The 72,089-nt window shown below is 40.9% G+C and overlaps 2 protein-coding genes and 2 long non-coding RNA genes across 4 annotated transcripts in view; 1 reads left to right on the top strand and 3 right to left on the bottom strand.

Annotated features, from left to right (window-relative positions):
* The window catches only part of LOC112430726 (uncharacterized), a 66,563-nt gene extending 65,349 nt beyond the window's left edge, over nt 1-1,214 (bottom strand). The window contains exon 1 of the mRNA XM_076878317.1: nt 966-1,214. The gene's annotated coding sequence lies outside the window, so the exon portion shown is untranslated. The remainder of the gene's footprint in view (nt 1-965) is intronic.
* LOC143414294 (uncharacterized) lies at nt 222-22,352 on the top strand. Its single transcript, XR_013094821.1, has 3 exons — nt 222-380; nt 20,925-21,014; nt 21,600-22,352. It is a non-coding gene; the product is annotated as an uncharacterized LOC143414294 (long non-coding RNA).
* LOC112430727 (uncharacterized) lies at nt 4,280-5,329 on the bottom strand. The gene is made up of 2 exons (XR_013097156.1): nt 5,075-5,329; nt 4,280-4,743 (listed from the first exon to the last, which is right to left on the bottom strand). It is a non-coding gene; the product is annotated as an uncharacterized LOC112430727 (long non-coding RNA).
* Nucleotides 22,353-41,756: 19,404 nt separating the features above from the next.
* Nucleotides 41,757-71,357, bottom strand: LOC111500388 (uncharacterized). Its single transcript, XM_076878374.1, has 3 exons — nt 71,020-71,357; nt 46,208-46,309; nt 41,757-45,760 (listed from the first exon to the last, which is right to left on the bottom strand). Exons 2-3 carry the CDS (start codon nt 46,223-46,225, stop codon nt 44,684-44,686), a joined length of 1,095 nt encoding a protein of 364 aa, XP_076734489.1. The 5' UTR covers nt 46,226-46,309; nt 71,020-71,357; the 3' UTR covers nt 41,757-44,683.
* Nucleotides 71,358-72,089: the final 732 nt, after the last annotated feature.

The following is a 72,089-nucleotide window of genomic DNA, read 5'->3' as shown; positions in this document are numbered from 1 at the left end:
AAAACTAGTGAAATATTAGTGTCATTTTCAAAGGTTTATTTGCATGACGCACAAACAGACACAATTGAAAGGTACAAATGTGCATGAAACGAATTCAAACGTGCTGCAGATGTGTGTCACAGGTTGATCTGGCTGTAGGCTGTGGCACTTGGCCAGAGGTGGCGCTGGTTGACTCGAGTCCATGTTAATGCACAAAGTAAACTGCTCGCTTTAGTTGTGAAGCAAAACCGCTGAAACCGGAGAAATAAAACGTGCGAGGGGAACGATTACGACGACAAGAGTCTCCCGCTCGTTTACTCCTGCTGTCCTGTGAACAACATCGGCGTGGTGTTAATTGTTTGCCGTTTTCGCGATTGCGTCGCGCATGAGGATATCACCAGGTAAACTCGCCACATTTTTAAACATTTTGTTGTTCAACAGCATCAAGACTGACGGAGTGTGTTTGAGATAACCTCACAAGTGTCACAGGTGACACATTTGGCGTTTTTTTGCTGGTTTGTCGGTAGCAGCTCCTGAAACGCAAGTCTGCCAAACATCTGTTCAACCAACGCCAGTTGATCTAAACGCCAGTAGATCTGGAACACCGGGTCTAAAGTAGCCTGCGTTTAATATGGCTTTTGTGCTGTTAACATGTTTAATGTTATGTAGGAACACGGGCCGATTTTTTAGTTTGTTTTTTGTTAAGTCCTATTCTAAAGGCTGATTGCCCTCCCCCACGCTTGTACCTGTGGCTTTCTGTCCTGGGGGTGGGGGCTGGTTGTTCTCCTGCCCTGCACCCAATCCTTTTGTTCATATTCAAAGACTGTTTTTCTGTATGTATTCTTACCCCCTAAAAGCCATTATAATGTTGCAAGCAATCACAAACTCTACAGTCTAACTCCAGTGTATACCAAGCAATCTATTATCCTCAACAGAGCTAAACTCAACATAAACTGCACCCACATTAAAGTTAGCTCGGTGCTTACCTTTAGATGAGCCCACAAACCGAGAGAAACTTCGTGATGAAGCTGGAAGTTTTTCCAAACACAGGGAGCAGAGACCCACGTGATTCACGCTGATCTCAGCTACGATCCAGGAGACAAGGGTGTGCAGATCGATGCAGATATCGATCCAAACGTTGCTAGTGGTATATGTTCCTGTAAGTTCACTACTTTACTCCCGTTTCATGAAAAAGCGGCTCTCTCTGCTCGACTCCGCCTCCTTTCTTCTTCTTCTGTGTGTTTAACGGCGGTTGGCAACCAACGTAAAGGAGCATTACCGCCTCCTACTGTTGGGTCAGACCAATGGCTGTATCCCAATTCAGGGTCTGCAGCCTTAACGTACGCAGCCCCAACGATCCTCAAGGGCCGCGTACTTAAAGACCGCTAAGGCCGGAAGTCCGAGCCTTGTGAAATGGGACGGTCTCCGTTGCGCTGCCCAGGTTGCCTAGCAACCATGATACTAACAGCTGGAAACGTGTCATACAGCTTTGTTTGACAGGAATGAAGGAGAAAATATTTTGTTCATTTGTTTGTTTGTTTCTACATGAGCTTTGATCATTCTCTGTAGGATTAAGCTCAGCTATTGAACGGCGTGTTAGGTTTTGTATTGTTGATTGTCATTTATGCTTAGAAATATTTAACCATATATGCTTAGAGGTGTATAATCAATTGTGTAGTGATAGGACTGTAATCTTTAGCAGGCTGCAAAGGCTTGGTGTGCATTCTAGAGTGGAATGCACACCCACATCCTAGGAGCATAAGAGAGGTCCTATCTTCTCTTTGTTGATATAGCAAACACACATATATCTCTCTAAATATAAGAGCCTTTTGTTCAGATGGACCCGCTAGACTCCTGGCACCAGCTTTGGGGAGTCTTCACAGGGTCACATCTTGACCTCACACAAATCACTTACACACACACACACACACACACACACACACACACACACACACACACACACACACACACACAGTATTCTTTCTTCACATGTATACCTATGTAAGATGTTATATGTTAATGACCCTATGCATATTCATGTGACCACAATAAAAGGAGTGCTATGGGGAACCTGGCTGAGAGTCTGACGGAGGTCAAGTGGTGGAATGACACTTGGCTCCAGGCAGGTCTCCCTCATGCATGAGTAACATGAAGATCTTTGCCTACTTCGGGTCTTGCTTGCTGTGTAATTATATTGTCCTCAACGTTCCAGCGAATAGGTTCAAGCTACAAACCTATCACGGCGTATATTTTAAAGTAAAGGCTTTAAAACCAAGTTACCGTATTTTCACGACCATAAGACGCACCGTACTAAAAGGTGCAGTCTCAGTTATGTGTGCCATTACTGTATTTAACACACACATAAGGCGCACTGGATTATAGGGTGCATACAAGTACCGTATGCGTATTTAAAAATAAAGCAGGAGCAAAACTGAGTTTGGTACTCACATTTCTATTACCAGTAATCGTCATCATCAACAACACACAAGCATACAAGTGTGCGTATTTAAAAATAAAGCAGGAGCAAAACAAAGTTTGGTACTCACATTTTTATCATCAATCAAACCCATCGAAGTCCTCATCCTCTGTGTCTGAATTGAACAGCTGCGCTAAATCTCCATCAAACATGCCAAGTTCACTTTCTTCACTGTCAGAGTCACTTTCCGTGCCGTGCGGCTCCTCGGAAATGATGCCGGCTTTTGCGAAAGCTCGAACAACAGTGCCAGCAGACATGTTAGCCCAAGCATCTACAATCCATTTGCAAATTGTGGCGTAACTCGCCCGGCGCTGCCTTCCACTCTTGGTGAAACCGTGGTCTCCATCGGTCATCCATCGCTCCCAGGCCGCTCGCAGCCTTACTTTGAACGGGCGGTTCACACCGATGTCCAGCGGTTGGAGTTCCTTTGTCAGGCCTCCCAGAATGACAGCAAGCTCACAGTTCATTTGCTTCACAAGTTTTTTCACATCGGCTGTGAGATGGGCACGCATAGAGTCACAGATTAAGAGCGATGGTGATGCGTGGAAAAAACCACCTGGTCTCCTTACATACACCTCCCTCAGCCACTCTTTCATCATTTCCTCATCCATCCAGCCCTTTTCATTTGCCTTAATGATGATTTCTGCTGGAAACTTCTCTTTAGGCAAAGTCTTTCGCTTAAAAATCACCATAGGCGGCAGTTTCTGTCCATTAGCATGGCAGCCAAGCACAACAGTAAAAGAAGACTTTTCATACCCCGTTGTGCGTATCGCTACCGTGCTGGTCCCCTTCTTCTCCACAGTGTGACTCACTGGGATGTCAAAAGTGAGCGGGACCTCGTCCATGTTTGTGATGTGGCTGGGCTGGATGTTTTTGTCGCCGATGTGTTTGCTGCAGTAGGAGCGGAAGATGGCCAGTTTTTCCTTATAATCCGCTGGAAGTTGCTGCGCTACTGTAGTCCTGGTCCGGATGGAAAAATGGCACCGTTTCATAAAACGAAAGCACCAAGACGGACCTCCTTGGAAATGTTCAATGTTCATCTCTTCAGCTAGTGAAACTGCTTTTAGCCGAATGGTGACCGTCGAAACGCTTCTCCCGCTCGTTCTTTGCTCGATGATCCACCGCTCGAGTCTTTCCTCCAACTCGGGCCACCTTGCCTTATGTCCGCGGAAACTCAGCTGCGTTTTCTTGACCTGCCGGAGCTTGTTTTCTAGCTTCCTCCATTTGCGAACCATCGATTCGTTAATCTTAAATTCTCTCGCGGCTGCTCGATTTCCATGTTCCTCCGCGTAGCTGATGGCCTTCAGTTTAAACTGTGCTTCATAAGCGTGTCTCTTTGCCATTTTCAGGGTTGTTAAAACAACGATGTTCCACATAATGCACATACCTGCCCTTTTAGACAGGTATGTGCGATTGTCCGGTATATACGATCAACGCCCACACTTCACCCTTTAGCCTTCTCATGGTGTTCTCTACTACGTCCTCCTTACAACACACAGGGCGCACTGCGCTATAGGGCACGCCGTACTTTTTGAAGAAAATCTAAGACTTTTAAGTGCGCCTTATGGTCGTGAAAATACGGTAGTACAAACGTCACTAATGTCACATAACTTTGCCGACATGTGGCCAACAGTAATGTTTTAATGTTCTTCGTTATTAAACATTTGCACATAAATAAGTGACATAATATTCAGTACTTTGTAACACTGATGTAGCGCTAATGAGTTAATACAGGCTAGGGATTGAGTGTGATTATTATTAATCAGAAGATTTAGGAATGCTACTGGAGCTGATGGGCAGTAATTAAATACACACAACACAAAATGCTTTTGCAGGTACCATGTATTTAACCGAAAGCAAAGAAAATTAAGAAAAGAAAATGAAAGCTTAAATAATCATTCCTGCTGTAGCTATTTAATTAATAGAAAAACCCAGTGGGGGTGCACAAAAACAACTAAGCAAATTCTTCTGGCTTATACCAAGCAATATAGATTCTCAAAAAAAGTTCCCCATAAATAACACATGTTAACATCGAAAACACTGATCCACACTGAAGTCCATGAGTTTTATCTGAATATCCATGAGAGATGTCCAAGCGCTATTGTCCATAAACGGGGGAACTGGTGTGTATGATTGTGGAAATCAGTGTATTCGGAAATTACGGGACAGAGCGTCGCCTTTGATAGCTTCCTACCAGTCCAGTGGAAGCTTCAATGCAGAATGAGTCCTGCTCCTAGCCGTTCATTGGCTCGCCATCCTTTTCCATACCCAAAAAAGGTTCACCTGGCCTGCATTAAATAAACAAGGCCAATAAGAAATCACAAGAATAACATACAAAAATGTCAGCCAATTAAGCTAAATACATTAAGTTATTCTTGTTCCTGTGTACACAATTTATAAAAATAAACAAACAATATATTGGTTAAATATAATATTTCTAACCAATAAGGATTTAACTGAAAACATTTCAACTGCTACATACATACATACTATGTAGCTCCACAACATTTGTTATTCAACAACTATCAGTCAAATCAAAATCAAATTGTTTGGACCGGCAGCAGCCGATTAGGGTCAGCTGGTAGCAATACAAACAGTCAATTAAAAGTTCAAACTCACCAATTCCGTTCTGTTCAGTGCACAACAACATTATGGCTCTGGCTCACAGTAATCAGCATCTAAGTTGCATAAGTTAGTTGGTGTTAAAAAAAATGCATTAAAACGGGAAAAGCAAATGTTTGCCAATACACACCTGCAACAGCTCTGTCACCTGGCTTGCCTCCACGCATCTGACGGGAGGAAGCCGGGACAGGCTTACTATGACCTACATGCCATTCGATTGGCTGAGCAAAGTCATGTGGTTGGAGTCATGCATTTGTGATGCGTTCAATGGCAGGAAATTACTCTGGGTTACAACTTACTTAAAGTTTACTCTCCGGGCGCCCCTCATCCGCCGTTTTTTTTCGGCAAAATTATCCACACCCACCGCCGCGCTATGCATTCTGGGATACGTTGGGCCATGAAGTCTACACTGCCACGTCCTTAAAATTCAGGGAAATGAAGGACGCATTTGAGGGCCGCATTTCGATCAGCCTTCGAATTGGGACAACCTTTGTCGCGTCGCTGTGACGCAATCGGCCTTAAAATGCGGCCTTAAAGGCTGCAGACCCTGAATTGGGATACAGCCAATGGCTGTGTCCCAATTAAGAGACTGGATGCGGTCGATTTCCCCAAATATCAAGCGTGGTCCGGTGCATGCTTCGTGGTCCCATATATCCCACAATTCATAGCGCGGCGGTGGGTGTGGAGAATTTTGCCGCAAAATACGGCAGAGGGAGCGGCAGAAGAGGTTGTTTTTTTTTTCCAAACTTTATTAAAATCATAAAGCGAACAGTCAGTCATTCCAGTTCAGTTAGCACAGTAGACATACAAGGCAAATAAGAGTAACAATATACAGTACAATGAAATAAGATGGATAAATAAATAAAGGAGAAAAAAAGAAAAAAAAGAGGGGAAATGTGACAGACAGTTGTGACAGGTCATTCGTTAAACATTTCTGAATGAATTTCAATCAATGATAAACCTTTTTTATTGGAAGTTAATTTAAGAGAGTTTAAGTAATATTCAATTTCAATCAAAAACAAATTAAATGATGCAGTTGAGTTTTGAAATTTACATTTATGTATATGGCATTTCCCTAATAAGATGGAGCGGCTGAAGAGTGAACTGTCGAAAGTACTGAATATGACGTCACTTATTTATGTGCGAATGTTTAATAATTAAAGTCAGTTATATATCCACAAACACAACATATATATATATATATATATATATATATATATATATATATATCATAAAAATCTGACAATACTATAATATTGGCCATACTATATTTACATTGCCACAGTGAGATGACTTTAATCTCATGAACAACATTAACTAATTGTTATTTACTAACTAATCTTAAATGACTGTTCAGCACAGAAATGAAGCCCAACAATCATGTTTTACAGTCCTGTGGTCTCAGCCTCAGATAATCAACTAATCAAAGTGATGTCATGACAAAAATGAATGACCAACAAAACATTTTTCTCCTTCATTTCTGTCAAACAAAGCTGTATGTAACGTGTCTCGCGGTTCGTATCATGGTTGCTAGGCAACCTGAACAGCGCGACGAAGCGTATACCGTCCCATTTCACAAGCTTCTCACTTCCGCACTTCTCGTACTTATAGTACGCGCCGTACGTAGTACGCGTAGTGCACGTACTTCAAGCGTGCAGACCCTGAATTGGGACACAGCCAATGACTGTATAAAACATGGACGACGCGACAGCTCCTCAAGAGTGACGCCAAAACATCTCTATCGCCCCCTGGTGTCTGGCTACAGTATAGGTCATAAACCCCGCCTCCTCCATGTTAGCGGATGGGACTGGGGTCAGACTAGAATAAATTTATTCTCCTCAGATAATTTTTTTTCCAAAGATTCTTTCTTTTGTTATCAATAGTTCTCATCACGCTGATTGATGTCCAAGGGGTCTCCTCTCCCATAAGTTTGATTCTAATTCCTACCGCGGTGATGTTAAATTGGGGTGGAACGTCATCATTACAGCTTTGACTGGCAGCTGCAGTCACGGATAAACTTGCGTATCTCTGCTCGGGAATAGCAGATAGAGCTTAGGCTCTGAGAGGAGGACCAGCGTTTACGCTACGAAAACACGACCGAGTGTTTTAACCTGACAGCCTGAGGTGTTCTTCAGTAAACTGGACTACCCGACAGAAGGACCCGAGGCCCTGCTGCACTTTTTCGGTAAGTTAAACGTGTTTGTAAGCTAATCCGTAACTAACCTACACAAGTGTCTCATTGTTGTTTATTCACCTGACTGTTTGTTAACTGTAAATCTCTGACAACCGTCCTTAGCTCGGTCCTGAGACCTAGCTAGCTAAGATGAGGACTCGGCTGTCAGGGTTTGTTTAGCTAACCCATGCAGGTGAATGAATTTACCCTGACTAAAGAAATCAAGAGAAACGCTCCGGGCTACTCAGTCACTAATTACTGTTACTGTACTTTTGTTACAAGTATTATACTGTAAAAGCAACAGGCTGCATCCTGCTTCAGCTCTTGTGCAGAGCTGAATATTAAATATGTGCAAACAACAGCATGTTTTCAGTCTCTTGCCACATCTGTAAAGATAGTAACTTTTTTTTTTTTTAAAAGCTTGTACCTTGTAGCTCCTCATTAATCAGGAACTATGGATTAATGTACTGTAGTGTACTGTAATACTGAAAAAAATGTAAGAGAAGAACTTCAGATCCTGAGTGTGTGAGGACAGAAGAATCAGCTTTATTTCAATTTTGAGGGATAAAATTTATATTTGAGTTTGATGGTTCTGTTCTCTTTGTGATTACAGGAGCTGCCCTCAGATTCAGACCTCAGCACCACCCAGTAACAGCAGACAGATCATCCAACATGTTCACATGTTAACTGCAAAATGAACTGATGAAAACAGTACAAAGGTTAAAGTACCACACGTGCTGCAGTGAAAGCTGCAGCTTTATTGATAAAGTTGAACACAAAAAAACAAAAGGATTAATCACCCCCTGTAACTGTGTCACTATATATCAGCATTAACAGGACCTCAGTTTGTATCTCAGACCTGCACAGCTTCCATTTTAAACACTTGATGTACTCAGCTGCATGAAGAGCACATTCGATTTTCTCTAACACAATTAAATAAAACCTGATGAAGGTCAACGGTCGTCACTTGTATGTTGAACTACAAACAGTTTTTTTGCAGATAGTGTGTTATTTACCATAAAGTGATGCAGAGTTATTCATACCAGAGTAACCAGAGAGGATCATATATTTTTAAATATATAACTTTCTACAGGACTGAATATAATATCTTTATGTAAAAGTCCGGAGCCTCTGGGGAGTATCTGAGTATTTATAACATTACACAAACCAGAGGTCTCATCACAGTGTTCATGAAATGCTGGGTTTATCCATCTCCTGGGGCGGGCCTACAGAGGAGTGCTGAAGATTTCCCTATGAGGGAGCTGCTGGTGAAGATCATGAGTCCTGCTTGATCAATGCGATGAGCTTCAATCTTCCTGGTGTTTCTTTCAGTGGGTCAACAGAACTTCTGGCACAGGACAGCTGTGATGAAAGAAAGGGAAGAACTTTCCCCACACCTCTGGACCCAGAAACCCAGCTTAGTCCTGATGGTCTCCCTCACTAATTTCTCTCCAGGGTGAATGTAGCTGTTATACATAATACGGATTATTATTAAATTAAAAAAACACATTAGATTACACTACTGAAACCTTCTGCTGCTGTTTTTAAAGTTTCCATGTTACCAGGCTGTAGACTTTTTTTTTGATATACAATTTTTATTCGTTATCAAGAATAGCATAAAACATAACAACCAAACAGAAAAGAAAGAAAAAAAATTTACACATCCACACACACACACACACACAAATAACATATTTTCACTCAATTACCCACAGATATAGAAAGAGAAAAAGATAAACTCCAAGAATGAATTGTCCTTTACACTTACTTCCTATTTAACTGAGAACATCTTAATCGCAACCACCCCCCCTCAACAGTTGGGACAAATCATTTGGCAAATAAGAAAGCAAAGGGGACCAAACATTGAGAAAGAGACCCTCATTTCCTCCTAAAATAGCAGCAGTTCTTTCGTGAGGAATAACTTTAAATAATTCTCTGTACCACAACGTCACAGAGGGAGGTTTATCCTTAACCCAATTAATGAGAATACATTTCCTAGCTACCAGCAATAGTTTGTGACATAATTTGCGCTGCAAGTGATTCAATGTTACTTCTTTTGAGGGTAGACCAAGAAGAAAATACCCGGGGTCCCTTTGAATCAGGTTGTTAAAAATATTACTTAGTTCTTGAGAAATGAAGCTCCAAAATCTTTTGATTAATTTACATTCCCAAAAGTAATGAAAAAAAGTGCCATTTTCTTTATAGACTAGAGATTTAAACAGTTTTAGATCCATTACACTCAGTCTTAAATGTTAAAATCTCAAAGGACAGCATTATATTTTTGATATTAACAGTAACTCTGGGCCTCTGTGGAGTGTGCAGCTGATCTCATTGCTGTCTAAAAATGGATAAAAAAAAAACCATAAGTGTTGAAGACTATTAAGAGTAACAGGTGTGTAGCATCGCTAACTAGCTAGCAACAAGCCTCCAACACAGTGCATATGCTAGCGGCTAATGTAGCAAACAAATTAACAGTGATTTTAGAACTATAAGATGATAAGCTGTGTGTCTTTTTTTATAACAGTGACATGGTTGTATTTACCTTAATTAAACGAGTCGTCAGTCGCCGAAAACCAGCAAAAAACTCGAACCACAGGTGCTACGTAAAAAGTGTAGGGGGCGTGTTTGCGGTCATGTCCAGCAGGTGTGTGGGCGGGAGTGTTACAGTCGCTCCACCTCAAGTCACTACTGTGCAGACTCTGGCTGTGTCCCAATTAAGAGACTGCACGCTTGAAGTACGCATTTTAAGTGCGGTTACGTCACCACCACGCAACGACGGCTGTCCCAATTCGAAGTGTGCTTCAAATGCATACTCCAAATGCGCCGTCGATTTCCCCAAATATCAAGCGTGGTCCGGTGCACGCTTCGTGGTCCCATATATCCCACAATTCATAGCGCGGCAGTGGGTGTGGAGAATTGTGCCGCAAAATACGGCAGAAAGGAGCGGCCGAAGAGGGTTTTTTTCCCCAAACTTTATTGAAATCATAAAGCGAACAGTCAGTCATTCCAGTTCAGTTTGTACAGTAGACATACAAGGCAAATAAGAGTAACAATATACAGTACAATGAAATAAGAAGGATGAATAAATAAAGGAGAAAAAAAGAAAAAATGGGGGGGGGGATGTGACAGACTTCATAACAACTTTGTAGTTGAAAGTTGTAACAGCTCATTCGTCAAACATTTCTGAATGAATTTCAATCAATGATAAACCTTTTTTATTGGAAGTTAATTTAAGAGAGTTCAAGTAATATTCAATTTCAATCAAAAACAAATTAAATGATGGGGTTGAGTTTTGAAATTTACATTTATGTATATGGCATTTCCCTAATAAGATGGAGCGGCCGAAGAGTGAACTGTCAAAAGTACTGAATATGACGTCACTTATTTATGTGCGAATGTTTAATAATTAAAGTCAGTGATATGTGTGTGTATCACTGCATGCATGCATGCATACATGCATACATGCATACATACACACACACACACACACACACACACACACACACACACACACACACACACACGTATATATTAGGGGTGCAACGATACACAAAATTCATAGTTCGGTTTGATACTTTGGTGTCACGGTTCGATATTGTTTCGATACAAAAAAATGTTTGTGCTTTTTTAATTTGTCATTTATTAAAATTATAAATATATATTTTAACTCAAAAGTACAGTTTTTAAATTTAATGTTGCTGAACCAATAAAGTAATAAAAAAATAAATAAATCTGATTGAGAAATCCCTCATCTTTGGAAAAGAGAGTTTATTACAGAGAAATGGCTCTTTCCAAAATAAAAGCTATACTATACGCTTCTTCAGGGCTATATTCTCATCAGCATATTAAACATATCAGGTCCCCATAAGAAGAATCGTGTGCTAACGGCTGTCTAAATGACTCGGGTAAAGTTTGTAGCATGCGTGCTTGCTTGTTTTTGTCTGCTTCCACTTGTCTTTGCACTAGGATGATGTCGGCGTAAATGTGCAGTCATATTCGTTGTTTTCCCGCTAGTGCTGTCAGCATTAATCTGAAATGACGTTAACGCCACAACACGGCAAATCTCCGTAAACTGCGCTAACGCAGTAGTTTCCACCCATGTAATTGAGCATTGCGTGGCACATCCAACATACTGTTTTACTTTTGTCCATGACGCGCATACCTTCAGAGTCATATGTCACATGAAGACCAAAATAGTTCCAAAGGCCAGATCTGAATGAGGGTGGGGGAGGTTCAATTTGCCATGTTGCAACCAATGACTGTATAAAAGATGGACGACGCGACACCGCCTCCTCCCATTGTGCAAAAATGAAGCCAAAATATCCCATTTGTGGAGGCTGCCATCTTGCAAATTTGGAGCCAGAGTCTGCACAGTAATGACTTGAGGTGGAGCGACTGTGTAACCGACCGCAAACACGCCCCCTACACTTTTTACGTAGCACCTGTGGCTCGAGTTTTTTGCTGGTTTACTGCGACTGACGACTCGTTTACGGTAAATACGACCATGTCACTGTTATAAGAAAAGACACACAGTTTATCATATTATAGTTCTAAAATCGTTCTGTTGTTAATTCGTTTGCTAGATTAGCCACTAGCATACGCACTGTGTTGGAGGCTTGTTGCTAGCTAGTTAGCGATGCTACACACCTGTTACTCTAATAGTCTGTGTTATTGAAGGATCAGCACTCCTTAGTTTTTTTTAACCATTTTTAGACAGCGATGAGATCATCTGCACACTCTACAGAGGCCCAGAGTTACTGTTAATATCAAAAATATAATGCTGTCCTTTGAGATTTTAACATTTAAGACTGAGTGTAATCGATCTGAAATGTTATAAATACTCAGATACTCCCTCAGATACTCCCCAGAGGCTCCGGACTTTTACATAAAGATATTATATTCAGTCCTGTTTGTGCCGAGACGAGGTTGGGATATAAAGTAAATACTCTTCAGTTTTAAAGAACGACAACGCCACCCTGGGAATCTCACCCAGAGAATACTGGAAATAACACTAAATCAACAAAAAGGCACTTAGGTTTGCTATACTCAATCCAGAGACGAGGTTCAATAATAAACAAATTGACAATTTATTGGTAATTATTTAAAACACCAAATAAAAGCATAATCATAAATATTCAAGTACAAAGATGCTTAAAACGCTGGCCCTCCTCTCAGAGCCTTCGCTCTATCTGCTATTCCCGAACAGAGATACGCAAGTTTCTCCGTGACTGCAGATGCCAGTCAAAGCTGTTATGATGACGTTTCACCCCAATTTAACATCACCGCGGTAGGAATTAGAATCAAACTTATGGGAGAGGAGACCCAATGGACATCAATCAGCGTGATGAGAACTATTGATAACAAAAGAAAGAATCTTTGGAAAAAAATTTATCTGAGGAGAATAAATTTATTTTAGTCTGACCCCAGTCCCGTCCGCTAACATGGAGGAGGCGGGGTTTATGACCTATACTCCAGACAGACACCAGGGGGCGATAGAGACGTTTTGGCTTCATTTTGGGGGAGCTGCAACATCGGCTGCAGACTCACCCACCCCCACTGCTGCTGTTCCACCTCAGACACTTCACACCTCCTCTATTCACCCTGCTCACTCCCCCCCACCCCCAACAACAGCATCCAATACACACTCAACACAAGGCTCCAGCCTGTCTCTCTCAACCACCCAGGTTAGGAGGGAACTGAGGAGGATTAATGGCAAGAAGGCAGCGGGTCCAGATGGCATCAGCTCGAGGGTCGTCAGGTCCTGCGCGGACCAACTGTGTGGGGTGATGGAGCACCTCTTCAACCTGAGCCTGAGGTTGGGAAGAGTCCCACAGCTCTGGAAAACCTCCTGTGTTGTACCAGTGCCAAAGACTTCACGCCCCAAGGACCTCAACAGCTACAGGCCGGTGGCTCTGACATCCCACCTGATGAAGACCCTGGAGCGGTTGGTCCTGGCTCAGCTTCGGCGCCTAATAAGCTCATCACTGGACCCACTTCAGTTTGCCTACCAGCCTGGCATTGGAGCGGATGATGCCGTCATTCACCTCCTACATCGTTCCCTCGCTCACCTGGAGACCGCTGGAAGCACTGTGAGAATCATGTTCTTTGATTTCTCCAGTGCCTTCAACACCATTCTTCCCTCGGTTCTAAAGGACAAGCTGGTGAACTCTGGAGTGGACCATCACCTCACTACCTGGATCCTGGACTACCTCACCGACCGACCACAGTATGTGAGGACTCAGGGCTGTGTGTCGGACAGGGTCGTCTGCAGTACGGGGGCCCCACAGGGAACGGTTCTGGCTCCGTTCCTCTTCACCATCTACACTGCAGACTTCTCACACAATTCCACCCAGTGCTTCCTGCAGAAGTTCTCTGATGACTCTGCAATAGTCGGCCTCATCCCTGATGGGGACGACAAGGAGTACAGAGGTCTGACCCAAGACTTTGTGGACTGGTGCCAGCTGAACTACCTCCAGATCAACGCCAGTAAAACCAAGGAACTGGTGGTAGACTTCCGCAGGCACAAGCATTCTCCACTGCAACCACTGAACATCCAAGGTATGGACATTGAGGCTGTGGACAGCTACAGGTACCTTGGTGTTCATCTGAACAATAGACTGGACTGGACTCATAACTCAGACGCCCTCTACAGGAAAGGGCAGAGCAGGCTGTACCTGCTGCGGAGACTCAGGTCGTTTGGAGTGGAGGGCCCACTCCTGAAGAAATTCTATGACTCTGTTGTGGCTTCTGCTATCTTTTATGGCGTGGTCTGCTGGGGCGGCAGCATCTCTGCTGGGGACAGGAAGAGACTGAACAGGGTGATCCGAAGGGCCAGCTCTGTTCTAGGATGCCCTCTGGACCCAGTGGAGGTGGTGAGTGACAGGAGAACGGCGGCTAAGCTGTCATCCCTGATGGACAACATCTCCCACCCCATGCAGCAGACTGTGACAACACTGAGCAGCTCCTTCAGTGGAAGACTGCGGCACCCACGGTGTGGGACGGAGAGATTTCGCAGGTCTTTCCTCCCCACTGCTGTCAGACTCCATAATAAAGACTTTAACTGATCAAGCACACACATCCATACATATGCAATAATACTAAGTGCAATAATCCTTTCTGTCATCGTTGTATTTTTACTCAGTTGTATATAGTATTTGTATTTGTATTCTATTTTTATCTTATTGTATATTTATTTTATTTTATTCTACTGTATATAGTATTTTATTTTATTCTATTCTGTACAGTTGTGTACTGTATTTATTCTTATTGTATTATAATTTTTGCCTCATAACTTTTGCACTGTCCACTTCCTGCTGTGACAAAACAAATTTCCCACGTGTGGGACTAATAAAGGTTATCTTATCTTATCTTATCTTATCTTATCTTATGTCCTCCCATGTTTTATAGAGTCATTGGTTGCAACAAGCTTAGCTTCTGTCTTGCTAGCGTGTGCTGCGCTCAGTGGATCTGCGCTCGACAGTGCAGCATAGGCGGAGTAGTCGAACTCAGATCCACTGAGCTCTCAACAAGACGAGAAGACACAGACAGCATTGTCAGAAGAAAAGCTGATTACCCTCCCCCACGCTTGTACCCGTGGCTTCATGTCCTGGGGTGGGGGTTGGCTGTTCTCTTGCCCTGCACTCCATTCTTTTGTTCATATTCCAAGATAATTTTTTCTATATGTACTCTTACCCTCTAGCAACCGCCATATTAGAATATTGCAAGCAATCACAAACTCTACAGTCTCTCTAACTTCAATGTATAGTAAGCAATCTATTATTCTCACTAGAGAAAAACTCAACATAAACTAAAACCACATCAAAGTTAGCTCCGTGCTTACCTTTAGATGAGCTCACAAACGAGAGAACTCTGTGATTAAGCTACAATCCAAGAGACAACGGTGGGCAGATCGATGCAGGTATCGATTGAAAAGTAGGTAGTTGTATATGTTCCTGTAAGTTTACTACTTTACTCCCGTTTCACGAAAAAGCAGCTGTCTCTGCTCGACTCCTCTCCTGCACACGCACTTTGCTCCGCCCCCTTTACCCAGCTCTGCAGCGATTTTTTTGCTGTGCGGCCACGTGACTAAGCTGCGCAACGTAATCACGTGATGCGTTATTTCAAAATTAGCGCCAATAGCGCTCCTATGGGATCAGAACATTTGCTGTGTCTGAATTCAGGGGAAGGATGCTCATAAGGACACTACCCACCTACGTCACAAGGTAGTGTCCTTGGACAAACTGGTAGTCAGAAAGTGAGCGGCTGTGGATCGCCCCCTTTTTTCAAGAGCACCTGGCTGCAGCCACTGTGGAGCTCCACAGTAACCGGAAACACGTGACCTCCACAGTAACTGGAAACACGTGACCTCCACACTAGCCGTAAACACGTAACTTCGGTGAAATCGACTTTGACAGCGAAAACTAAATTGCGTTTTTGTTACTATTGATGCTGCTGAGAAATAAAAAATGGTTTTAAGTGGGGGTTCTTTTTAACACTCTGGGTTTGTTCAAAAAAATTCACCATCCCCTAAATTGTTCGTGGCCAAAAGTGACACTTGCTGTTTCGCTGATTTTTTTTTTACAGTACATCGCGTTGTGATTGCTGTAGACCATTGTCAATCAATCTAGTCCAGTGTCTCCTGTACAGGAGCGGTCCCTAATAGGCCCACGGACCGGTCCGTGAGTCTTTTGGTACCGTTCCGCGAGGGTTGATCCTCCGGTGTGAAATGTATGGTTGTAGTTGTGTGTCTTATTTTGAAAGAACTATTTACGCGTTACCATAGCGACCAGAGAGCATTAAAAAGCAGAGAGGAGGATGTCACTGTCATTGTTGTTGGCGCACAGCTCAAGTTATGTTTATTATTACATTTAGAAAATACCACAGTTTCTTTTTTTTATTCTTTTGTTGTATTTATCCGCGACACCTTAAAGGTCGTTCCCTGAAAATATTGTCTGACATTAAAGTGGTCTGTGGTGCAAAAAGGTTGGGGACTCCTGCTGTACAGTACAGAATGCGTTTAGCTTGTCGAATTTACATAAATCTTCGATCGCTAGCAGTGTAACTCTGAAGTGCTGTACTGTATGTTTGTAAGTTTTCTCCCAAACAAACACAACAATGCCGACGAAACGTTTTGCACCCTCAAATGCACCTTTAGGTTTCATTCCATAATACTGGACTTATGTTTCTACGAAGGTTTGAACTCTAAGAGTGTTTAAACAAAAGAGAAAAGTGTGAAAATGTTCATGCCTGTCTGAGAAAAGTGTATAAAGCATGTAGTGAGGGGTTTTACAGTCTTAACATCTATAATAATTGTAAAAAATAAAGTTGGCTACTTCATGGATTTCACCTACCGCGGGTTATTTTTAGAACGTAACACCAGTGATAAACGAGGGGCTGCTGTATTATTAATAGTAGAGTCTGGGACATCTAATTGATTAACATCAACATTGATTATTATGCACTATTATTTTTGTTCAAGGAGAGCAAAAAATATAAAACTCTCTCTCAGCTTGTTTGTTGCCAAAAATGGCCACTTTTCGTGTATGTTCACAAAATGCTATAAAATGTAGATTTCTTAAAACATTTTTCTACTTTTACCGACGTGACTCTTTAAAATAGCACCAGTCCTTTTCATCAAAATCAAAACTGTATCTAAATGTTTTACTCTTTATAGCCAGTTAGGTTATATATTACCATTAACTTTTCAGATAAAACGGTGATAAAGTCCTAATGTTTTCATGAAACTTCCTTTTTTTTCCCCCATCTGAGCATCGGGGAAAAGGCTGTCTTGCAATTGTTGAGGTCACTAGTGTGTGCCCCGTTTCTTCCAGGATCACTCTCTTTATAGGTTTTAGTGGACTCCTAGTACTGCGAAGTGGTTTCATGGTACAAAGGGATTGTATTCCAAGATCTGGGAGACTGTAGAAATGAGCAGTGATGCCTTTCCTACCATCTTTCCAGAAAAATAAGTGATCTGGAAGCTGTTAGGCTTACTTACAGCAGCAGCACTTTCTGCACCTGCATAAACTCCAGGACACATTTACTAACGGTGTTTGTTGCTGTATGTGCAGCTTTGAATTTTTTAATAATATATATTTTGTTAATATTTTGGCTATGGTGTCTTGTTATGAAATGTAAAAGAGTAAAAGTGTTGTTAGCATGTGCTTCAAAGCTAAGTTTGACTGGGAAACTCAAAGCTCAATAGTCTGTATCAGCAGAAATTCACTGCAGCCTATGTAATATTTCATGCATCATAATTTATTCTACTCTATCTTGCAAATACATATTTGTGTGGCAATGTCATGCACAACACACACAACTATTAGATCCTTAAGATCAAACCCGTGTCATTGTTTTGGTCCACTGCAGTGCAGTAGTAAAAAAAAGAATAAGTGAAGTGTCCACAAATGGCCAGGATAGAGCCCAGAGTGTTAATGTTTAAAATGTATAAAAATATTATTGATTACAATTCTTTACTGTTAATATCAACAATAAGCTTTTTATTTTGAAAATACAAGTTTAAAAAAAAATGCTGTTACATTTACATTTAATGCTGTTACACTGTAATCCTTTATTATAAGTATGGACACAGAATAAAGTGAACAACATTTTGAAATAAGTTTAATTGGAATTTTGTACTATGTAAAAAACAAAACAAAAAAACAACAACGACGACATATTAAACAAACAAACAAACACAGCCAGTGCCTTCATTTGTCCATTACATGTCATAGCACTGACCCTTAGTCCCTGCTCATCAGCACATGCTTTCAAAAAGAGCTCCATGTCCTCTGCAAACTGAAAAACAAAGAGGAACAAGTCCCTTGCTCCAGTGTCTTCTTCCTCTGACATGTCTCTTAAGACCCTCTGCTGGTCCCCTTGATTTAAGGACAGATATTTTGGCATTGTTACGTGTCCACGGAAAAGTGCCTTATTTTGGACAACCCACTGCACAGCAGGACGCAGATCTTAAACAACTGCTGGCTCCTGTGTCAGGCAAATGGGGATAAAAACATAGTTATTTCTCTGTTGCAGAACAGTTTTTAACAGTTATTCAAATGTCACTAACCATGTAATTACACTACTGTTTAAAGTGAATACTGACCTGACTGACTTCCTGGAACTTGTGCTTTTTCAGTCTGAAAATGGGCACGTGTTGTCCTTCAAGCACAGCTTTGGCTTCCTCTCTCCAGTGTGCAAATAGCTTGCCAGAGCTACGAAGAGTAAGGCCACAGTGAGGGCATGTCATTTTCATGGACTTTCCATCAGCTGCAGTTTTATTGAACACAGAGGGTAGAGCATATGAATGTTCTAACAAAGACTCAGAAAATGGTTCAGATACCGAAGACAAAACCTTGGGGGGGAGCCAGGGCTCCTCGAAGAGTACTGCCGGAGGAATACGGGTCTCCTCGGAGAGTTCAGCGGGGAGCAGTCCTGATAATGGTGGCTGACTTGGCATTGAAGAATGCTGACAAGACAATATATGCCTTGCCATATCCCCACGCCGTATGATTGTAATCTTACAGACAGGGCAGTGAAAGTGTCCTGTTGTCCTACGAGGCAGCCTGCACCGGCATATCATTTTATCTGTAAGAGAAAAACAAACAAACAAACAAACAAACAAACAAACAAACAAACAAACAAGTAGACAGACGTAATTTAAATGTAGTTGTATAGAATGCAATCAATTTGTCTAGCAATCAGATTGTACATGTTAACAAAAACATCTAAGCCAACCTCAATAATGAAAGCAAAATGGTATGGATCACAAAAGTTATGTCAAGAAAAGTGGTGAAAAGTAAATAAAAATATATTTTATAAAAACACTATTTTTGTTGCAGATGAATGCACTGAACTGTACAATATCAACAGCAACTTTTATGTCAACAAAGATACTGCAGAAGTGCTTAAAAAAGTGCATATTTATAACTATAAAGTATATTTAATACAAACATACCTTTGAAAGGCAAAGCATTTTTTATATGCACACTTAGATGCTCCTCAATCTTTGCCCTGACAGTAGGGCTGAAAGTGGGGCACAGAGGGCAGTGAAAGAGTCCTCTGCAACACGTGTTGCATTCCTGCAATTCTGGCTTTAAGCCCGAATTCCAGATTGATATGTGCATCTAAAACAGAGAGAGAAACAGACAGACATATAACAGTCAATTGAACAGGGGCTAACTAAAATCTGGGCAATAAAAAAGCTGTACAGAAAAGAATGACGAATAGAAGTATTGATAAATATATAAATCTGTTTGTGACGAAATTTACAGTGTTGACGCTAACCAAAGGTGTCACAAGTACACACGTTCCTTACTACAGTTTAGATACCTCTGTTTAAAAAGCACTGACTCGACTTTTTAGTTAAGTCGAAGTAAGAAGTACAGGGTCTAAAATATAATTTATGTACAAAATTTTGAAGTAATCTTGCGTCCAAAGCACGCGTGCGGGGGGCTGATTTACAAATGTACGGATTACAAAGTACAGATACGCGTGCTAAAATGTGAGAAGTAGAAGTATAAAGAAGTATACAGTAGGCACAAAAAAGTACAGCAGTAAAGTAAAGTAAGAAAATTCTACTTAAGTACAGTATTGAAGTATTCATTATTTTGCATCTCTGACGCCAACAATAAATCATACTCTAATGCAAAATGTGTTTTTTGCTTCTTCTCGCCCACAGAAGTCGTTAATCCAGCTCTCTTACTTAAACCAGGCCCAGGAAAAAGCATATCTGTGTGTTTCTCTGCCATGGAGCATGATGAAAAAACATTAAAATAAGGAGGAATGTTGTTGTAACGCAAAAAAAGTGGCAACATGATCATTGTAAGAAAACTAGACGATTCCTAGAATTATGAAATCACTAACGGCAAATTTATTTAAGAAAGACTTAACCAACCTTTGCGATCAACTTGTAAGACTTCCACGGTATCCATGCGTGTTTACGGCTAGTGTGGAGGTCACGTGCTTCCGGCTACTGTGGAGGTCACGTGTATCCGGTTACTGTGGAGCTCCACAGTGGCTGCAGCCAGACCCTTCTCCCTTTTTTCAAGAGCGTCTGGCTGCACCCACCGGTGAGCGCCATATTGCGACCTCCACACTAACCAGAAACACGTGACCTCCACAGTAACCGGAAACACGTAACTTCAGTTAAATCGACTTTGACAGCTAAAACGAAATTGTGTTTTTTTACTATTCATGCAGCTGATAAAGAAATTTGGTTCTAATTTTTTTTTTTAACAATATGGGTTTATTAAAAAAAATCCATCTCTTCAGCTTGTTCGTGGAAAAAGTGTCCATGTGTTATGTTTTTATTTCTTTGCTACTTTTTCTGCATAAAGGTTTTTTCATAAACATAAACTAGTCATTACTTTTTACATTTTTAATCCTTCAAACACCTTTTTCTAGTACAATGCACGTGTTTGAAGACAACCTCAAAACTCACCATTTCATATATCAGCAGTGCTACTGGAAATTGTTGTACAGTGGTCCCTATATATATGTTCTGGAAACGATATATCCATAAAGTTAATGTCAAACAGGAACTTTTGATATTGCTTTGTAGATGCTGGTGTTGCATGTTGACTGGTTTAGAAAGTCAAGAGTTTTTGTCTGCGATCATTTTCTTATGTGCTACTAAAAAGTTCAAAAATCTCTGTTTTCTTTGTTATACTTAAGGATGACATTGATGCTCGAAGGGAGGCCCTCATCAAAGTGCTCCACATGTGTGTGAAAGACAATTGCAACATCTTGGTGCAGGAGTTCATGGTGAGTGTTTTATGAGTAGATTGTGGCTTTGCAACATTTAAAAATGCATTTAGTTATCCACTTGATCCTCATTGGACTGGTTAGGACCAGTAGTCCTCTTTAATATTTGAAGTTCACATGAGGCCTGGTAGTGAACTCTTGAGGCCCCACCCCCACCCCTGTATTAGGGGTCACATCAGTGTGAAAAAACTTTACATTTGTCATTCTAGTGAACAAAGGAAAATCCCACCAATATTTACATTAGCTTTTGTTTGAAAAAAAAAAAGACCAACTGACCAACAGCTAACCAAATTGTGAGGCTGAAAGTCTAAATTATAACATCTTCTGAGTGACATAACCTGGATTTCTGATGGGCCGGTGTCTTTCTAACAAAAACTAATGTAAAGCATTTTAAATTATTATGTTTTTCACTCTCTCTTAGAAACTCTGTTAGACCATTAATGGCAGCATGGCAGGCCACTCTTTGGCTATAGCTATTTACTATGTTGCTTGCATTGGTTTAAATTACTCTAACATTAGAACTGGTAGATTCAAAAGAGATGAGTTTAAAAAGGAATCTTAAAGAAATGTTTTGTGTTTAACCAGGACTTGACTGAGGCTACTGCACAGATTGAGAAAACCACAATGAACATCTGTCTCCAGAGGATGCGCCAGGCAATGACTTTTCTGATGTTGGCATCATCATCGAGGGTATAGTAGTTCTTCAAGATCTGGATAACGTGACCTTTGCAGTAGCCATGCTGTTTGGACCTTTTTTATTCCTTCAATATGAGTTACCCATCACAAATCTGCTACATTTTTGAGGTGATTCAAAGGGTGTAATGGAGTAGCAACTCAGCTCTCAAGAAAAGCTCACAAGACAAAACTGCTCCTGCAAGGAAAGCTCACTGTTATGCATGTGAGGTGATCAGCTCTAGGTGAGAGGACATTTAAATCTCACACTCGTTCTGCAGCATTTTTCAAGTTCAATTCCAGAAACAGATCGCAGGGTTCATTTTTATATACTCTGCAACTGCCATGAGGACAGGGCCATTTTTTTAGTTGTTGTTTGTTTTTCCTTTTGCTCTGTACAAGTTCTCTGTTTGTTTGTTTGTATTTTTCTTTCTTTTACTAGTGAAGAGATGTAGCGTGAACAGTTATACAGTCTAAATATCCCATATGGGTCATGTGATGTCATACGGTATTTTCAGTTTCATTCGGTTGATGTAAAGAACGTTGAATATTTCTAAGTGTGCTGTTTTGAACCAAGATGTCACAGTATGATCAGTGCTGTAATTTTTGACAGTCACTGTATCAATGTTATTTTTGCGTCTCTTGAATAAAGGTTTTGACCTGCAAGTGCTAAATTCTTTAGTTATTGGGGTAAAATGGGTAATGTTAATAGGGAGGTGTTTGCCAATTCAGTAACCTAATTCAATGTTAATGGAAACTAACATTACCTCAAATTGTTTAGTTATAATTGTTGTTTAACTGAATCTTGATGTCACAGGCCTTAAATAGAATGTTTTGTATTGTTCTTTCCCAAGATGGTTACTTGCAGAGATGGGCAGTAACACGTTACTTGTAACGGGTTACTGTAATTCGATTACTTTTTTCAAGTAACTAGTAAAGTAAGGGATTACTATTGCAAAAACGGTAATTAGATTACTGTTACTTTCCCGTAGGAACGCTGCGTTACTCCGTTACTAAAACCGTGATTTTTTTGCGAGAATGTCTCATGACAGTGACGTAAGCAAGTGCAACGTTCATGACAACAGCTGTGTGCAGATCAACAGTGGATCATATATCAGTGCGGGAGAGGGTATGAGCGTGCAGCATTTAAAGCGTGAAAGTACTGACCTTATTTTAAGTTTGATTCCATAAAAATTGACAAAAACATTAGTGTCCGTTGTGGGTGGGAAGAAAACTTATTTTTACAGTGAAAAAAGCCCCCTAAACTTCCAAGAAAGCACCGAGTGCGCAACAACGTAATGGGAAATTCACAGAGAAACTGCTGGATTCTTCCACTGACTGCTGCGGCACACCTGCACCAGGATAAACCTCCGCCTACCCTGCTCCTGCTTTACAGGTGAAAATAAGGCAACAGGACCGCTAGTCTTTGACTTTATTTATTTTCTGCTGTGTTTTACTTGCATCTATTTGAAAGAGTGAGTGTAAACACACAAAAAAAGATTTTATTTTATGTGCTGGAATGTGCAGAAAATAGGTTTAAATATTAAACAAATTTCTTCCAGTCAGAGAATGTTGCATATAATTAAAATTTTCTTGATGCATAAAGTTAAAAGGTTAAAACTAATAAAACAAGTTTCAAAAAGGGCCTTTTCCATTTGATTACATTTTGTAAATGGCCTGCATTTGTATAGCGCTTTTCTAGTCCCTAAGGACCCCAAAGCGCTTCACACTACATTCAGTCATTCACCCATTCACACACACATTCACACACTGGTGATGGCAAGCTACATTGTAGCCACAGCTGCCCTGGGGCGCACTGACAGAGGCGAGGCTGCCGGACACTGGCGCCACCGGGCCCTCTGACCACCACCAGTAGGCAAACATGGGGTTAGTATCTTGCCCAAGGATATTTGGCATGCAACCAGGAGGCAGCCTGGGATCGAACCACCGACCTTCTGATTAGTGGCTGACCTGCTCTGCCACCTGAGCTACAGCCACCCATGATGATGGATTATGGTACCGGCCTGCTTCAAATCCACCTCCATCGTCCCGATACCCAAAAACTCCAACCCATCTTGCCTCAATGACTACCGCCCAGTAGCACTCACCCCCATCATCACTAAGTGCTTAGAGCAGCTGGTCCTAGCACACTTCAAATCCTGTCTCCCCCCCACCCTGGACCCCCACCAATTCGCATACCGCCAGAACAGGAGCACAGAGGATGCAGTCTCCATCGCACTGCACTCTGTCCTCTCACACCTGGACAACAACAACACCTACGCCAGAATGCTGTTTATAGACTTCAGTTCAGCATTCAATACAATCCACCCCTCACAACTCATCAGGAAACTGACAGACCTGGGCATCAGTTCCCTCATCTGCAAATGGTTACTGGACTTCCTGACCAACCGCCCCCAACATGTCCGGCTGGATAACCACTGCTCATCTACCATCACAATGAACACTGGTGTACCACAAGGCTGTGTGATGAGCCCTTTCCTCTACTCCCTCTTCACCCACGACTGCAGACCTGCTGATGGTTCCAACACCATCATTAAGTTTGCAGATGACACCACGGTGATTGGCCTCATCAGTGACAACGATGAGGCCGCCTACAGGGAGGAGGTGGATCGTCTGGCTGAGTGGTGCGACACAAACAACCTGCTGCTTAACACCGAGAAGACCAAGGAGCTCATCGTGGACTACAGGAGGAATGCTGACCCACATCCACCCATCCACATTAAGGGGACGGCTGTGGAGCGTGTGAGCAGCTTCAAGTTCCTGGGAGTCCACATCTCCGAGGATCTCACCTGGACGACCAACTGCTCCAAGCTGGTCAAGAAGGCTCACCAGCGCCTCTTCTTCTTGAGGACTCTGAGGAAGAACCACCTGTCCTCAGACATCCTGGTGAACTTCTATCGCTGCACCATCGAGAGCATCCTGACCAACTGTATAACAGTCTGGTACGGGAACTGCTCTGCCTCGGACCGGAAGGCATTGCAGAGGGTTGTGAAAACTGCCCAGCGCATCGCCGGAGCACCACTTCCTGCCATAAAAGACATTTACAGGAAGCGGTGTCTGAAAAGGGCTGGGAAAATCATCAAAGACCCCAGTCACCCATCACATGGACTCTTCACCCTCCTGCCCTCTGGGAGGCGCCACAGGAGCCTCCGGACTAAGACCACCAGCTACCGGAACAGCTTCTTCCCCACAGCTGTCAGACTCCTGAACTCTGCCTCCTGACATCTGACCCACGTTAAACTCATGGACTGAACATAAACACCCCCACAATGGACAACTGTACCCTCAAACACACAATAATAACATGGAGTGAACCACCACTCACAACCACTAGCACTTTATATAGCCTCTGTAGGAATTATATCTCACTTATCTTAACTGCACTACTGTATAGCTCTGTGTAAATAATCATTCTGTACATTCGATAATCTTTAATCCTACAACTGTTTACAACTTGCATAGTTCCCATTTCTGTATAGCTGTATATCCCAGATTCTGTAAAGTTATTTATTTCATATTCTGTATAGTTTTTCATATTTATATCCTGTTCATAGCCTGTACATAGCTTGTACTCACTACAGCCTGTACATACTTAGTTATAGAATATTCACAACATACTTCATACCGTGTACATTATAACATACCATAATAGACCCATTTCTGTAATATACTTACATATCTATACTATTGCTAATATATATTGTAATATACCTATATCACTAAAGCACTTCTGGATGGATGCAAACTGCATTTCGTTGCCCTGTACCTGTGCAATGACAATAAAGTTGAATTCTATTCTAATTCTATTCCTTTAAGCTCATGTCCAGTGGTGAAGGATGACCCACACTAATCACAGATGTGCTTCATCACCACACTGTGGAAGAGTTTGTGTATTTTAATGTACTTGGTATGTGGAAGCTTCTCCCACATTCTTTGTAATTGTTCATTTTGTCTCCAGTGTGTCTACATTGATGTGGTTTTAGGTCCCATAATTGTTTGGAAGCTTTTCCACAAAGCTTACAAAGAAACTCTTTCCCACCACCACAGTGACGACAGGGTTGAGAACTGGATCCATCTGTGTTGCTCTGCTTCTAATCAATATATTATAACACTGAGCTTACCGAGGTTAAAATAAAGAGACAAAAAAAAAATCCATACCTCACAGTAACTGCACTTGTAGAGTTACTTTCAGGAGTGGATCTGTTGGTGTTTTTTCAGCTGATGTGGAGCTTTAAACGTCTTCTCACAAAGGTCACATTTATAAGGTCTCTCCTCAGTGTGGCTAAACATGTGTTGTTTTATCTGTGCATCTGTTGGAAACAGTTTCCCACACTGATCACAGCAGTAAACATAATTTCCAGTGTGAATCCGTAGGTGAATATTTCGGTACCGTTTGTCGCTGAAACTTTTGCCACAAAAGTCACAGCTGTACGCCTTAATTCCAGAGTGGGCAATTAGATGCCTCTGTAAGTTGCTATTTCAAGCAAAAGACTTTCCACACAATTCACAGCTGTAATTTTTAACTCCACTGTGGACGAGTTGGTGTATTTTTAAGTCTCCAGCCTTGGTAAAAGACTTTCCACACAAGTTACAGCTGAAAGGTTTAAATCCACTGTGGGTGAATTGGTGTGTTTTTAAGGTTCCAGCCTGGGTAAAAGAATTTCCACATAAGTTACAGCTGTAAGGTTTAACTCCACTGTGGACGAGTTGGTGTATTTTTAAGTCTCCAGCCTTGGTAAAAGAATTTCCACACAAGTTACAGCTGAAAGGTTTAACTCCACTGTGGATTAATTGGTGTGTTTTTAAGCTTCCAGCCTGGGTAAAAGACTTTCCACACAAGTTGCAGCTGTAAGGTTTAACTCCACTGTGGATGAGTTGATGTTTTTTTAAGTTTCCAGCCTGAGTAAAAGACTCATCACAGCTGTAGGTTTTCTCTCCCTTTCTTCTGTGAGGTTTGTCGGCCTCCTGAGAGCGCTGACTTCTCGCTCCATGTTGGTCCTGCAGTGACAGAGATACAAACAGAGGCAGTGAGTGAAATGCAGTCGTGGAACAAACTGAAACTCCCTCCATTAGTGGAATCAAACATGTCAACAAAGACATTGATGGTGTGTTACCATCACCTTCTGGTCATAGTATCACATTACAATGATGTGCTTCAATGAGAGTTGTAATGAAAATGACATTATTGAAGAAATACTGATCAGTGGAGAAAATCTTTCACTTCATAAATAATTGTGAGTTGAACTGATGATATTGTTGTTTATATATATTTATTATTTATATGTGCTGATAAAATATGACCTTTGTATGTTCTTTTAACTTCTGCGGTTTTTGGTTGAGAATGTAGATTCAGTATAGAGATTGAAAATATGACGTAAAACCACAAAGGATTGTGGGTATGAGTGGCAAGCGGTACTAGTGCAGTCTTTCACATGAAAACAGTCACACAGCAATAAAAAGAAACACAAAAAATGGCAAGAAGCTGTTGTATTATTAACTGCAATAGCCGATCACATGACAGCCACGGGAATCCGACGAGTAAAGAGATCGGTTTTTATCAGATTACATCATGGAAGAGAAATTGTTTAAGCCATGTTTCCGAAGAAACAAAGAGCTGACGGATGGCCTTGATTGCAGACCAAATATAACGTTTCAGAACACTCCAGCTCACATGTTAGTCTGCTCCAAGCATTTCCACAAAGGTAAGTCTTCTGTTGTAGTTATTACGTAATTTATAATAACATAATTGTTGATGTAGGTTACAAATAAGTCTTATATTGATTTGAAATGAATTTGTTGCGCTCTGCTGCTTTGTTCACTGTGGCTTTGCGGGCTAAAGTTTGTTGTGTTTTGTAGGAAAACCAGCTTACAAAGTGCAGGAATGTAAAAATCACCAAAGTAAACTGGACTTGGGCTTGTTGCAGGGACCTGAAGTTACTAAACATTTTGTGAGTGTGTGCACTCACACTTAGGACTATATAATAATAAATATGTGCGTGATGAAAGTTGGGCAGCACAGTAACATCCTTATTCCACTCTGTATGCTTGTATGGGTCTAACCCTTTCATTCAGATATTTTCCTTGTACTTTTTTTTATGCCTTTTCGTCAACTCTGTCTTTGTACAGACCTGCCGTGTTCACCATCGTTTTGTACATAACTGTTTTTGAGGCTAATAAAATGCAAGTTGGGATTAAAAGCACAAAATTTATGATTACAGGTGCTGGAAATGCTAGTGCTTGATGCGGTGTATTGATTTTATTGCCACTCGTACCCACAATGAAATGCGCGAAAGTCACATGGTCTGTCAATCTCTATATATGGATGAGCCCAGGATGGAAATATAAAGCTGGTGTTAAAGAGTTTTTAAAAACCAACCAGCTGTGCACACAGTTTCGATAACAATGTAACTGTGATATTTTTCTCACTTTTTGTGTTGAAGTCATTGTTTCCTCTGTAGTGGCTGAGCTGAGTCCAAATGGCTGAAATTGTTCCTCTGCTGCTCCACCAGACTCTTCTGCTGTTACTCAGCTGGGGCACAAAAAAGTATATATATTTATTGTATTCCAGATAAAAAAGAAGCAGAGCAAATAAACATTACTACACTCCTTAGTGACAACAAGACCTATGAAGCTTCAAGGTGAAAGCCCAGGTGAAAGCCTTGTAGGCCCTACAAGCACCTGAAAGGATAAAAGCCACTGACTACCCCGCACATCACCGCATTTACCCAGGGGATGCTACACCCTGTATATACGGACTTCCATAGTTCCACAAAGGAGTCCCGCTCAGAAACATTGGTAGCAGTATAAACTCAGCCACCTACAACATTTCCAAGCACCTCATAAAACATTTCAAAAATCACTTTGTTAATGTGGAATTCAAAAATGACTTTACAAATGCAGAATTTATTCTACAATTCATTATTTAAGCACAGAATTCTGTTTTTGAAGTGTGTGGCTATTGTATTCCTCCATATAGGGGGAGCAAAAATCAGATAGGAAGTGGCACACATCATGAGGGGGTACCTGTTAACAACAAACAGTGTGGTTGGCTAAGTTAACTCGCAAACAGGAGTTAGCTGTGCCTGACTACGATAGAGACTTCTTTCTTTTTTAATGTTAATGAAACAACAAGCTAGCAGTAGAAACTTAATTCGAAATAAGAAGTTCTGCTATCAGCAATAAAGATATAGAGACTGACTGGACTGATAATGGGGACAAATGTTTGACTGACTTTACACTGATATGCAAGATTGCACCTTCTCCACCCAGACAAGGAAAAGGGTGGACGTATGCATGTTTTTCAGGAGCAGGAAGATGACAGCAACATCCTAGGGTCGCATGAGCTTGTGGGCCATGCAGACTTAATCTTGTAGTTGTTAATTTCTGTGTGTATTTACCAGCGGTATGTTATTCATGATGTGGTGGCAGATTTCTTTTCTTATGTATTAATCAATTTTCACATTAGTAATAGTGCTATTATTTCCTCACTTTAGTGTTCACCAGTTGTATTCATGCATGTAGAATGCTATCACAAGTGGACCCCTTGTTATTGCACCTTCACGTTGGACCCATTGTAGACTGGAAGATCTCCAGACATCCTGCTTTAAGGGAGGTTACGGGTGGTCATAACCTTTCTAAGAGATGGAGAAGGTCAAGGAAGAGCTGGACTGAAAAACCCATCTCCATAGAGACTGTGTCAGCTCCCAAAAAGACAAAAAACAAACTAAAAACCAGCAATAAACAACTTAAACATAAACAATTACAAAGAAAGAACAATACAGTATCCACATCTGAACCAAAGAGTAAAACAGTGAAATGTGGATTATTAAATATTAGGTCTCTCTCCTCCAAGTCTCTGTTAGTACATGACTTAATAATTGATGAACAAACTGATTTACTCTGCCTTACAGAAACCTGGTTGCAGCAGGATGATTATGTTAGTTTAAATGAATCAACACCCCCGAGTCATTCTAACTACCAGAAATCTCAAAGCACAGGCCGAGGGGGCGGTGTGGCAACACCAGCCTATTAATTAATGAAAGACCAAGACAGACTTTTAATTCATCTGAAAGCCTGATGCTAAGCCTTCATCCCCCCCCCCCCCCCCCCCCCTTCTTAATTCAGATAAAACTGAGGTTATTATACTCGGCCCTGAAAATCTTAGAAATATGGTGTCTAAGCAGATTCTTACTCTGGATGGCATTACCTTGGCCTCCAGTAACGCTGTGAGGAACCTTGGAGTCACTTTTGACCAGGACATGTCCTTCAACGCACATATTAAACAAATATGTAAGACTGCTTTCTTCCATTTGCGCAACATCTCTAAAATTAGAAATATCCTGTCTCTTAGTGACGCTGAAAAACTAGTTCATGCCTTTATTACTTCCAGCCTGGACTACTGTAATTTATTATTATCAGGATGTCCAAAAAACCAGAGGTGTGGACTCGAGTCACATGACTTGGACTCGAGTCAGACTCGAGTCATTAATTTTATGACTTTAGACTTGACCTGAAAAAATGTTCTAAGACTTGTGACTTGACTTGGACTTTTACACCAATGACCTGGGACTTGAATTGGACTTCAACCGGTTTACTTGAAAAGACTTGATATTTCATCCCAAATATAAAATTTAACATGCATATTATATAGAGATTGAAAATGTGAAGTCATTCAGGGGTAAAACTGCAAAGGATTCTGGGAACTCGTGGCAAGAGGTACTAGCGCACGCATGCTTTCAATTGAAATCAGTCACACAGCGATAAAAAGAAACACAAAAAATGGCAAGAAGCTGTTGTATTATTAACTGCAATAGCCGGTCGCATGACAGCCACGGGAACCCGACGGGTAAAGAGATCGGTTGTTATCGGATTACGTCGTTGAAGAGAAATTGTTCGAGCCATGTTTCCGAAGCAACAAAGAGGCAACTGGATTGCAGCCATTCAAAGACCAAATATAACGTCCCCGAACACTCCAGCTCACAGGTTAGTCTGCTCCAAGCATTCCCACAAAGGTCAGTGTTTTGTAGTAGTTAATACGTCATTTTTCTTAACATAACTGGTAATATAGGTTACAAGCAAGTCTGGCGCTGAACAGAAATTGTCGCGCTATGCTCCTTTGTTTATTGTGCATAAATAGTGAATTGTCCTGACACAATATTGCGTTTCGCTTCTGTTATTACCATGGTACATTGACAAAAACATGTACATTTATTCACAGGGTAAAACAGGTTTTTGTATCACCAATTGCCCAGTGCGATTACAACATACAATATTGTCAAAGGAGCTTGCAAAGAAAAGCGTCTGGACTTCTTTAAGTTACTTGAAGTTTTCAAGTAACTTAAAGAAGTCCAGACCTGGATGACTGAGAACCTTCACAGACAACATACAATATTATTGTCACTGCTACATTTCTGTGATGAACCAGAAATTATTTCCACTACTAATTAATTACCGTTGAGCTCAAAGGTTATATTGATAAACTGTTAACGAATGTGTATTTATGACGACGATTTGTGAGAGTGGTAAACTTATGATACGTACGATGGTCTTTACTTTCTACACGGTGCATTTCAAGGTCCTGCACCCATCCGTCGGTAAACTGTACCTGGGCTTGTTGCAGTGACCTGAAGTTACTAAACTTCATGAGTGTATGCACTCACTCCAAGAAGCGTATAATTATAAATATGCATATAAATATGCTACGATGAGATAGCTGACTTCATCAAACTAGCAAATCTTATCCAGGCTACGTTGGTGATGCAGTTTTTTTTTAATGTATATGATATTTTTGTCATGCGATTTTAAAGCCGGTCCTACAACCCCATCCAAGAATAACATGCAGCTTATCTCAGAACTGTCGGTGAAAATTATTCTTGGAGCTAAGTTTAATTGAGCTGCATTTTAAAGAGGTGCAATTTCACAATTTGTGTATATTTTCTAAGTTCACTATTTCGTCATGTGTTGAGAAAAACACAAATTTAAAAATTACATGGTCTAATATTTACATTTAGCATATAACTGCAATATTATTTTTTCGTTTTTTTTTCAAAGACTCGAAAGGACTTGAAATTCAAAATTTCAGACTTGTGACTTTACTCGGACTTTTACACCAGTGACTTGAGACTCGACTCTGACTTGCCTGACATTACTTGAGACTTGACTTGAGACTTGAGGATAAAGACTTGAGACTTACTTGAGACTTGCAAAACAATGACTTGGTCCCACCTCTGCAAAAAACTCACTGAAAAGCCTTCAGCTAATCCAAAATGCTGCAGCAAGAGTACTGACAGGGACTAGAAAGAGAGAGCAGATTCCTCCTGTTTTGGCTTCCTGTTAAATCCAGAATTGAATTCAAAATCCTGCTCCTTACATACGAGCTCTCAAATAATCAGGCCCCATCTTATCTTAATGACCTTATAGTACCATATCACCCTATTAGAGGACTTTGCTCTTGCTCTGCAGGCCTACTTGTTGTTCCTAGAGTATTTAAAAGTAGAATGGGAGGGAGAGCCTTCAGTTTTCAGGCCCCTCTTCTGTGGAACCAGCTTCCAGTTTGGATTCAGGAGACAGACACTACCATGTGCAATCCTACCATGTGCATTCATGGATTTTTTTTTTCACATTCTGTCTCTCACAGTTGAAGTGTACCTCTGGTGCAAATTACTGACCTCTGTCATCATTTTAAGTGGGGGAACTTGCACAATCGGTGGCTGACTAAATACTTTTTTGCCCCACTGTATAGTTAGGGCTGGACCAGGTGACCCTGAATCCTCTCTTAGTTTTGCTGCAATAGACGTAGGCTGCGGGGGATTCCCATGATGCATTGAGTTTTTCCTTTCCAGTCACCTTTCTCACTCACTATGTGTTAACAGACCTCTCTGCATTGAATCATATCTGTTATTAACCTCTGTCTCTCTTCCACAGCATGTCTTTTATCCTGTCTTCCTTCTCTCACCCCAACCAGTCGCAGCAGATGGCTGCCCTTCTCTGAGCCTGGTTCTGCCGGAGGTTTCTTCCTGTTAAAAGGGAGTTTTTCCTTCCCACCGTCGCCAAAGTGCTTGCTCATAGGGGGTCATGCTGCGTGCCAATGCCAAATTGTTATGGAAATTTTAAGAACAACCTGCACCACACCTTGTGAGCTTGATTGAAGTACGTTTAATAAGCAATGTGGAATGTGAAACATTCCAGCCAAACACAGGGATCATCTCTAAATAATGGCCACCACCCTTACAGCTTATATACACCATCACAGATACTCTCGAACATTCCACAGCACATCATGCATACCTATACCTTCAATTCAATTCAATTCAATTCAATTTTATTTATATAGCGCCAAATCACAACTAAAGTCGCCTCAAGGCGCTTCATAGATACAGAGAAAAAACCAACAATCATAGCTAACTGACTTAGCGTGACTATGCTAAGTCACGTGGTCTGTCAATCTCTATAGGCTGCGGCTGTAGATCAGAAGAAAAGGAAACGATTTGTAAGTGTGTGTTTTGTTAGGATGACTTTGTTAACTCCTGTTTAAAGCATAAAAATGATACCACAGCAAGAAAGCAAACATTTCATGTCATCTCAAATCTCACAAGAATGAGATTAAGTTGCTGTACCCTTGGGAATATTTAGATGTGACACAATTAAAATTACCACTACAAACAATATTAGGAGATAAAAAATATATATATTTGGAACAGAAAAACAATCTAAACGAGTGGACTAAAACTCCTTTAAAGATATGGTATGATGAATGCGAAAGCTTCAAATCAGTAGCCAACATGAAACAACTCAGATGGGTCACATATGATAGGGAATTTATCCCTGCATAAATAGATGGACATTATACAAATTGGTTAACAAGGGGGATTGGACCATTTTGGTCAATGTCAGGAAAAGAAGGATTACATAGTTTTGCTATGTCACATTTGTCTCTTAGCAAAAATATGTAATTTGCATAGATTCGCTAAGAGACACCTAATGTTTGGAAAACTAAGTTTTTTTTTCCAATATCTCCAAGTCAGCTCCTATTTTAACAGTAACATAAAAACTACAGAAGAACATAGTAGAGGCCTAGTCCCTCTTATAATAGAGGCTTATAAAGGTTGTTGGCGACTGTCAAGCCTTTGAGTCGCCGAGCAGCTGAATAGGGGAATAATGTTGACGCGCCCGCTGTTTAAAACGTTAGTCAAAGTTCCAAGTTAAAACTCCTTTATTTGTTGTTAAATCCTTAAAATCCGTAGAAAACAGTGAACAAAAACATTCTAAGCTTGAGCGGTCAGCAAAAGTCGACTTCCCCCATCACCCACTCATTCACAAAATTTCCCTCGGGCCGTGAACAGGTGATATAGCAATCACTATTACAGACACCACGTGACCCAAAGCTACGCCTATCCATAACAAAGGTAAAGCTAAAGGTAAAGGTGATGATGAGATGATGATGAGATAGCCATTATTTGTCAGTTGCAGGTCTTTTGCCCACAACCGAGATGACAGACCTTGCCGACCGTACATACAATACAAACATCACATTGGGGAGACAGGTCAGGCCAGGTAGCTAGAGGTAAGATTAAAAATAAATTGATAGCTAAACTTATAAAATATTTAAATATGTAAGAAAAATTGAAAAGAAATCAGATGAAAACTACTAGTTCGGGTTATTGGAATTGGAATTCACATGGAGGGAATTCACATGGAAAAATTTTATTAGTTTTTTTTTATAACCCCCAAAATAAAATACAAACAAAAAGGTCAACCGAGAGATGGATACTGCTGGAGAAACTGTGGGGAAACTATAGCAGATCACCTTCATATATATTGGAAATGTGGATTTATAATTTGGAAAAACTATAAAACTTTCAATGAAAATAAAGTCTAAAAAAAGCCAGATAAACAGCGTGGAGGACAGGCCAAGCACCCCACTCTATGGCTGTATCCCAATTCAGGGTTGTAGCCTGAAGGCCACCAATGGGCCCTTCACTTTCCCGGATTTGAAGGATGGGTCAGGTGTATCATTCGCAGCCCAGTATATCCCAGAATTCATAGAGCAGCAGTGGCTTTGGCTAATTTTTTCACAAAAAAAACCAAACAAGCAGATGGCTGAAGCGTGGTTGCCGAAAAGTAAACTTTTAAAACTAAGTATTGAATGTTATACCACTTATTTATGTGCAAATGTTAAATAACAAAGAAGATTAAAACATTACTGTTGGTCACACGCTGGCAAAGGTATGTGACATTAGTGATGTTTGTACTTTGTGCGTTAACTTGGTTTTAAAGCTTTGACTTTAAAATATACGCCGTTCAATAGTCGACCTTAATATTACAGTGAATGTGATGATTTTATGGATAATTAAAGTCAGATATATATCCACAAACACATTAAGCTGAAAGTCAGTGATGCTGCTCGGTTTGCAGTCCTGAATATCACGGCACAAGCAGGATTCACTGCACTGTTAATGTTAGCTATGTTATATTGCTGCCTCTGTTCGGTGGTGTCGAGCCAAACAAACTTTAACGTGTGTTTGAACAAGCTGACGGTTCACTTGTTAAGATGAAAGAAAGATGCTTTAATCACAGCAGTCACACATGTGTCCACTGTACCATTTGGGAACTCTTCTTGTGGTGGAAAATTTCTTTTCTCATGTAATAATCACATATTTAACCATATCACATTAGTTATAGTAATATCGCTTTCTCAGAGCACTCCTGTAACTAGTTCACATGCATGTGGAATGTTAACACAATGAGGCCATTGTAATGGGAAACGTTAAACAGATAGCGAGACTCCTGCTTATCAGGGATGTAAATCCTTAGGTGAGGGCCACTCAGAAAACAAGGTCATAATTCTCTCTGTGAGGGAGGAGGTATAGCCCCGTGAGAGAAGCCAACATGTGTGTTTGTGGAATGTTCTTTGTCTGTGTGTCTTTATATAAGATGTAAGGTTACTTGTAACGCGTTACTGTAATCTGATTACTTTTTTCAAGTAACGAGTAAAGTAAGGGATTACTATTGCAAAAACGGTAATTAGATTACCGTTACTTTCCCGTAGGAACGCTGCGTTACTTTTTTACCAATGAGATGTGGCCATGCAGTCACATGACCAGTTTGAAACTGTGGCGGGCAGAGCGGCCCAAGCGTTTCAAAGTAGCGGACACACGGAAAGAAGAAACATGAAAACATGGCGGAGTCTACGCTAGAGCTGAAGAGGATGAACAACCTTGGCCTCACATACAAAGAATGTTTCACTTAAAAGCAGTACAAAAGAACAGATATGTCTTCAGTGTCGGTCTCTTCAGTGAGAGCCAAAACGAACCTTTTCTTTTTTTCAGCGTGAAACAACTCAACTCGCGTAACCTGAGGAAACAGTAAGTTTTCTCTAAATATCTTTTTAGCTGTGGTTAGCTGGATGTCAGTCTTATGTTACAGCAGCAGTGTTGAGCTAGAGCTGCGAGTCACATTTTTGGCGCTACGTTGTAGTGAGATAAGTTTGTGGGTGTTTTGTGCAGCTTCGGCTGTCCTTTTAAGCCTATAAGCTAACAGCTTGCCTGGTTAATGACGCTAGAGTTCCACGCACATGCAAACAGCACGTCTCTACTGCTTTAACTGTTAAAACAGAAGGCAATACTGCGGCTGACAGGGTTTATTATGTGAAATAGCAGCTTGTTTAGTTTAAACAGTCTGCAACAGCCAACAACCCTGCGTCAGTGTGGAGGGGCCTGCAGGAAATCACCAGCTACAGACGCCCCCCACCCACTATTGAAGCAAACAAAGACCTGGCCAACGAGTTAAACACTTTCTATTGCAGGTTTGAGACGGACAGACTCCCACACCCCACCCTCCCCTCCCCAGGGACATTGCTTCAGACATTGACCCCCAACACACATTCCACCTCTCCCCCCTTCACCTTGCCCCTCCCCAATCAAGACTCAATGACCACCCCCACCCACCCCAATCCAGACTCAACGACCACCACCACCCTCTCCAATCCAGACTCAACGACCTCCACCACACCTCTCACCCCCCTTTCCTCCTCCCTGAAACTCAGAATACACACTCAGGATGTGAGCCGATTATTCCAGAAACAGAAGCCCAGGAAAGCCCCCGGACCAGACGGCGTCTTACCCTCCTGCCTCAAAACCTGTGCTGAACAGCTGGCTCCCATCTTTACTCGCATCTTCAACAGATCCCTGGAGCTGTGTGAAGTTCCCTCCTGTTCAAACGCTCCACCATCATCCCTGTTCCCAAGAAACCCACCATCACAGGACTGAATGACTACAGACCTGTCGCCTTGACGTCTGTGGTCATGAAATCCTTTGAACGACTGGTGTTAGCCCATCTGAAAGACATTACAGGCCACCAGTTGGACCCTCTGCAGTTTGCCTACTGGGCAAACAGGTCGGTGGATGATGCAGTGAACATGGGGCTGCATTACATGTTGCAACGCCTTGACCGCCCGGGAACTTATGCCAGGGTCCTGTTTGTGGCCTTTAGTTTGGCTTTTAACACCATTGTGCCTGAACTTCTTTCCTCCAAACTCTCCCAGCTCAGCGTGTCACCAGTTACCTGTCAGTGGATCACCAGCTTCCTGACAGACAGAAAGCAACAAGTGAGGCTGGGGGAGATCACCTCTGAAACCCGGTCCCTCAGTATTGGTGCCCCTCAAGGATGTGTCCTCTCACCACTACTGTTCTCCCTCTACACTAACGACTGCACCTCCAAGAACTCGGCTGTCAAACTCCTAAAGTTTGCAGATGACACCACTGTCATTGGCCTCATTCAAGATGGTGATGAGTCTGCATACCGGCAGGAAGTTGAGCGGCTGGTACTCTGGTGCAGTCAGCACAATCTGGAGCTGAACACTCTTAAGACTGTAGAGATGACAGTGGACTTCAGGAGGCATCCCTCAACTCTGCTCCCCCTCACCATATCAGACAGCCCTGTGTCAACTGTGAAGACCTTCAAGTTCCTGGGTACAACCATCTCCCAGGACCTGAAGTGGGAGACCAACATCAACTCCATCCTCAAAAAGACCCAGCAGAGGATGTACTTCCTGAGACATCTGGGGAAGTACAGTCTCCCACAGGAGCTGCTGATCCAGTTCTACACTGCGGTCATTGAGTCTGTCCTGTGCTCCTCCATCACAGTCTGGTATGGAGCAGCCACTAAACAGGACAGGAGCAGACTGCAGCGGACTGTACGGGCAGCAGAAAGGATCATCGGCACCCCCCTGCCCTCCATCCACGATCTGTACCTCTCAAGAACCAGGAAACGGGCAGGGAAAATCATCACAGACCCCTCACACCCTGCACACAGACTTTTTGATCTGCTGCCCTCTGGCAGACGGTACAGAAGCCTGCAGACCAGGACCACCCGACACAGGAACAGTTTCTTTCCCCTCGCCATCTCCCTTCTTAACAGTTGACCTGTCACACTGCTCCCACTGCCAGACCGCAACTGCACCTTATGTACATTTTGTAGTATTCATTCCACCTCATTCATTTCTGTATTTTATGTTGTTACGAGTTCAAAATTGGGGATGGAAACAAGAGAAACACCACAATAACAACTCTGGTCCGGTCGGGTTGAGTCAAACGATGATTTTAATGAACACACGCGTGGGAGATGGACACTGATGCAGACAGCCTCAAAATCTCAAAATGGTGGAGCATTGCTAAAACTTTTATAACCCCTGGTGCCTCCACCTTATCATAAAAAGCCTAAACATTTACATGCCTTCTCTCACACAGCGCCTAAGCTACGACCTTGGCTCCCTGCTTATCTGCTCCTGCTGAGATGGGGCAGAAAACTCCAGCATATTCTGTTCTCTTCTAATCAGACAAATAAGACAGTAACTCTCTGTGCACAGTATTTCTTATAACTCAGCAGTATAATGCATCATAAAGCAATGTCATTCATTCACAACAAGTCAGCAGTTTAATGTAATGCAAATCAGTTTAACTAATGCAATAGTTATCAGCTTCTTCTAATTCAGGAGGAAAATGCAAACTAAACTACATAATAATTCACAATCTTTAATTCGGGGTATAACATGGCATAAAATAACACTACAATCCAACAATGTATATAAGTTTAGGTTCGTTATTTATAGTTGGTTTTCACAGCTTTGTGTATGTATGTGTAATGTGTATATATAGACACGTACGTGTGTGTGTGTGTGTGTGTGTGTGTGTGTGTGTGTGTGTGTGTGTGTGTGTGTGTGTGTGTGTGTGTGTGAGAGAGAGATTTACATTGCTGTGCTTGAGAGCCACCATCTTCTACCGGAACCAAATTCCCTGTATGTGTCTGCACATATACTTGGCCAATAAACACGATTCTGATTCTGATTCTGATTCTGATTAAACTGGGCAAACACTGTGCGATTTATTTTCAGTCACGTTATTCAGCTCCTGCTCAATCTGTACAAATAAATCTCAGGGGTTAGAAGTTCATAGGTCACGATGCAGGGTCTCACACTACACGGCCTGATGTTCTGATGCAACCTGAGTGCTCAAACTGTGCGTCCACAACATGAAGGTTATCATACAAAATCTGTCTCTCGCTCTCCCTCTTTGTGTCTTTCACTCACTTACACAGACACCACCACCGTCAACTTTGCTAAATTACTAATGTAAAACATTGACCAGGCAGCTGTAATTGAGCAGCAATGTCCATCCAACTCTTTTCATGGTTGTTGAAGTCGTGATAATTTTGTGAGGCCACATTGAAAGGCCTCAGATACGGAAGCGTAGAGTTACCACCCAGGCAAAAGAAAAATAGAGCTATATCACGTTATAACATGAAAAGTATATTATTATTGTTCTAACAATATACCTTTCACGTTTGAACAATATAATATCACGTTATTACAATATACATAATTATCACATTCGTACAATATAAATATTATATTGCACAAACATGAAAAGCATATTGTCAGAACAATAAACTTTTAAGGTTATAACGTGATATGGTTCTATTTTTCTTTTGCCCCGGTGGCAGCTCTACGCTTATGTACTCAAATGGGCTTGCCTCATCCTACAAGTTATGCCTCCATCTCTTGTGTCCAGATCACACGCTGCACTGCCATGCTGCTCCACCTTTTCTCTTTCATTTCTGTGTTTGTGCGTGCGCAGTGTGAGAGGCTGCGTTGAGAGGCGACAGGATTTCAAACATGTTTGATTATCATGCAACCATACGATTGATGATTGGGAGCTGGTCGTGAGGTGTTAACTGCTTTTCGTTACCCCATGTATACTACATGATGCACACACGATTAAGGCAAAACATGGGCCGATCCCCAAAACGGTTGCGCGACTGAAAAATTGGCTCAAAATGGGCCACAAATCGCACAGTGTATGCCCAGCTTTTGGAGGCTAGCTCCAAACAAATATCCGCAGCTTGGCAGTGTATACAGCACTATAATGACCAGACCTAATTCTTTTGAAAACCATACATCTTTCCACAGGTCTCCACTTCATCAGACATCACCTAGACAGAGAGCTGGATGAGGCCAGCATAAATGGCAGCCTAACCGACTAAGATGATGGATCCATGGGGTCAGGAAAGCCAGAAGCAGGGGAGCTGGAGAGGTACCTTTCATGTCCATTCACTGCAGGTGTGGATCTATTGCATGGCATTCCTCACATCAAGAAGCTGTTGATCAAAATCAATGCAGCTCTTCCTGCATCTGGAGCTTGTGAAGGACTTCTTAGTCATGCAGGATTCCTGTTCACTGCTAAACAGTTACAGCTTCACAGAAAGAACCTTGAGAGCAAACTGCTGCTGAAGCTTAACCATCACCTCACTGAGTGAAGAAATGGCACATTTTTGCTGAATATGCAGAAACAGATGCACACCCATACAACTTATGGTAAACTGAGCTGCCTTGTATTAACATATGTTGAAGATGCCTCGTTCTGTTTTCTCTGAGGCTGCTGTGCCATTTGGAGCAGAAATGAATATAAAGTTTACAGCATATCTTGTCACTGGAAATTGTTTGCACTGTTTATATATTTATATTATTTACTGTAGGTATTGGTGAAAAAAGCTTTATGTTGTGAAAAACTGAAATCTGGAAATTAGAGTTGTTGTGCCTTATTTTGTTGATGTTTTTACATATATTTCTTTTGAAAATACTATACTTTGTATATTTATTTATTTTTGTTTTTCTGATAGCATTTATTTAAAAAATAAATCGGACATTTCAAACAGTTACTGGCTACTTGAGTAGTCTTTTCACCAAGTACTTTTTTACTCTTACTTGAGTAACTTTTTTGACGACTACTTTTAACTTTTACTTGAGTAATAATATTTTAAAGTAATGCTACTCTTACTCAAGTACAATTTTTGGGTACTCGACCCACCTCTGGTTGCAGGTTATTGTTAAATTTTCCACAACTACTCGTAATAACACAAACACTAAATCCTCCTTCTCTTGTGCTGTTGTGTAGCAGTGTATACACCTGAGACTGTCACCTGTCTGTCTGTCCTGCACTCACTCTATTTATCTTTCTCTCTGATTGTGTAATAAAAGTATGAACATGTATTTATAAGTTACACTTGTGTTTGAATCCTGAAGCTTATGACACATTTGATTTCCATTTTTGACAACTGCAAGGGTCCAGAGTGAGGACAGACTGAGGGACCCACTGCTATACATCATCTGTGAGGCTTTGCACCCCTGATGATCCACCAGGACAAACTCAGCAGTGTGTGAGGAAGAGGAGGTGGAAGAGCCAGCAGCAGCTGACAGATGGAGAGAATAGACAGACTGTTCCCTGTTTGTGAAGGACTGCTAGAAAAGTTTAACATAACTAATCGCCTGTCCTGAATCAGTCTTATTAGGTAATGTTCACAGTAAGTTATCTTTCTTGTAGAATTGTGCTCCAAATAAAGAACTTTGTGTTGACAAGATTGTTAGTTAATCATTTACAAATCAATATTTGAAATAATCAGTCAAGAACAAGCCAAGTCTCCTCCTGTGATAAACCTCCACATGTACCACTGAAAACAGTTTATGTACTTTGAATCTGAAATCATGGGTCAAACTACTTGTTGTGAGACCATTTCTTTATTTTTCACACCAAACTATTTAATAAAAAAACAAAACAACCTTTCCACAGAGTTAAGCAAACATAACTAATGCTTTAACATTATCAGGATTTCATAATACAAACTTCAAATCAATAGGAAAACAGCTGCAGAACACATGGATCGAAATGAATTCATTAAAAAAACAAAAAAAAAAACATATGGACTTCATGTAGACTTCAAGCATACAGTAAATACACCAAAGTAACAGGAGGAGCCAAAAATAGGGGTTTATTAAAATTTTTGAACTTTTAACATTTCTTCGCTGCCAATGTGCTCTTTGCGTAATTGAATCAAGGTTACACTGACTCACTGACTCCATCTTCTGATACAAACTGGTATTACATGGACCTACAGGCCAAAACCAGTTAGCGGGAGTTTATTTTATTCTGGACATAAAGTCACAGCACAGTGTTGTTTCAAAGCTGGTGGACAGATTTAGTTCATTTTGGAAGTTTTACGAGCAACTGCTGTGTAATTATTTGCAGTTTTGGGAAAAAATGATTTAAGAGAAGATTTTACCACAGCAAAAGATTAAATATGAATGAAGGATTGAAATTTAACTGAGATAACACATAAAATGAATACATTAAAAAAAGAAGTTAAATTTAGGAAAAACTAAGAAAGCTGAAATAAAAGAAATTGATATACATATCTGATATGATACCAAACTGATAGATTAAAAGTTTGGTAGAAAAAAAGACATTCCTATAACTTTAATAATACAGTAACAAATACAACTACTAAACACTACTGTGTCCTAAGGGAACAAAGATTAAAATGTAACAGGGATAACATTTTAGAGAATTAAAATCCCTCAAAGGAAAAAACATAAACTTGATATAAATATCTATTAGGGGTGCAACGATACTCGTATCGACATTGAACCGTTCGATAAAGTGCTTTCAGTTCGGTACGCATATGTATTGAACAATACAAAATTTTAAATTTATTTTATCAACTTTTCTTCTGACGATGCTGTCTGTGCTGAGAGCTCAGTGGATCTGTGTTCGACTACTCCGCCTAGGCTGCACTGTCGAGCGCAGATCCACTGAGCGCAGCGCAAGCTAGCAAGACAGAAGCTAAGCTCGTTGCAACTTGGCAAATTGAACCTCCCCCACCCTCATTCAGATCTGGCCTTTGGAACTATTTTGGTCTTCATGTGAATATGACCCTGAAGGTAAGCTGTCATGGACAAAAGTAAAACAATATGTCGAATGTGCCACGCAATGCTCAATTACATGGGTGGGAACTACTGCGTTAGTGCAGTTTGCTCGTTAACGTGTTGATGCCGCCCAGCTGAAGCACGGGGCGATCTGCTTTGCCGTGTTGGGGCGTTAACGTCATTTCAGATTAACGCTGACAGCACTAGCGGGAAAACAACGAATATGACTGCACATTTACGCCGACATCATCCTAGTGCAAAGACAAGTGGAAGCACACAAAAACAACAAGCACGCATGCTACAAACTTTACCCGAGTCATTTAGACAGCCGTTAGCACATGATTCTTCTTATGGGGACCTGATATGTTTAATATGTTGCTGAGAAAATAGCCCAGAAGAAGCGTATAGTATAGCTTTTATTTCGGAATAAGCCATTTCTCTGTAATAAACTCTCTTTTCCAAAGATGAGTTATTTCTCGATCTGATTTATTTATTTTTTTATTACTTTGTTGTTTCAGCAACATTAAATTTACAAACTGTACTTTTGAGTTTAAATATATATTTACAATTTTAATAAATGACAAATTAAAAAAGCATGAACATTTTTTTGTATTGAAAAAATATCAAACCGTGACACCAAAGTATCGAACCGAATCAAACTGTGAATTTTGTGTATCGTTGCACCCCTAATGTCTATACATGCAGCTTCCTAAATGTAACATTCAGGATTATTCACTGCAGCTCCAGAAATCAGAGCTACCTCATCAGATCCAAGTGTGACATCAGCTGACACTCTTTACAGGAGATTCCATCTGAACCCTGTGGAGCCTGATCTCAAGGTTTTTAAGTCTGAGCCTGAAACCAGAAGAGGATCTTTCTCTCTCTTCAGATTCATTGTGATCCAGTGATTTCAGTCCTGCATGATCAGGCTGATGTTTGCACAGAGCAGATAATGAAGTGAAGGTTTTTGCACATTGGTAACAGTGAAACAGTTTATTTACAGCTTGGGATCGTTTGTGTTCGGATTATGAACTGAGATTCCTGAAACTCTTGTCACACTGGTCACAGCTTAAGTTCACTTCCATGTGTGTACGTTCATGTTTGTTACGATGACCTGATTGTGAGAAGCTTTTGTCAGTGTCTGCACTTGTATGGTGTCTCTCCTGTGTGGATTCCCTTATGCTTGTTCTTTAAGCTCTCGTGCAGTGGTGAAGGATGACTCACACTGGTCACAGTGCTTTTTGACCCCACTGTGGAAGAGTTCATGGATTTTAATGTACTTGGTGTGTGGAAGCCTCTCCCACATTCTTTGCAGTAGTTCATTTTGTCTCCAGTGTGTCTACGTTGATGTGGTTTTAGGTCCCATTGATGATTGGAAGTTTTTCCACAAAGGTCACAGAGAAACTCTTTCCCACCACAGAGGTGGGAAAGAAAACAGTTTCCACTTCTAAACAAAGACATTGTAAGTCAGAGAATTCCTTCAACAATTTTATCCTGAACATTGCCGGGAATAAAAAGCATCTCTGCCAACGTCCAATTACATTTTACTGTTTACATTATAACACTCAGCTTACTGGGCAAAAATTATTCTTCAATTTTCCAAACAGTTCATTCAGTATAATTCCAGAAGTTTACTGATCAGATTTGTTCCAAACACTCAGGTTACAATTACAATTACAAGATAAAAACTAAATACATCCTCACGGTAACTGCACTTGTAGAGTTACTTTCTGGTGTGGATCTGTTGGTGGCTTTTCAGGTGATGTGGAGATTTAAAAGTCTTCTCACACAGGTCACATTTATAAGGTCTCTCCTCGGTGTGACTAAACATGTGTCGTCGTAACTGTGCATCGGTTGCAAACAGTTTCCCACACTGATCACAGCAGGAAACATCATTTCCAGTGTGAATCCGTAGGTGAATATTTCGGTAGTGCTTGTCAATGAAAGTTTTTTCACAAAAGTCACAGCTGTAAGGTTTAACTCCACTGTGGATGAGTCTATGTTTTTTTAAGTTTTGAGACACGTTAAAAGACTTTCCACACAAGTCACAGCTGTAAGGTTTAACTCCACTGTGGATGCGTTGGTGTATTTTTAAGTTTTGAGCCTTGGTAAAGGACTTTCCACAGAAGTCACAGCTGTAAGGTTTAACTCCACTGTGGATGAATTGGTGTGCTTTTAAGCCTCCAGCCTGGGTAAAAGACTTTCCACACAACTCACAGCTGTAAGGTTTAAATCCACTGTGGGTGACTTGGTGTATTTGTAAGCCTCCAGCCTTCGTAAAAGACTTTCCACACAAATCACAGCTGTAAGGTTTAAATCCACTGTGGATGAGTTGGTGTGTTTTTAAACTTCCAGCCTGGGTAAAAGACTTTCCACACAAATCACAGCTGTAAGGTTTAACTCCACTGTGTATGAGTTGGTGTGTTTTTAAGCCTCCAGCCTGGGTAAATGAATTTCCACACAAATCACAGCTGTACGCTTTCACTCCACTGTGGATGAGTTGGTGTGTTTTTAAGCTTTGAACCTGGGTAAAAGAATTTCCACACAAATCACAGCTGTACGCTTTCACTCCACTGTGGATGACTTGGTGCTTTTTTAAGCTTTCAGCCAGGGTAAAAGACTTTCCACACAAGTCACAGCTGTAAGGTTTAACTCCACTGTGGATGAGTTGATGTTTTTTAAAGTTTCCAGCCCGGGTAAAAGACTTTCCACACTCATCACAGCTGTATGTTTTCTCTCCCTTTCTTCTGTGAGGTTTGTCGGCCTCCTGAGAGCGCTGACTTCTTGCTCCATGTTGGTCCTGCAGTGACAGAGATACAAACAGAGGCAGTGAGTGAAATGCAGTCCTGGAACAAACTGAAACTCCCTCCATTAGTGGAGTCAAACATCTCAAAAAACACTTCGTAGGTGTGTTACCATCGCCTTCTGGTGATATTATTACATAACAATGATGCGCTACAATCAGAGTTGTAATTAAAATTACATATTGAAGAAATACTGATCAGTGGAGAAAATATTTTACTCATAAAAAATTGTGAGTTTAACTGATGATATGGTTTCAATGTGTGTAGATAGAATATAGTCTTTGTATTTTCTTGTAACTTCTGGGGTTTTCGATTTTGAATATCGATTATGTACATATGGATGAGCCAAGGGTGGAAAAGATAAAGCTGCTGTTAAGAGCTTTTTAAAAAATAACCAGCTGTGCACACAGCTTCAAAAAGTGTAACTGTGATATTTTTCTCACCTTTTGTGTTGAAGACATTGTTTCCTCTGTAGTGGCTGAGCTGAGTCCAAATGGCTGAAATTTTCCTCTGTTGCTCCACCAGACTCTTCTCCTGTTACTCAGCTAGGACACAAAACGTATATATCAGGGCTCTAGACTAACTTTTTTATTATTAGGAATTAATAGGAAAGTTGTATTTTTGAGAAATAATTTTATTATTGAACAACAACCATGTTCTCAATGAACCCAAAAAACTCATTAATATCAAAGCTGAATGTTTTTGGAAGCAGTTTTTAGTTTGCTTTTAGTTTTAGCTATTTTAGGGGGATATCTGTGTGTGCAGGTGACTATTACTGTGCATAATTCAAGTCAAGTCAAGTCAAGTCAAGTTTAATTGTCAATTCTGCCACATGTACAGGACATACAGAGAATAGAAATTGCGTTACTCTCAAACCCTAGTGATTAGAAAAATGGAAATAAAATAATTAAAAAGTAAAGTTTAAATAAATACAATACAATTTTACGTATAACAAAAAAAGCTATGCAATATACAATATTCAAGTAAGGAGGCATAGTGGTGCAAAATAGGCAAATAGTGCAAATGGAGATTTAGTAGTATATGGTAAGAGATAGTGTAACAACAGAGTCTTATGAGGTAATGGCAGTCCAATGCTCCACAAAGTGACGGGAGCAGGCCAGTGAGTGCGTCAGAGAGTGAGTGTGTGTATGTGACAGAGTTCAGTGAGACCGTGGTGGAGAAGAGGGGAGAGGGGGGCAGAATCGGGAGGGAGTTAAGCTTCCTGACAGCCTGATGGATGAAGCTGTCCTTCAGTCTGCTGGTCCTGGCCTGGAGACTCCGCAGTCTCCTCCCTGACGGCAGCAGCTTGAAGAAGCTTTGCATTGGGTGCGTGGGATCAGCCGCTATGCAAAGGGCTTTTTTAGTGAGACGGGTGCTGTAAATGTCCTGGAGGGAGGGGAGAGAGACACCAATGATCCTCTCTGCAGCTCTCACTATGCGTTGGAGGGTTCTATGACAGGACGCATTGCAGAATCCAAACCACACAGTGATGCAGCTCGACAGGATGCTCTCGATGGTGCCTCTGTAGAAAGTGTACATGATGGGGGCTGGTGCTCCTGCTCTTCTTAGTTTGCGGAGAAAGAAGAGACGCTGCTGTGATTTCTTGGCCAGTGCTGTGGTGTTGTTCGTTAGTTATTAGGCAACTTAACAAAAAACAAATATATACCCATTTTAATTATTTATTTTTACCAGTGACACCAATATAACATCTCCACATTCACAAATATACATTTCTGACATTCAAAAACAAAACAAAAACAAATCAGCGACCAATATAGCCACCTTTCTTTGCAATGACACTCAAAAGCCTGCCATCCATGGATTCTGTCAGTGTTTTGATCTGTTCACCATCAACGTTGCGTGCAGCAGCAACCACAGCCTCCCAGACACTGTTCAGAGAGGTGTACTGTTTTCCCTCCTTGTAAATCTCACATTTGATGATGGACCACAGGTTCTCAATGGGGTTCAGATCAGGTGAACAAGGAGGCCATGTCATTAGTTTTTCTTCTTTTATACCCTTTCTTGCCAGCCACGCTGTGGAGTACTTGGACCCGTGTGATGGAGCATTGTCCTGCATGAAAATCATGTTTTTCTTGAAGGATGCAGACTTCTTCCTGTACCACTGCTTGAAGAAGGTGTCTTCCAGAAACTGGCAGTAGGACTGGGAGTTGAGCTTGACTCCATCCTCAACCCGAAAAGGCCCCACAAGCTCATCTTTGATGATACCAGCCCAAACCAGTACTCCACCTCCACCTTGCTGTAGTCTGAGTCGGACTGGAGCTCTCTGCCCTTTACCAATCCAGCCACGGGCCCATCCATCTGGCCCATCAAGACTCACTCTCATTTCATCAGTCCATAAAACCTTAGAAAAATCAGTCTTGAGATATTTCTTGGCCCAGTCTTGACGTTTCAGCTTGTGTGTCTTGTTCAGTGGTGGTCGTCTTTCAGCCTTTCTTACCTTGGCCACGTCTCTGAGTATTGCACACCTTGTGCTTTTGGGCACTCCAGTGATGTTGCAGCTCTGAAATATGGCCAAACTGGTGGCAAGTGGCATCTTGGCAGCTGCACGCTTGACTTTTCTCAGTTCATGGGCAGTTATTTTGCGCCTTGGTTTTTCCACACACTTCTTGCGACCCTGTTGACTATTTTGAATGAAACGCTTGATTGTTCGATGATCATGCTTCAGAAGCTTTGCAATTTTGAGACTGCTGCATCCCTCTGCAAGATATCTCACTATTTTTGACTTTTCTGAGCCTGTCAAGTCCTTCTTTTGACCCATTTTGCCAAATGAAAGGACGTTGCCTAATAATTATGCACACCTGATATAGGGTGTTAATGTCATTAGACCACACCCCTTCTCACTACAGAGATGCACATCACCTAATATGCTTAATTGGTAGTAGGCTTTCAAGCCTATACAGCTTGGAGTAAGACAACATGCATGAACAGGATGATGTGGACAAAATACTCATTTGCCTAATAATTCTGCACTCCCTGTAATGTGTTTTCTGTATACACTGTGCTTTTTCAGCATTCAAAGATTGATGGCACCGTGTCAGAGCACTGGCTATGAATTTCAGACGGATCAGGCCTTAACTTAACAAAAGGTTATCAATAGTTCTTTTAATCTTTTCTTATTAACCAGAGCTACATCCACTTCTGTCAGGCCTAGGCTACTCACTAGGGCTGGGTATCATCACTGATTTCTACAATCCATTCGATTCCAGTTCTCAAAGTCCTGATTCGATTCAACTTAGCCTCAGACAGTCAGAAATATTATAATTCTGATCATTTATCAGTACTGACACATGTGAGACTTCATCAGAATTGTGAACATCACAGCAGATGCCTTTGTGTGAAAGTAACTGAGAACAAAACACAGAAAAACATGAAGGAGACTGGCCTGACTTTTTATAGCAGATAACCTTAAAAACATTCTGCAATCTTATGAATAATTTTAAAAAGTTTAAATTTGTTCAGTATTGAACAGCAGAAAAATTAGGCTTTCTTGTCCGAGGTCATTTAAGTGAAAAAAAGTAAAGAAAAAGACTGGCTGACAGCGCTGTAAACAACGGTAGACTGGTGGGTGATAAGCGAATGAATAATGCAGAAAACAGAGATTTGAGACGGGAAACTGTTCTTGAAGTACAGAGAGAGAGAGCGAGCTGTGCATGAAGTGTGATTTTTACCGTGGTGGAAAAAAAGAGGCAAAACTCATGACAACATTGATCATATGTCAAGCGCAGTTTGCTGCTTCTTTTGCTGCTGGTTTGGTGAATTTTGGTTGGAGAGAGACAAAACCTGCAGCTCAGAATCTGTGTGCAATCCGTGTACCTCATTTGCGGTGTGGTGGTTGTAGTTCATTTGGTGTGTGGTGGTTGTTGAAATAGTTCTGTGAGCTTTAACCTGAGAATCTGGTGTTTCTGGTAAAACACAGTTATATTTAAAAGTCAATTCAGGATTTAATGAATCGATATCACTTTATTCAAACTACTCACCTGCACTTTCAACTGGACCACGGCCAATCAGAGAGGTTCTGCCCCTGACTATCTCTGATTGGTTTATGCCACAATAGGGGAATAATGTGTGTCTGTTGTTGACCACACGGAGAGTTGCAGAGATTTTTTATTTATTTTTATTGTTTTTACCCGAACAGTTGGTCGCACCGGTGTAACCAAATATTTTTTTTAGTTGCACCACAAAGAAATTTGGTCACACTCTATATTCCTGCCTTTTAGGGGGAGCAAAAATCAGATAGGAAGTGGCACACATCATGAGGGGGTACCTGTTAACAACACACAGTGTGGTTGGCTGGGTCAACTTGCATGAATTTAGTTGTGCCTGACTAAGATAGAGATTTTCTTTTTTAGATGTTTCTGAATCAAGAAAGTGTAGAAAACAGTTTTGTTTGGGTAAAAAAAAAGGGGGGGGGGGGGAATTAAAATTACATACATGAGCACAAAACGTATTAATCCTACTAACACATACACACATGCAATGAAGCTCATGAAGACCAGATGATTTTAAGCATGTTTTTCTAAATTTAATCATCTTGCTCGGTTCACTTAGTGCAGGGGTCTCAAACTCAAATGAGCCATGGTCCACTTCTAGCTTAATTGGAGGGCCACTTTAGTGTCCAAGTAGTACAACAAACAAACAAACACGAAAACACCCACAAAATGTACAACCCATTCCTAAAATGTAGTGTTTTGTTTGTTTTATTTAATTCCAAATATTGTGTAACAAGACAAAATTGCAAACATGAGCACAATTTTTTTCTCACTCTTAACTATCTGAAGCCTTTAAGTTTCATTTGTCATATGCAAGTTAGCACAGGAACTTGAAAGGGAAGAAGCCACTGACTCACAGGGTAGGGCTGGGCGATATGGCCTAAAATTCAAATCGCGATATAATTTGAAGCATGTGCGGTAACGATATATATCACGATATATTCTTTTCTTCTTTATAACGTATTTTCCACACTTTAAGGCACACTTAAAATCCTTTAATTTTCTCAAAAATCGAGAGTGTGCCTTATGTATGAATTCTTGTTGTGCTTACTGACCTCGAACCGATTTTGGCTGCAGAAATCTGTTAAAAATGTTTTAGTACAACTTTGGTAAGCCCCACCGCTTGATGGATTGTCAGAGCATTATGGCTGCCGTAGTGAGGAGCTTCGCAGAGTAATCTGGGTCCAAAACTCCGTCCAATTTAGGTCCCAAAGTCAAACGAACACTAAGAGTTAAAAACAGTCTAAATTATTTCATCTTTAATTAAATCATCAGCGTTGCTGCTTTATCGAGTGTAACATCTCTGAATCCATGAAAACAAAATTTATTAAATTTAACAGAGTTAGAAGTTAACAGGAAGTTAGCTCGCTAGTTTCCACCTAAACATGACATACCATGTTCTGACTGAGAGATTTTTGTAACTAATTAAAACGTACAGCTCTGCTATCACTTCCAACATAAATGAAGACAGAAAACTAAACAGCAGTGGCGTTTGTAGGGTTACTGAAGTTGGACTACCTGGTATATAATGTGCTACGTGATTGCTAGCGACACAGCTATGTTAGCATAACATTAGCACAGTGAAGCTGGAGGATGAACGCCAACTTTTTTTTCACTCGATAAAAGTTAACGTGACGGATTCTGGTGGTTAGGGACAAATGATATCACATAGCAGGATGCTGTACACGGGCCAAACTGCAGTCAGGAGAACAACTGAGATTATTCATCCGCAATATGAGGTTAGTTATTAATATACTGCAACAACATGGGAATAGAACAGCTGTGAGAGAATTCAACATTAATGAATCAATGTTATGGAAGTGGAGGAAGCGCAGTTTTTGGCTTTCCCCATATTTCAAAAGTGCTACGACTGTTGCCCGGCATAATTTGCAGACGATAATGGTTGTAGCTGCTGCGATGCTTTCGACCAAAACAAGCTCAGCTTGATGCCATCATCAACATGCGCTATCGCGATATAGTCAAAATCTCTATCGTTGGCCAAATTTATATCGTTTCTATCGTATATATCACCCACCCCTAGCACAGGGTCAACATTGTAATGAAATGTATTTGGCGAGCAGATGACAGTCACTCAGCAGTGCAGTACAGTAATTTCATTGAACTACCAAATAAACAACTCTTTCTGGCCAGACATGCAGCAGCACTTTTGCTACAATTTTGTTTGTATTTAACAAAATAAAACTGCAGGGATAAGCGTACACATTAGTTTTCAACTGTAAGTGAAAACTGTTTTCTTTCCAAAAAAAATCTCTCAATGAACTAACACAGCCAATCCCTCAACATGTTTGCACTCTCTTGTTACCTCGGCCAGGTCTGCGGCTCCTAACTGTGGTAAGGAGATCTCAGGCTAATACGTTTGGTTCCGTGTCGGGCTCATAGCCGGGAACTAACTTTATTGTCTGGGGCTGTGTTCCAATTATTAAGAGACTGCACGCTTGAAGCACGCATTTTCAGCCCTATTAATTCACAGTGACACGACGACGGCTGTCCCAATCTGAGGTGTATACCAAATGCGTACTCAAAATGAACCGTCGATTTTCCCCAAATATCAATATCGTGGTCCGGCGCACGCTTTGTGGTCCCATGCTTCCCGCAAATCATAGCGTGGCGGTGGGTGTGGATAATTTTGCCGCAAAATAGAGATTGAAAATGTGACGTCATTCAGGGGTAAAACCGCAAAGGATTCTGGGAATGAGTGGCAAGCGGTACTAGCGCAAGGAGGCTTTCACATGAAAACAGTCACACAGCGATAAAAATAAACACCAAAAATGGTAAGAAGCTGTTGTATTATTAACTGCAATAGCCGGTCGCATGACAGACACGAGAAGCCGACAAGTAAAGAGATCGGTTGTTATCGGATTACGTCGTGGAAGAGAAATTGTTTAAGCCATGTTTCCGAAGTAACAAAGAGCTGACGGATGGCCTTGATTGCAGACCAAATATAACGTTTCAGAACACTCCAGCTCACATGTTAGTCTGCTCCAAGCATTTCCACAAAGGTAAGTCTTCTGTTGTAGTTATTACGTAATTTATAATAACATAATTGTTGATGTAGGTTACAAATAAGTCTTATATTGATTTGAATTGAATTTGTTGCACTCTGCTGCTTTATGGGCTAATGTTTGTTGTGTTTTGTAGGAAAACCAGCCTACAAAATGCAGGAATGCGACCCAGGCTGGACACCCTCTATCAACCTGGGTCATACAGAGTTTAAAGCTGCTACCACAGCAAGATTTGATCAGTTAAGAGCAGTGTTGGGAATAACGCGTTATTAAGTAACGCGTTACAGTAACTACATTATTATTGTGGTAACGAGCACGGTAACTAGTTATTATGCCAAAATCAGGAACGCGTTAGTCGCTACTGGGATTTAGATAGGGTCGTTACTCGTTACTTTGTGTGGTGGCTATCGCGGAGCTTCCACAGATTCAGTAACATTAGCAAGTGGTGTAGGCCAGCAGGTGGATGAAGGAAAAGGGAGGCAAGAGGAGAGACCCGAAGCAGCCGCCGGTCCGAGTGTGAACTGAACTTCAGGTAAGAAGTTATGGCCTGCAGTCTCTCTGGGTCAGATATAAACCAAGTTTAGGTGGAGTTTATTTTCGTTGTGCTGACTTTTTCCGTACTGCGTCCTAGCTAGCATGACGGAGTTTCTATACAGCTGGGTGGGTGCTATGAAGTTAATGATGTTGCACTTTATTTTGTTCATAAGTTATTAGAGTTGCCAACCGTCCCATCTGGTATTCAGAGAAAATATTACGCGTTTCTTATTGAGGTGAAAAGGAACAGTTTGTCCTGTAATTCAGCTACAAAGACAAAGACACAAAGCTGGAGTTATTCTGTGTCTTTGCTGCACAGCTGCCTCTCCTCTCATTCTCCCCCCTCCCTCTCCCGTTTCTACTTCAATCATGAAAACTGATCAGTGATCAGCTGATCGGCTCTCTTGTTTGTTTATTGCCCACTTTGCGCCGAAAGAGGAAACCAGAGGATATCGCGCTTGTGATGGCATGTCACATATGGTAAGCTCCACACCTCACCATCCGCTGTTCACTTTAGTTTAATTAACAGTCACTACTTTAAAATATTCTATTTATTGTTCAATATCGTTTCTTTATTAAATGTATTCATTTTTCCATCACACCTTCCAATGTTTATATGGCGTGCACACATATTAACCTTGCAAGGTCAAAGTTCTGTTTTATGTTATATTAATACATCTTTCTTTGTTTGAGTTACCTGGGGGTTGGTGTCTCCTCCTGTCTGGCAAAAGGTGTGGCAAGGGGCTGGGAGACCTGAAGTACTACTGACAGCCTAATTGGATTGCACCACATGCTTCATTGCCTGGGGGGTGTTTCACGTTTGTTTAAATGTTTTGTATTAGTTGGTTGGCAGCCATTTTGTTTTCCCCCGTGTGTGTCATTTGGTTTAGCTAAACCAGTATTTAAGTCCCCCTGTGTGTCATTTCAGCAGGTCAGTTTGTCATATGTTTGTTTGAGGTTCTGTTAATTATTATCTTGAGTTTAGTCTATTGAGTTGACCTCTTTTATTGGTCTGCCTGTTTAAGTTTTGGCTTTGTTAAATATATTTTCATATTTTTGGGTCAATAAAACCCATTTTTTGAATTAAAACCACCTGTGTCCTTTATGCTTTACTGCTTGGTCCCTGACAATTGGTGGCAGCAGTGGGATCATCCAGTATTGGACACAGGTCTTTTTTTCTTTTTTTTCTTTCTTCTGTTTTTCCCCATGAGGAAGAAGAATGCATCGTGGTGGCAAGAATGAAAAGAAAAAGGGATCTGCTCAGCAAACCTGCGAAGAAGAGGAAAATGGAGCCTCAGGAGTCACTGAAGTTGTGGAGAGAGTGGAAAAGGAGCCTACTTTGTCTGATCTAGTCAATATGCTACATGCTCACATGGAACAACAGGATGTCCGGGATGCAAAACAGAGTGAGTTAAATGCACGACAAGAACAGCGATTTAAAGCCTTTCAACATCAGTTTAGACTTCTGCAGTCAGAAATCCAAGTCAGAACATCACCATCAGATTCTGCAGAAGCTCGCTCTGAATCATTAGAGTTTGATATTCATCCTTCTTCCTCTGCTCAGCAGGCCCAGGCTGAACCAGTTATGACTAATTCCAATCCAGCCATTTCACCAGCATTTCAGTTTCCCCTACAAATAGAGGGCAGATTGGAAAGATTAACTGAAGCTGATGATATTGAACATTTCCTGATCACATTTGAACGTATGGCTACAGCTTATCGATGGCAGAAATCAGATTGGGTTTTTCATTTGATACCCTTGCTTACTGGTAAAGCTAGAGGTGCCTATGTTCACATGGACATTGATGATTCATTAGACTATGATAAAGTGAAATCAGCTATTCTGTCAAAATATGACATTAACCCAGAAACATATAGGCAAAGATTCAGATCCCTGGATGTTCAACCAGATGAAAGCCCTCGCGAGCTATATGCGAGACTGAAGGAGCTTTATGGGAAATGGATCCAGCCGAAGGGTAAAACTATTCATGACATTGGTGAAACTATAATGTTGGAGCAGTTTCTCAGAATGTTATCTCCTGAGCTTCAGGTTTGGATCAGAGAACACAACCCTGGTTCAGCAATGGAAGCGGCTCGGTTAGCTGATGTTTTTGTTGCTGCCAGAAAGAAGGGGCAAGCATGGAGCCATAATGCATGGAAGGCATCGAGGGACACCCGGAAGATACCTCAGCAAAACCATCTGGATTCAGCAAATACAAGCACCAGTAAGACCTCTCAGTCTACCACTAGACCACCAAAGGCCTCTGGTAAGAAGCTCATTTGTTATCTTTGTGGATTAGAGGGCCATACAAAACCTATGTGCCCAAGAAATTCTGCTAAAATGGTGCAAATGTGCTTTGCCCCTCGTTCTAATGCTGATCCTGAGCAGGAGAGTGACAAATCCATCAAAATGAGTCAGATTGAAGTGAATGGGGTTCTACTGGATCTCAGTGCAGCATTTGATACAGTTGACCACAACATATTACTCAAACGACTGGAGAACTGGACAGGTCTTTCAGGAACTGTACTAAACTGGTTCAAAACATACTTAGAAAACAGGAAATACTTTGTATCAATAGGTAACTTCACATCTGAGCAGACAAGTATCACATGTGGAGTTCCCCAAGGTTCCATCTTGGGACCCCTTCTGTTTAACATTTACATGCTCCCACTGGCACAGATTATAAACAACAACAAAATAAACTATCACAGCTATGCAGATGACACACAAATATATATCACAATGTCACCAGGAGACCAAGGCCCTGTGCAGGCTCTTGGTAAATGCATTGAGGAAATCAATGACTGGTTGTGCCACAATTTTCTCCAGCTAAACAAAACCAAAACTGAGGTAATAGTCTTTGGCGCCAAAGAAAAACGATTACAGGTCACCAGAGAACTTCAGTCTATACATCTAAAAACCACAAACCAGGCGAGAAATTTGGGTGTAGTGATGGATGCAGACCTAAACTTAGAAAAACACATTAAGACAATAACAAAGTCAGCTTACTATCACCTCAAGAATATTTCAAGGATAAAAGATCTGATGTCTCAACAGGACCTGGAAAAACTAGTCCATGCATTCATCTTTAGTAGGCTTGATTACTGTAACAGCATCTTTACAGGTCTACCTAAAAAAATCAGTCAGACAACTACAGCTCATTCAGAACTCTGCTGCTCGAGTCCTCACTAAGACCAAAAAAGTGGACCACATCAGTCCAGCTCTGAGGTCTTTACACTGGCTGCCTGTCCGTCAGAGGATAGACTTTAAAGTCCTAATGCTGGTCTATAAAGCTCTGAATGGTTTAGGACCAAAATACATCAATGACCTCCTGACCCAGTATGAACCTTCCAGATCCCTCAGGTCATCTGGATCCGGTCTTTTATCAGTTCCCAGAGTCAGAACCAGACACGGAGAAGCTGCATTCAGCTTTTATGCTCCTTATATCTGGAACAAACTCCCAGAAAGCCTCAGATCAGCTGAAACACTCAGTTTATTTAAATCCAGGTTGAAGACTCACCTATTCTCAGCTGCATTTGAATAAAGCACCAAATCCACACTTTTAAGCTTAAATTTCAAAACTTACATTTAACTACTGATTTTATCTACTGTTCTGATTTTATCTGTTTTGATTTTATATACTGTTTTGTTTGTTTGTTTGTTAATTAGTTAGTTTATTTGCTTGTTTTAATCAATTTTAAATCATGCTTTTTATTTGTTTTTGTTTCTAATGTCTCTGTAAAGCACTTTGAATCACCTTGTTGTTGAATTGTGCTATACAAATAAACTTGCCTACTCAATGCCCTTCTTGACTCTGGCAGTTCTCGGTCTCTTATTCACTCAGATTTTGCCCCACCTAATATTGTTCGCACCAGTGATACAATTTCAATCTGTTGTGTCCATGGAGATGAGAAAAGATATCCGACAGCTGACATCTACATTAAAGTTCAGGACCAGATGTATCTGCTGAATGTGGGTGTTGTGAACAGTTTGCCTTACTCTGCTGTGTTAGGGCGTGACCTTCCTGTGCTTTTTGATTTGTTGGAGTCTGAGCAGACTGAGGAGTGTTATGTAGCTGTTACCAGAGCTCAGGCTAAGCAAGTCAATACCCACTCTGAGACCCTGAGTGCCCTGCCTTTTTTTAATGAGGAGTTTGAGACAACTGTGGTGAAGCCACGGAAGACCCGCAGACAAAGAAGGCAGGAGAAATTCAAATTTTCACCTGTGGATACACTAACAGACGCTGAGCCAACACCGTCACCCCTAGGGTTTAATATTCCAACTGAAATTGCTGAACTCCAAAAATCTGATCAATCTTTAATATCTCTTTTCCGGAAGGCCAAAGAAAAGGAACCTGGAGTGGAGCAGGTTCTTAACAGTGAGTACATCTTGCAAAATGTCATTCTGTATCGTCAGCAGGGGTCGGTGCTGCAGCTGGTGGTTCCCCAGAAGGTTAGACACGCCATTCTCACCTTAGGGCATTCTATTCCGTGGGCTGGCCACCTTGGTAAACACAAGACCACAGCTCGCATCAAACATCATTTCTACTGGCCCGGTCTTAGCAAAGATGTGGCTCGGTTTTGTAAAAGTTGCCCACAGTGGCAGATAACATCTGCTAAAATCCCCCATAGAGCTCCACTCCAACCTCTCCCTGTCATCGGCACTCCTTTTGAGCGTCTTGGAATGGATATTGTAGGGCCTGTTGAGAGGAGCAAAGCAGGAAATCGTTACATGCTTGTTGTAACAGATTATGCCACAAAATATCCTGAGGTGTTCCCTTTAAAATCTATAAAGGCCAGGCCCATTTTGTTTAGTGCAGTTCTTTGCAAGAGTTGGGTTTCCACGAGAAATACTAACTGATCAAGGCACTAACTTCATGTCTACTTTGTTAAAGCAAGTTTATCAGTTGTTGGGTATCCGGAGTCTGAGAACTTCACCATACCACCCTCAAACTGATGGGCTGACAGAACGGTTTAACCAGACATTGAAACAGATGCTCAGGAAGTTTGTCAACGACAGTGGTAACGATTGGGATCAATGGCTGCCATATCTACTCTTTGCTTGTAGAGAAGTCCCCCAAGCCTCCACAGGTTTTTCACCTTTTGAGCTGTTGTATGGTTATGAGGTTCGCGGCCCTCTAACTCTGTTAAAGGAGATCTGGGAGGGAGACAAGGTGGAGGAGGGACCCAAGAACATTTTGTCTTATGTCATTCATATGAGAGAACAGTTGGAGAAAATGAGTGAACTTGCTCAATCACATATGGTGGAGGCCCAGCAGCAGCAGAAGTCTTGGTATGATAAATCTACTCGTCAGTGTGCGTTTGAGCCAGGACAAAAGGTGCTCGTGCTCCTCCCCAGTGACAACAACAAATTGTTGGCAAAGTGGCAGGGGCCATTTGAAGTCATGAGGAAGCTGGGACCCACCACATATGAGGTGTCCACCCCAGGGCAGTTGCGCTCCAGCAAGGTCTTGCATATAAACCTTCTGAAGGAGTGGGTGGAGCGTACCAGGCAAGGAGAACCTTACTGCTGACTATCTCTCTCGCTGTTCCAGCGAGAGCTCTGAAGAGGGGAGGTGTGTGATGGCATGCCACACATGGTAAGCTCCACACCTCACCACCCGCTGTTCACTTTAGTTTAATTAACAGTCACTACTTTAAAATATTCTATTTATTGTTCAATATTGTTTCTTTATTAAATATATTCATTTTTCCATCACACCTTCCAATGTTTATATGGCGTGCACACATATTAACCTTGCAAGGTCAAAGTTCTGTTTTATGTTATATTAATACATCTTTCTTTGTTTGAGTTACCTGGGGGTTGGTGTCTCCTCCTGTCTGGCAAAAGGTGTGGCAAAGGGCTGGGAGACCTGAAGTACTACTGACAGCCTAATTGGATTGCACCACATGCTTCATTGCCTGGGGGGTGTTTCACGTTTGTTTAAATGTTTTGTATTAGTTGGTTATATGGCAGCCATTTTGTTTTCCCCCGTGTGTGTCATTTGGTTTAGCTAAACCAGTATTTAAGTCCCCCTGTGTGTCATTTCAGCAGGTCAGTTTGTCATATGTTTGTTTGAGGTTCTGTTAATTATTATCTTGAGTTTAGTCTATTGAGTTGACCTCTTTTATTGGTCTGCCCGTTTAAGTTTTGGCTTTGTTAAATATATTTTCATATTTTTGGGTCAATAAAACCCATTTTTTGAATTAAAACCACCTGTGTCCTTTATGCTTTACTGCTTGGTCCCTGACAGCGCTAAACAACAGCAGCACGTTTAAGCTTGATCAGTTGTTGTTAGAATTTATTTAATATTAATTTTTAGTATCAGCTGATGTTGGCTGGAGCCACAGCTGCAAAAAAGCTGCTGGTCATGATATGGTTTGGTTATCTGGTGAGAGGGAAACATGAAGATGATACCAGGAGATGTCCTTACTGGATCATCAGAGCTGAGCAGGTGATGGAGAAACAGGTTTATCTTTTAGGTGACATGAATGAGTTGAAGGGAAATTATGAACTGTTTCTGAGAGACAAATAACACCAGTATCCTTTTTTAGGTAGCTGACAGGTGGTAACTGTGCAGGGGCGGGTCTAGCAAAGTGTTGCCAGGGGTCCATGTAGGGCATTAACAGGGAGAGGGGGGCACAAAGAAGTACAGAAATACTTTTCTTTCTTATTCTCATTTAAAATGTCTAGCTTTAAAAAAATAATTATCTGAATCTTACAACAAACGATTGATAGATTAATGCATATATACCATCAAAACAGTGTACATCACTGTCACAACAGTGTTTATTTTCATTCAAAGGCTTTATGATTTTCCCTACAATGGTGGGCCAGTCTCTAGTCAAAATGCCCGGGCCAATTTTCTGTCCCAGTCCAGCTCTGTATGCAGCTCATGTGCAGTCTGGTGTTACCTACATCTTCCTATTCAGAAGGCAGAATTTCCGAGTTCTGAGTACAATCGAAAGCATCACGACTGCAGTTTTTGTGTTGGATGTAAAAGGCGCACATGACGCTGTGACGTAGGCTGGAATCATGGCAGCAGTCAATGACGGTCCAGGTGTGGGATTTCTCTCATGGAAATATGCACATTATCTTTTCCTGTCTATTGGTAGGTGGCACAGTGCACTTGTGGCAAGTAAGCAAGCTAGAAGACTGGCAAAGTTATGGAAGCAACACATTAACAAGAGAATTTTGAGTAAAACCAAAGTTACTTTCCCTAGTAACTAGTTACTTTGAAAGTAACACATAACTTCAAGTAACTGAGTTACTTTTGAGAGAACTAACTAGTAATGTAACTAAGTTACTATTTTAAAGTAACTTACCCAACACTGGTTAAGAGACAGCGCAATATCAACACAGCCACGAAACGTCCCGCATATATGTGCCCAAGTGTTGTATTGAATCAATCAAGTGATGAATAACTATTTTCCAGTATGTTGTTTTGATAGGTTTTTTTGGCATTGTTGATTCATTTTTTAACCAATGTAGCTAATAAAGCACAATGGAATACAATTTTGCCTCTTTCTTGTAAGATTCTATAGTAGAATGAAATAATAATGGCAGTTATAAATAAAGACAATAAATTGAATGAATTATGAAACACTTATTTTATTTCTATTAGATCTGAAAATTTTGTGTAATACTACAACGTGAAATGACAAATAGATAAAGAAAAAAAAATTAACAACAGCTGTGTATGAAGCGGTGTATGAAGAGTCAGATGTGGACAAGGCTTATGATAATTTTCTAGATATTTTTACTATGTGGTACAATAAACATTGTCCTATAAACGAACACATGACAAAGAAAAGGAAAAAAAAGATAAAAAGTCCTTGGCTCACAAAAGGAATTGTTTTTCTTTTTGCAAGCATTAATAATCTGTATAAACAGTTTATCAAAGTAAAAACAAAAGAAGTGGAACAAAGATATAGAGCATATAGAAATAAATTGACTGATATTATAAGAACGAGCAAACAATTTTATTATAGAAGAAGATTATATGAAAATAAAAACAATATTAAAGGAACTTGGGATGTGTTAAACAACTTAATTAAACAAGGATCTTCTGGAACATCATATCCTGAATATTTTACTGATGCAAATGGTGAAAATCACAACATGAGTAATATTGTCGATGGGTTCAATAAATTCTTCATAAATGTTGGCCCTGAACTAGCAGCGAACATCCCGTGTCATAAAAATGAAAATATCAGTAAAATCAAATCCCTTTTCACTGTTCCTCTCAGCTACAAATGAGCAAGAAGTAATAAATATCACATTAAAATGTAAAAGTAAGTCTTCAATGGATTATCATGACATAAATATGTCTGTAGTTAAACAGGTTATTCTGAATATTGCTAGTCCCTTAACATATATCTGTAATTTATCATTTCAGTCCAGTTGTTTTCCAAAAAAATGAAAATTGCGAAAGTAATACCACTATATAAAAGTAATGACAAACACAGTTTTACCAATTATAGGCGTATTTCTCTACTGCCTCAATTCTCAAAAATTCTAGAAAAACTTTTTAATTCAAGATTAGAAAAATTCCTTGAAAAACATCAAATAATAAATGTTGGTCAGTATGGTTTCAGAACGCAAAGAACCACTTCAATGGCGATAATTGAGGCAGTAGAAGAAATTACTAATGCACTGGATAAAAATAAATATGCAGTTGGTAAATTTGTTGATCTCAAAAAGGCCTTCGACACAATCAATCACTCAATTTTATTGGATAAATTGGAAAGATATGGTATTCGAGGGAAAGCTGGTAACTGGTTAAAAAGTTACCTAACGGGTCGGGAACAATATGTTAGCATAGGGCATTACCATTCAGAGAAACTTGGTATTACATGTGGTGTTCCCCAAGGGTCAGTGTTGGGACCAAAACTTTTCAATGTATACATAAATGATATTTTTGATGTTTCTCAAGTACTTATAAGCTCATACTGTTCGCAGATGACACCAACATATTTTTCAGTAGCGATGATTATACTGATCTTGTAATGACCGTAAACAGAGAGCTAAAATTAATTTTAAAAAAATGAATGGACATAAATAAAATATCATTAAATATAAATAAAACTAAAGCAATGTTTTTTGGTAATTTAAAATATAATATAGAATTACCAATTGTCATTGAAGGTGTACCAATTGATAATGTGAGTGAAAACAAATTTTTGGGAGTCGTAATTGACAATAAAATTTCATGGAAACCCCACGTCAGACACATAAAAACCAAAATTTCCAGAAGCCTCGCAGTTTTGAACAAAGTGAAACAATTCCTTGATAAAGATGCACTTCGTACTCTGTACTGTACCCTGGTTCTTCCATATCTTACATATTGTGTGGAAGTGTGGGGAAATATGTGGTGTGAAAATCTGGAACAGTCTGAGTTTACAATTGAAACAATGCAAAATATTCATAGATTTAAATTTCTCTACAAACAGTGGGTCTGCTCACAGTATACTCAATGATGGTTTTTAGTGTGCTCTGTAATGTCTTCTCTTACCATTGCTGGTATGGATTCCAAAAAATTTAAAAAAAAAAGTGCGTATGTATGTACATATATGTATATGTATGTGTGTTTGTTACTTGTAGTTATTACTGCCTGTTACCTGTGGTAATGCAATTTATAATTTATATATTCAGTTATGAAGGCTCTAATTGTTGTTTGCGAGCTGCCGTTTAGATGCTTGTATGTGCCCGGGGCTGTTGATGGGTCTGTATGCAATGATAGGCGTAGCTGCGGGAAGTTTATTGTTTTTTGTTTTTTTTTGTTGATGAGTGAGAATAGGGGTGGGATTCAATAAGTTTTCTTCGTCCCACTCCTTTTTCAGGCAATTTTTGTTTTTTGTTTTGTGCATTTTATGTTCAATATAGGTATTTGTTGTGCCTGAAAATGAACAAATAAATGAAATGAATTAAATGAAATGAAATATTTTAATGATACAAGTTTGCATATGGTAGAATACTGCATGTAATCATTTGTGTTTAGAAGCATATAGTTGGTGACATATTGAAAAAATGTTTCAGACCCCCTAGGATGAGACATTCTAAGGTGTTCTAGCGTCCACCCCCACATCCTGGGAGCATGGGAAGAGGTCGTACCTTGTCTTATTGTTTTACAGTAGGATTAACGTAGCTATGTCAGTTTTAGTCTAAGTGCTTTTTTACATAAACAGGGAGTGCAGAATTATTAGGCAAGTTGTATTTTTGAGGAATAATTTTATTATTGAACAACAACCATGTTCTCAATGAACCCAAAAAACTCATTAATATCAAAGCTGAATGTTTTTGGAAGTAGTTTTTAGTTTGTTTTTAGTTTTAGCTATTTTAGGGGGATATCTGTGTGTGCAGGTGACTATTACTGTGCATAATTATTAGGCAACTTAACAAAAAACAAATATATACCCATTTCAATTATTTAATTTAACCAGTGAAACCAATATAACATCTCCACATTCACAAATATACATTTCTGACATTCAAAAACAAAACAAAAACAAATCAGCGACCAATATAAACACCTTTCTTTGCAAGGACACTCAAAAGCCTGCCATCCATGGATTCTGTCAGTGTTTTGATCTGTTCACCATCAACATTGCGTGCAGCAGCAGACAGAAAGAAAGACGGACGCAACAACATTGTCATCCCCTATGTAGCCAGTGTATCAGAAAAACTCAGGAGGGTTTTCTCCAAGCATGACATCCCGGTGCATTTCAGACCCAGCAACACGCTCAGACAAAAACTGGTTCACCCGAAAGACAAAACGCCAAAACACAAACTTAACAACGTGGTGTATGCTGTACAGTGCAGCGAGGAATGCCCAGACCTCTACATTGGAGAGACCAAACAGCCACTTCACAAGTGCATGGCACAACACAGAAGAGCCACCTCCACAGGACAAGACTCAGCAATCCATCTGCATCTTAAGGATAAAGGACACTCTTTCGAGGATGCCAATGTTCACATTTTGGACAGAGAGGACAGATGGTTTGAAAGAGGAGTGAAAGAAGCCATTTATGTCCACTGTGAGCGACCATCTTTGAACAGAGGCGGTGGTTTACGACTAGAGATGGCACGATACCACTTTTTTATGTCCGATACCGATACTGATATCATAAATTTGGATATCTGCCGATACCGATATGAATCCGATATAGTGTTTTTTAATCAACAAAACTGTTTTTTAAAATATCTTGCTGCATTTTGCAAGTCTGCAAGTTCATACTCAAGTTTAAAACAACAACTACACTAAAGCTATTCTGTTATACCTGTGTACAAAAAAAATATTTAATAGTTCAGCAATACTGATCAATCTAATAAACTTAGACCTACACCATCCTCCCTATTCTGGTATTTTAAAGAGTACTTAGCGTAAATATTAAGCAACCTAACTAATAGGGTTCCAACTCCCAGCAACAACAAAAATAAATAAATAAAAAATAGGGAACCACCCCTCACGCGCCACCTCATGATGCTTAATCGACGTAATCAACCTTAATTTGATGCAGTGTGAAAAAAAATGCACAGAAATCAATTATTTTTCAAGAAATATTAAATAGATTCAACATCTTTCTTCAACAAAATTGCAGACTGCACAGATGGTACCTTCCCAAAGGAAAAAGTACTATAGCTTACTAGGGTATATATATTAGACTTAATAGTCACTATATACAGTAATTGACTTCTATTCATTTTACATCAAATTAAAACTTTGTGTGTCAGATAATTATTTATTAAAAGCTAGACATTTTAAATGAGAATAAGAAAGAAAAGTATGTCTTTGTGCCCCCTTTTCCCTGTTAATGCCCTATCGGCCCCCCTGGCTAAACTTTGCTAGATCCGCCCCTGCACAGTTACCAGCGTCAGCTACGTAGAAAAAGATCCTGGTGTAGAAAGTAATATTAAATAAATTCTAACAACAGCTTATCAAGCTTAAACGTGCTGCTGTTGTTCAGCCGCTGGTTTCCTCTTTCTGGTGCAAAGTGGGCCAAAAACAAAGACGGACTCGCGACAGAAAAGCCGATCAGCTGATCATTTAAGCAGTTTCACGATTGAAGTAGCAGCCGGAGAGCGAGAGGCAGTCGCTCGTTAAGCTTAACGCAGGAATGCTTTACAAACATTCAGAGATGGACTTACACACTTGCTTTACTTCTCTCGGGGATAACTTTGTCGGAGATGAAATGCCAGGTTGCTAGCGAAGCTCCAAATGCTATCCAGACCACAGGTCCCGCATGCCACAGCCGCTCTATCACGTGATGCATACTGCTCCGACATGCTAACGTTCTGAGGTGAGTTACGGCGTGTTGCAAGTTTTGTGAGGTGCTTTCGTGATATTTAATGGATCGGATTACATTTTTTATTTTTCTCCGATATCCGATCCAGTCATTTAGGTCAGTATCGGACCGATACCGATACGTAATATCGGATCGGTCCATCTCTATTTACGACACCAACTTTCTGCCATTTATAATCCAGTTTTGAAATCCCTTCCCAGACGCCTTGGCGGCCACTCACATCCTGGGCCATCTGATCTCAGGAATTTGCATGATAAGGTGGGGCCAGGTTTCACAATGAACTCACCCGAAACTCTGGCTGATTGGGACCCACACCCAGTTTCACACCTTGGCTCAGGTGATTAGAGGATCATCAGGGGGTCCTTTTGTCCCTCTGTGGGGGATACTCCCACTAGGTTTATATCTGGGACTCTCCACCATTTGACCTTAGAACTGAAGAAGCTTCTCGGATGAGAGGTGAAACGTCTTCAAGTAACTTAAAGAAGTCCAGACGCATTTCTTTGCAAGCTCCTTTGACTACGATGACCTGGATGACTGAGAACCTTCACAGACAACGCATTCTGTACTGTACAGCAGCGGTGTCCAACCTTTTTTGCACCACGGACCAGTTTAATATCAGAAAATATTTTCACGGATGGGCCTTTAAGGTGTTGCGGATAAATACAACAAAATAAAATGATACAGACAAAGACAAAAACTGTGGTATTTTGTAAATATAATGAACGCAAATTCAGCTGTGTAATTGTGCAACTTTATTAGCATTGTTCTGCTGAAATGCACCAACAGCATCGAGAGTAACATCCTCCTCTCTGCTTCTTGACGCTCTCTAGTCACTATGGTAATGCGTAAATAGTTCTTTCAAAATAAGATACACAACTAGGGCTGGGCCATATTATACCGTTCAAGGTAATACCGGTATAATGTTAGGCAACGATAGGAAAATGAAATATCGCGATAGAATGGGAGTAAAACGCGCATGCGCAGTGCCTTTGTTTTCATACGCACTGTACGCATTGTTGAGCGAAACAGATGAACCAGAATTGGTTTGTAAAAATGGTGCAACTTCAGTGATGTGGAACTGGTTTGGTGTTTGTCCGTCAGATACACGACAAAGCACATTTTTTTGCAGAACATGCAAGCGGCCGTCGTTATTGTCGTATTTGTCGGACTAAGATGCTCTTAAATCTGGGAGTAATCTGGGTCCTAAACTCCGTATGTTTCAGGTCAAACGAACACTGCAGCATCACTGAGTTAAAAACTGTCTCAATTCTTTCATCTTTAATAAAACGGTCAGCATTGCTGCTTTACCAGGTGTAACTATAAAGTTTAACTTCCAGGCATCCATGAAAAAAAATTTATTACATTTAACGGAGTCAGAAGTTAGCAGGAAGCTAGCAGAAGTTAGCTCGCTAGTTTCCTAAGCATGATATTGCATGTTCTGACTGAGAGATTTCTGAAAAAATTCAAACGTACAGCTCTGCTATCACTTCCAACATAAATGAAGACAGGAAACTAAACAGCAGTGACATTTGTAGGGTTACTGAAGTTGGGCTAGCTGGTATATAAATGATGTGCTACGTAATCGCTAGCGACACAGCTATGTTAGCATAACATAAACAGTGAAGCTGGAGCACGAACACTAACACTTTTCCACTTATAAAAGTTAACGTGAAGGTTCCTCATGGTTAGAAACAAATGCAATCGCATGGCATGATGCTGTAAACGGACCAAACTACAGTCAGGAGACCAACTGAGATAATCCATCCACAATACGAGGTTAGTCATTAATATACTGCAACAACATGGGAATAGAGCAGCTGCCAGAGAATTCAACATTAATGAATCAATGGTACATAAGTGGAGGAAGCAAGAAGAATGAGTTTAATAAAGTTTGATTTATCTGACTGCTTCGTTTCGCTTAATGTGCCTTATAATCCCGTGCACCTTATGGTCCGAAAAATCCGTACTGCACACTGCAGTTTAATGTTGCAAAGCACCTCTTTTTAACTTCAGTGGATATTATACATGGTTATGCTCAGGATATGTCAGCCCATTTCTACTGGAAATGCCTTTTGGTTAAACTTTCAGCAAGGAATTTGCATTTGCACTGTTACATTTTTATAAAGCTTTAATGTACATAAAAACCAGCTTCTTGTTTAAGTGAAAATAAAAGGAAGGTTGTCTTTTTGCGCTAGTAATGTTGTGGAGTTGTATTTTGTCTTGCATCAATTATATCGTCAGTTATATCGTTATCGCAAATTTTCAAATACATATCGTGATAAATATTTTGGCCATATCGCCCTGCTCTATACACAACTACAACACGGGAAAAGACCCAGGAAACCAGACTTAACGATTAAAAACCCTGAAAACCATACACTTCACGCCCGAGCCTCAACTCTCGCGACCCGGTACCAAAGGAGCCCTGATGTTGCGGACCGCTGCTGTAGAGGAGACATGGCACTAGATTGATTGACAATGGTCTACAGCAATCAGAATGCACAACACAATGTGCTGTAAAATCCAGTTAATCTAAGCGCCAGTTAATCTGGAACACCAGTGTTCCAGATCTACTGCCGTTTAGATCGACTGGCGTTGGTCGAACAGATGTGTGGCAGACTTGCGTTTCAGGAGCTGCTACCGACAAATCAGCAAAAAAAAAAAAAAAAAAAAAAAAAACGCCAAATGTGTCATCTGTGACACTTGTGAGGTTATCTCAAACACACTCTGTCAGTCTTGATGCTGTTGAACAACACAATGTTTAAAAATGTGGCGACTTTACCTGCTAATATCCTCATGCGCGACACAATCACGAAAACAGCAAACAATTAACACCACGCCGATGTTGTCCACAGGACAGCAGGAGTAAACGAGCGGGAGACTCTTGTCGTCGTAATCGTCCCCCTCGCACGTTTTATTTCTCCGGTTTCAGCGTTTTTGCTTCACAACTAAAGCGAGCAGTTTACTTTGTGCACTAATATGGACTCGAGTCAACCAGCGCCACCTCTGGCCAAGTGCCACAGCCTACAGCCAGAACAACTTGTGACACACATCTGCACCACGTTTGAATTCGTTTCTTGCACAACACATTTGATTGCCTATATTTCTCTGGAAATGAATATTTCCAGCCAATATAGGCAATCCTTCAACATGGCTGGAGAGTTGGTAGTTATATACAGTCTGTATAAGTGTGGTTAATCTAATGAACATTTGTAAGGAGATGGCAGTTACTGTGAATTCACAGCAGTTACACAGTGATTAGTACTAAACAGCCAGAAGAAGAAAGAAGAAGAAGAAGAAGAAAGAAGTGTACTTTATTGGTCCCCGTGGGGAAAATCCCTCTCTGCATTTAACCCATTCACTCAGTGAAACAGTGGGCAGCCATTGGGTGCCCGGGGAGCAGTGTGTAGGGACGGTACCTTGCTCAGGGGTACCTCAGGGTAGCTGTTCAGGGGAATCGAACCCCCGACCTTCCGATCATGGGGCCGCCACTCTACCCACTGAGCTATCCCTGCCCTACAGTGAGGGTGAGTGGATATAAGAAAGTCAGTGACTCAGGTGTGTCGCTTGGTTTGTCATCTGTTTGTGAGACTGGAGGAGACGTAGAAATCTTTTGTTTTAAATCTTAGTTAGGAAAGTTTCTGTTTTAAAACAAGCACTTTTTGTGAGAAATGCAAGAAGTACATCTACAGAAAGCACACAGTTACATTCTGTCCATCATGTCGACAAAACTGAAAATGTTGAACATTGAAAAACTGAGAACGTTGGGCAAGTTCAAAAGAAATGTGTTTGTAAGAACGAAAAACCAAATTGTTCCTAAAATAGTTATGGAAAGTCTAACTGTTGTATGTCTTTGTTCTACATGTTTATCTCATGGGAAATAAAGTTGCTATTGTTTCAGTGCAGTTTTTTGACAATTCTGAGTGGATTGACACAGTACAGGTCAAAATGACCCGCAACAAAATCAATGTCACTTTTTTGTTCTTCAACATAATACAAGGGTTAACCCTGGTACATCCAAATCTACCCACAAACATGTTGAAAGATGCAATCCCAGCAATGTGGATTGTCAACACTAAAAACAATCAGTAAGCAAAGACAACAGGGATCAATTTTCTCTGTTTATTTAGCACCCACAACATTTGTAGTTGCCTTCTGCACAAGGGAAGTCCACACACACTGTGTGGTACCACTTTACGCAGAAGGTGCAATCTGCAAGATTGAATGAGATTGTCAGAGTCATTGTCTGACTGTTTATTACTAATCACCTGCTGTACATTCACAGTAACTGTCATCTCCTTACAAATGTTTATTAGATTAACCACACTTATACAGACTGTATATAACAACCAGCTCTAAAATGTTTGTTCGCAGAGAAAAGACGCAGACAGACTGCGCTAACAGCATGTGATGTTACAAAACTAGTGAAATATTAGTGTCATTTTCAAAGGTTTATTTGCATGACGCACAAACAGACACAATTGAAAGGTACAAATGTGCATGAAACGAATTCAAACGTGCTGCAGATGTGTGTCACAGGTTGATCTGGCTGTAGGCTGTGGCACTTGGCCAGAGGTGGCGCTGGTTGACTCGAGTCCATGTTAATGCACAAAGTAAACTGCTCGCTTTAGTTGTGAAGCAAAAACGCTGAAACCGGAGAAATAAAACGTGCGAGGGGGACGATTACGACGACAAGAGTCTCCCGCTCGTTTACTCCTGCTGTCCTGTGAACAACATCGGCGTGGTGTTAATTGTTTGCCGTTTTCGCGATTGCGTCGCGCATGAGGATATCACCAGGTAAACTCGCCACATTTTTAAACATTTTGTTGTTCAACAGCATCAAGACTGACGGAGTGTGTTTGAATTAACGTCACACATGTCACAGATGACACATTTGGCGTTTTTTTGCTGATTTGTCGGTAGCAGCTCCTGAAACGCAAGTCTGCCAAACATCTGTTCAACCAACGCCAGTTGATCTAAACGCCAGTAGATCTGGAACACCGGGTCTAAAGTAGCCTGCGTTTAATATGGCTTTTGTGCTGTTAACATGTTTAATGTTATGTAGGAACACGGGCCGATTTTTTAGTTTGTTTTTTGTTAAGTCCTATTCTAAAGGCTGATTGCCCTCCCCCACGCTTGTACCTGTGGCTTTCTGTCCTGGGGGTGGGGGCTGGTTGTTCTCCTGCCCTGCACCCAATCCTTTTGTTCATATTCAAAGACTGTTTTTCTGTATGTATTCTTACCCCCTAAAAGCCATTATAATGTTGCAAGCAATCACAAACTCTACAGTCTAACTCCAGTGTATACCAAGCAATCTATTATCCTCAACAGAGCTAAACTCAACATAAACTGCACCCACATTAAAGTTAGCTCGGTGCTTACCTTTAGATGAGCCCACAAACCGAGAGAAACTTCGTGATGAAGCTGGAAGTTTTTCCAAACACAGGGAGCAGAGACCCACGTGATTCACGCTGATCTCAGCTACGATCCAGGAGACAAGGGTGTGCAGATCGATGCAGATATCGATCCAAACGTTGCTAGTGGTATATGTTCCTGTAAGTTCACTACTTTACTCCCGTTTCATGAAAAAGCAGCTCTCTCTGCTCGACTCCTCCGCCTCCTTTCTTCTTCTTCTGTGTGTTTAACGGCGGTTGGCAACCAACGTAAAGGAGCATTACCGCCTCCTACTGTTGGGTCAGACCAATGGCTGTATCCCAATTCAGGGTCTGCAGCCTTAAAGTACGCAGCCCCAACGATCCTCAAGGGCCGCGTACTTAAAGACCGCTAAGGCCGGAAGTCCGAGCCTTGTGAAATGGGACGGTCTCCGTTGCGCTGCCCAGGTTGCCTAGCAACCATGATACTAACAGCTGGAAACGTGTCATACAGCTTTGTTTGACAGAAATGAAGGAGAAAATCTTTTGTTCATTTGTTTGTTTTTTTCTACATGAGCTTAGAGCTGGGCGATAGAACGATAACGATATGTATCGCGATATAACTTTTACTCGATAGAGAAATTAAGCTATCGCGATAGACCTCGCCGCTCTTGTCCTCTTAAAAAAAAAAAAAAAAAAGGTCAGCCAATCCAAATTAAGTAGCGCAGAGCCGAACCAATCACAGCCGCAGCGTCACGTCGCGTGACTTGTTACGTACAGCACAAGTGCCAAGCCGCACGTGCATTTGTTTGGGAAGCAGCCAGCGACCGTACCGCCTGGGTAATGGAGGAAATGAGTGTGCCGACTAGAAAAATCAACCGAGCTTGACTGAAGGTTACCGAAGAGAAAACAGATGATGGTTCCAATGCCGGAGAGATTGTCGAACGGAAGAGCCATAGAAGTTCCGTAGTGTGAAGGTATTTCGGCTATTTCAAGTCTGACAAAAAACAGAGTAGCGTGCACTGTAAATTGCACGCTACTCGGCACGAAAGCAAGTCTGGAAATACAATAAACTGGTGC

The sequence above is a fragment of the Maylandia zebra genome, linkage group LG3 (assembly GCF_041146795.1).
Source record: "Maylandia zebra isolate NMK-2024a linkage group LG3, Mzebra_GT3a, whole genome shotgun sequence".
Lineage (NCBI taxonomy): Eukaryota > Metazoa > Chordata > Actinopteri > Cichliformes > Cichlidae > Maylandia > Maylandia zebra.
The sequence above is the reverse complement of the archived record's forward strand: the minus strand, read 5'-3'. Positions and strand labels throughout refer to the sequence as shown.